At 37.7% G+C, this 60,948-nt stretch overlaps 1 protein-coding gene across 3 annotated transcripts; it reads left to right on the forward strand.

The window, feature by feature from the left end:
• The first annotated feature begins 5,311 nt into the window (after positions 1–5,311).
• Positions 5,312–60,198, forward strand: CPT1A (carnitine palmitoyltransferase 1A). Of its 3 annotated transcripts, XM_058156466.1 has the most exons (21): positions 5,312–5,486; positions 5,932–6,091; positions 11,277–11,334; positions 14,881–15,034; positions 15,841–15,980; positions 17,757–17,928; positions 22,188–22,289; positions 25,230–25,367; positions 27,026–27,103; positions 27,486–27,593; positions 30,645–30,732; positions 36,935–37,130; positions 39,102–39,290; positions 44,149–44,254; positions 44,966–45,082; positions 45,334–45,498; positions 49,942–50,076; positions 52,081–52,233; positions 54,399–54,503; positions 55,865–55,957; positions 58,199–60,198. In XM_058156466.1, exons 4-21 carry the CDS (start codon positions 14,894–14,896, stop codon positions 58,283–58,285), a joined length of 2,313 nt encoding a protein of 770 aa, XP_058012449.1. In that variant the 5' UTR covers positions 5,312–5,486; positions 5,932–6,091; positions 11,277–11,334; positions 14,881–14,893; the 3' UTR covers positions 58,286–60,198. The 3 variants fall into 3 exon arrangements, with proteins under 3 accessions (XP_058012449.1, XP_058012442.1, XP_058012456.1); XM_058156459.1 differs by lacking the exon at positions 5,932–6,091; XM_058156473.1 differs by lacking the exons at positions 5,932–6,091; positions 30,645–30,732 and adding an exon at positions 31,524–31,608 and having other exon boundaries at positions 5,313–5,486.
• Positions 60,199–60,948: the final 750 nt, after the last annotated feature.

Here is a 60,948-nt window from a genome sequence, read left to right on the forward strand (position 1 = left end):
TTGCTACCATCAGCGGCGGTATGGTGGCCGATCCCAACTGAGTTCGGACTTCTTAATCGGCCTTGGACATCGGCCGACCCCCCAGCCTGTTCCTGGCCGCGGCCTTGCGTACTTTAACTGCAGCGGAGGTATGTTAGTGGCCCCGTTATCGGCCACGATTTCCATCGACGACATCGACGACATGTGGCGGCCTTGGTTTCGGCCGCGTTTATCCTCTTCTGCTGCGTCATCTTCGGCCGCGTTCCTTTATCAGAGGCACGCTGGTGGCTTTTTTGGCCGCGTTTTCTATCACCATTAACAGCTTGCCGAGAGTGAACTTCCTAAATTCTTAACATCTTACAGCGTGTCTTGACCGGGTCATCTGAAGGATTGTGATGCCTATACCAGTTAGGGATGGACCCCTTTTCTGCCATTTATTATTTCTTCTCCATGAGATTCTCGCATATTGACCTCCTTCGACTGCGAGGTTCCCCCGCCTCGCAGGAATGGCCCTCCAAGTTATCGAGGGCCTACCTCAACGAAGGGTTTTGGGACCCAGAGAGGTGGCATGCTGCTAAGAAGAATGTATGGGGTTTTTTAAATAGATTTTTAAACAAGGGTTTTTTAAAGGGGGGGAGGGACAAGACGGGTGGGGGGGAGAACCCGTCGGGGAGGGATCCAGCCCCGGTGCCTGTTCGCGGCACTACTACATCTGGTCTGAAGGCAGGGGGGGAGGGGTTTGTTCCAGGACTAGAGGGTGGTTCAATCTGTACGGTAAGTGGGAGAGGCAGATATGGCGGAGGGGGGGGCGTATCGAGTGTGGGGAGCACGTGCTCGATGTCTGAAAGCGATCACGTGCTCCGGCCCCTTAGTCCCTACCCGTTCCTCGGGCGGCCGTGATCCTCAGAGCCTGGATCTTCGGTTGATGTTATGTAATGCCCGGTCCGTGGTAAATAAAGCCCCCTTGATTTGCGATCTTATTCAGGGGGAGTCCGCGGACCTTATGGGCATTACGGAGACCTGGTTGGGGCCAGAGGGGGGGGTTCCCCTCGTTGAACTGTGCCCCCCAGGTTTCCGAGCATTCCATCAGCCGAGGGCCCAGGGTAGGGGTGGAGGGGTGGCGGTTGTCATTAAGGAAGATCTAGAGCCGAGGGAGGCCACTGTTCCTCAGATTGCCGGCTGTGAATCCCTCTATGTGAGGTGGGGCCATAGGAATCAGTTGGGCTTGTTGATCACGTACCTGGCTCCTTGCTGCGTGACCACAGCCCTGCCCGAGCTGCTGGAGTTATTTGCCACTGTGGCAGTTGAGACCCCCAGACTTATAGTTATGGGGGATTTCAACTTGCCATCAGCTGGCTTATCATCGACTGCAGCTCGGGAGTTCCAGGCTTCCATGACGGCCTTGGACCTGATTCGAGTAAATGATGGCCCTACGCACATGGGGGGAGGCACGCTGGATCTGATTTATATCTCTGGTCAGTGGTTAAATGATCTGATACTAGACGATTTAGTAACAGAACCAATGTCATGGTCCGATCATTTTCTCCTTCGCCTAGACTTCCGAACCGCCACCCACCATCGCAGGGAGACGGAACCTACACGTTGGTTCCGTCCCAGCACCTGATGGACCCTGAGAGGTTCCTGACGGAGCTTGGGCCATTTCCTGAGGATCTGGCCCACGGCACGACTGAGGAACTAGTTGCGGCCTGGGAACAGGCCGCGGCTGGGGCCTTGGACCGTGTCGTGCCTTTGCGGCCTCTGACCCGGCGCAGATCTCGTCCGGCCCCTTGGTTCTCCGAGGGGCTGAGAGAGATGAAACGCCGGAGAAGACGCCTAGAGAGCACTTGGAGGTCCAGTCGTTCCGAAGCTGATCGGACACTAGTTAGGTCCTATTCTAGGACCTACCTAGTGGCAATGAGGGAGGCGAGGCGTTCTTACGCCTCCACCCTCATTGCGTCGGCAGATAACCGCCCGGCCGCCCTGTTTCGGGTGACCCGCTCCCTCCTTCATCAGGAGGTGCGGGATGACCCTTTACAGGGACGTGCCGAGGAGTTTAGTGGTTATCTATACGACAAAATCGCTCAGCTCCGGGATGGTCTGGACCGAAATTGGGATGATCCAAGCGAGGGAGAGGAGGCACGTCTTGTTGAGTCTGTTTGGGATGAATTTGACCCTGTGGCTCCCGAGGACGTGGACAGGTTGTTGGGGAGGCTCCGCGCCACTACATGTTTATTGGATCCGTGTCCTTCCTGGCTGGTGCTGGCCACTCAGGAGGTGACACGAGGCTGGCTCCAGAGGATTATAAATGCTTCTTTGTTGGAAGGGGTTTTCCCTGCCGCCTTGAAAGAGGCGGTGGTGAGACCCCTCCTTAAGAAGCCCTCTTTGGACCCGGCTATTTTGGGAAATTATCGGCCAGTCTCCAACCTTCGCTTTGTTGCGAAGGTTGTAGAGAGTGCTGTGGCGCGTCAGCTACCCCAATACCTGGAAGAATCCGTCTATCTAGACCCGTTCCAGTCCGGCTTCCGACCCGGTTACAGCACGGAGACAGCTTTGGTCGCATTGGTGGATGATCTCTGGAGGGCCAGGGACAGGGGTTATTCCTCTGCCCTGGTCCTATTAGACCTCTCAGCGGCTTTTGATACCATCGACCATGGTATCTTGCTGCGCCGGCTGGGGGGATTGGGAGTGGAGGCACCGTTTATTGGTGGTTCTCCTCCTATCTCTCCGACCGGTCGCAGACGGTGTTGACAGGGGGCAGAGGTCGACCGCGAGGGCCCTCACTTGTGGGGTGCCGCAGGGTCGATTCTCTCGCCTTCTGTTCAACATCTACATGAAGCCGTTGGGTGAGATCATCAGTGGCTTTGGGGTGAAGTACCATCAGTACGCTGATGACACTCAGCTGTACTTCTCCACCCCAGGTCACCCCAATGAAGTTGTTGAAGTGGTGTCCCGGTGTTTGGAAGCCGTACGGGTCTGGATGGGGAGAAACAGGCTCAAGCTCAATCCTCCAAGACGGAGTGGCTGTGGATGCCGGCATCTCGATTCAGTCAGCTGCAGCTGCAGCTGACTGTTGGAGGCGAGTTATTGGCCCCAAAGGATAGGGTGCGCAACTTAGGTGTCCTCCTGGATGAGCGGCTGTCGTTTGAAGATCATTTGACGGCCGTCTCCAGGGGGGCCTTCCACCAGGTCCGCCTGGTTCGGCAGTTGCGCCCCTTCCTTGATCGGGATGCCTTGTGCACAGTCACTCACGCACTCGTTACCTCTCGCTTGGATTATTGTAATGCTCTCTACATGGGGCTCCCCTTGAAGTGCACTCGAAGGCTTCAGTTAGTCCAGAATGCAGCTGCGCGGGTGATAGAGGGAGTGTCGCGTACCTCCCATGTAACACCCCTCCTGCGCAGACTGCACTGGCTACCTGTGGCTTTTCGGGTGCACTTTAAGGTTTTGGTTATGACCTTTAAAGCGCTCCATGGCTTAGGGCCTGGGTACTTACGGGACCGCCTGCTGTTACCATATGCCTCCCACCGACCCGTACGCTCTCACAGAGAGGGACTTCTCAGGGTGCCGTCCGCCAAGCAATGTCGGCTGGCGGCCCCCAGGGGAAGGTCCTTCTCTGTGGGGGCTCCCACTCTGGAACGAACTTCCCCCGGGTTTACATCAAATACCTGACCTTCGGACCTTTCGCCGCGAACTGAAGACACATCTTTTTATTCGCGCGGGGCTGGCTTAAATTTTAGGGATTTTATAGTTTTTATTATTAATTTTAAACGGGGTTTTAGTTTCTATATATTTTAAATTTTTAGGCAATTTATAATAAGTTTTTTAATCTTGCATTTTATATAATATTGTCTTGTCTGTTTTTTATTTGCCTGTACACCGCCCTGAGTCCTTCGGGAGAAGGGCGGTATAAAAATCAAATAAATGAAATAAATGAAATGAATAATTGAACATGGGCAAAATTGCCTCTGTTCCTGACATTTGGTTCACACCAACCCTGCTTCCTTCATTGTCAACTTAAATTGTGAAGAAAGCTGTTAACTGCATAAACTGATAGCAGCAGATGCTTAGTTCAGCCCCAATTCACTGGGTGACATTTATTAGCTTCATTTTTCCTTCTTTAGGCCAATTGGAAACAATTTTTCTGTTTTATAATATTGATGTAACTGTAGAGAAATCAGGAATAGGAAGCACTTAATAAATAGGGACACTTAATAAAACAATATTTACTCTAAAACACAAACTATTGATATATTGACCATCAATTGTGTTGTAAATGTTGTACCTTGATGAACGTATCTTTTCTTTTATGTACACTGAGAGCATATGCACCAAGACAAATTTCTTGTGTGTCCAATCACACTTGGCCAATAAAAAAAAAATTCTATTCTATTCTATGTTGCAACAGTGTCCCCAGTATGTCCAACAGACTCTTCTAATCCTAAAATATCTACAGATATTTGGGATATCAAGTCTTCCCTTGTTCAGTGCAACTTTGGAAAACTGCTGTAAAGAGACCAAGAGGGTCTTTTGGTTAGTCTCAAAGACATAAAATATATATATTTTCCTCCATGAACCGGATCACTCCCTTGTGTTCCCAGCAATTTGCTGATCAAACCCCTTATTCTCATGGGCATTTTCAGAGCCCTGATTAGACAATGGCATTGGCATAGCATATTCCGGGTCCCCAAAGGGGCAGGTACGATTATACTCCCTTCTTTCAAGATCCACTTTTGGTCCCACTTTGCCACAAGTCACCTGAACTCACCTGCCTAAAATCAGGCAGGCACCGCCCCGCCCCCCACCGTTCTATGTTCCTGGGGCTGGCCGCTGGCGGGACCTTATCGGGCACAGTGGAAAATTCAAACTGAACTGGAAGGTTCAGTTTAAGATTCTTTACATTCTGGACTAGGGACAAGCTAAGGCCAGACCTTCAGACGAGGGGGAAAAAATAGGTCGGCTGGGAAGTTCTGGTACCGATGCAAGTTGCAAGCGGCCCCATTCTTGCAATGCTAGCCTCCATGCGGCTTCTCTTTCATACTGAAGCCGGGACCGCTAACTGTCCCGCGCTTGACCCGGACAGGACACCCATTCAAGTTTCCAATGCTTTTAATAAGACTTTCACAGCGAGAGACGCGTCAGCAGGCCACTTCCTTCACCTCTGCGGCATTTTGTCGGAGGAGAAAAGTCTCCCTTTTGCAGAACGTAGCGTTAGAGATCTCGGAAGGAGCCCCGACCACGCCCCCTTCCTTTGCTCTCCCTCTTCGCCGCACTTTCTGCCCGCAGTCCAGTCTCCGCCCAAGATGAGCCAGACCGCCCTTTCCTCTGGCCGTCGCCGCCTCTTTTGGCCCCGCCTCTTGTGTTGGCAGGTTGGCCAATCCGGTCCTAGCCGGTAACGGGGCGCTGTACCGCGCGTGGGTTCTCCCCTTCGCCCTCTTTTGCTTCTAGGCGCTCGCGGAGTCCAGGCGCTTTCTTCCCGCCTGCTTTGCTGCTCGTTGGACAGCGGTACAGTAAGTGACTCTTCCCGCTCCCCCCCACCCCCACATATACACACACCGCCCTTGCCTTATTTGCGTCTCGCCTGCCGCGCCTTTAAAGAAAGGGCGTACTTTGCAAAACCCCGTTTGCAGAAAACGAGATGTACTCGTGGAGCGGGAAATAGTTGGCGTGGACGGTAATGGAGCCTTACTTGAACCCGTGCGGCCGCTGCGGGGGTAGAAACTGGGCAATGGGCAGGTGCCGGGCTGGCGGTGTCTGGAGCGTGCTTGGCGCTCTCGCCTGGGAATTAGGTGCACACGCGCGTTTCTTCCCCGCCGGGAGCTCCTTCTGGGGCTCTCAGAAGGAGGGGGGCGACTTAGGGGCACAAAACCACCAGATCTTGAACCCGGAGCTCCTGGAGGAAAACAAATAATAACCATCTTCTCCCTGCTTGTTTCCCTGGGGATTTGCGTGAAGAAGAGACATGGATCGCGAATCCCAGCCGCTCACTTTGGAGGAACTTTTGACTCTGCCTGTCATCACCGATTGGGTCTTCCTCCCTCCTCCGCTTCAGACAGTCTTTGACTGTGGGCCACCTGGAAGAGTCTGTTCTCTCTCTACTCCGGCCTTCCCCAAAGTAGATTTCTCTAGAAATGTGGAGGGGTGGGGGGCTTGTTTAAAGAAGGGAAGGGATTGAAGGTGACCTAACTCAGAACATGAATCGAGAAGTGGCATGATCGCTTGGATAAATATTTTTATTTCAAGGCAGTATTCGTGAATGTATATTCCCAAGGACTTATTTAAGCATTTGGGGTTTCATGTTCATTGGGTCATAGACTTTACAATAGTGGAGCACAGAAACCTACCTTAGCATAGAATTAGAATGGAAATGGGGTTGGAAGGTCAAATGAAGATCCTGCTCCTAGGCATCCTAGTTTTACACAGAACCCTGCCCCTGGTTTATAGCTTTCACAACTGCCAGGGGCAACCCTCCGCTAGCTGAGGATGGTAGGAAATGTAATCAAACTCACACAGAAACATCACCATGCTGTCTTCTCATTTGTGTTGAGAAATTGGAAAATGGTCTAGCAAGGACCAACACTATTAAGGAACTTTTACTGTACTCCCATGTTGCCCTAATGATAGATGCATTTGCTTAATATTAAAGCATCCAGTTAAACTGTGTTATTTCTTTTGATTGAAAAGCTTTCTATGACAGTGTTTAACTGCCTTACAAGGTAAAGCAGTCATATGGTAATCCCCTCTTAATGCATGAAACAGATAGAAATACATTTTCTACTTAAACTGCTTAGTCTTGCATGGTCTTCTCTTTCCTCCCAAATTTTATGAAAACAAATATTTAAGTCATAATGATTTGGGTGTATAACCAAGTCAGTGGGAGTATGTATTAGGAAAATGCTAGTATAAAATTACATTTTCTGAAACCAGCTGCTATTCTATTTTTAAATGAACCTTTCTTCCCTAGATTTCAGAAGTGGAGATAAAAACAAATGACTTGAATTCAGTACTACATGATATAAAACGTGGAATGTTCATACTATAAATGTAGAGTATATCAATGTAGAGTATATCAAACTCTTCTTACTCCTAAAAGAAATTACATATTTTAAAATTATCCATAAGATGCTAATATTGACATTTTAGAGAAATGCAAACGTATTTTAAATTAAACAATTGATTTTAAGTTGGCTAAGCAAAGTGAGACCTATTTAAAAGATTCATCTCCAGAATATGCCAACTTTCTTAAGCAAAATTGGGTCTGCTTAAAAAGGGCATGTTTCATGCAAACAATTTAAAAAGACTGGATATATCTCTAATGAACATGTGATTTCTGGAGTTTAGATTAACAGAGTCATGTAGGTGTAAAGATGCATTGTGAGATAGAATATGATATATAATCTCAGGTCATTGTGTACAGTAAATTTATCCCTATAAGTCTTTAAAAATCTGGAACTTTCAGTTATGTTGCCAAGAAATACCTGAGCTTTCAGTTGCACACACGATACTGAGAAAGCAAGTAATATTTTACAAATATTTAGGATTAAGAAAGGTGCTTTTAATATAATGTAGGTACAGCTTAAAGCTTCATTCCACACTATTGATTTATGACTTCATGCAATGTGGTTAAATGGGCATAAACTACACAATGATTCTTGTATAACTGGAATAGCTAGATGAGCAAGCAAAATGTTCACTGTATCATCTTACTGTTTTTAATAAGTGCTGGAATTTCTGAGAGATGCAAAATTATGTAGTTCACAGTAACAGTTAAAATCATTATAGACAAAGTAATTACTGTAACTATAATGAGCCAGTACTGTATGCATAATGCTTTTATAGTAAGATGTATTTATATAATTTCATGTAGAAGTTAAGAATATTGCATAGTATCCAGCATTTTACAAGTTGGGGTTGAGTTTTTTGCAAATACAGATTGTTCACTCCAACCTATTTTCCCATGTCTCAGGCTTCAGAATTGCAACATGGGCAGTGAAACTTTCCTTCCCATACAATTCATGGGCTTTGGTACCTTCCCACTCAGGAGTAAATTGAGCTCAGTGGAGCTTCCTTATTAGTCTATATTCTGTCTTTTCAAATCTTCTCTTGTCCCCTGAGCTGCCTCTGGGAAAGCCTGATCTCTTCTGCGAATGATCCAAAATGCCCATGGATGGTGGTATCAAGCAACTGGAGGGGAGGGAGCCTACAACAGTGGATAAAAGGAGCTAGGCCAGGGGTGTCCAAACTTGGCATCTTTAAGACTTGTGGACTTCAACTCCCAGAATTTCTCAGCCAGCTTTTCTGGCTGAGGAAATCTGGGAGTTGAAGTCCACAAGTTGCTAAGTTTGGACACCCTGAGCTAGGCAGATTCCAAACCTGACTTTGTCAATAGTTTTAATGTGATGTCATCAGGTATTGTTTGTACAATATCGGGCCAAGACAGAAAGTCCTGCCTCTAAATGGAACAGCAAAATTCAAATGTAAGGTTGCCTTTGTGGCAGGTTAGGAATACGGCAAATGTGACATTATGAAAATATGCCCTTTAAAATGGTTAGTGAGGCATTCTCATACTGTAATGAGTAAGTATGTTGGGAGGAGAAATAATGTTTAATACAGCACTATTTGAATATTTTTAAATAGATGTCTTCAGTAGAATTTTTCTAAAGCTGTCCCTGAAGTAGCAGATTCAGCGATACTGTTCGTATCTCAGTTATTTTCAGAATTCTGAACTGGAGTTTAAAAACTTTGGTATTCAAATTCATCAAGTATCACAGGAGAAGCGCCACAGCCTGGATCGGGGTGTCAAACTCATTTCATCATGTGACATATCACGATTTTTCCCCCCTTTGCTAAACCGGCGTGAACGTGGCCAGCACGACACATCTGGCCCACAGACTGGGAGTTTGACATCCCAGGCCTAGATGGAAGTCTGGGGTCAGACTTACTTTATTTCTCCTGCAGCACATAGTGGATGGTTTTCCCCTTGCCTGATGACCTGCTGAAGAGGGAAAGCAGCACAGCTGGATGAATCAGCCTGTCAGTTGCTTGTCTTATTAAGTGCTGCATACACAAAATCAGGATGGCTATATAGCAGTAAGAAAGAAAGGGTCACTAATGGCAGAAATCACTAATGGAAAAATGCCCTGTTTCAGGACAACAGATTCCTAATGAATGTTAGGGGCAAAAAAAATCATAGAAGCAATTATTCAGAAAGCTGGCGGGTTCCCCTTTACGGGATATATTTAGGGGAGATCAAACAGCCATGCTTTAATTTGAATTCTTGCAGTGAGGTGAAGGTTAGTCTCAATGACAAAGCAGCTTCTTCCGATTGTATGATTCTGAGGAATACTATAAATCCCTGTGAGCCTATTCTCCAAGGGGGGAACTTTAACATATCCATAAAACATTAATTTCAAACAGTTTAGATATCTGCAGGCTCAGGCTGCAGTCATATGCATGGCGGCGAGCAGGTGCTACTTCTGGGCCAATTTGATAATTCCATATAACTTCTTGAATCTATATTGCATATTGCTATAGAAATGCGTCCCTTGAATGTAGTATGACTTACTCTTGAATAAAGGAGGGACTGGACTGTACGACAGACAGCAGAATATGAAGAAAAGAAACCCATTTCCTTATCTTTCTGGATAGCATTTTCTGGATGCATTCATCAGATGGCAGATCTTTTAAAGGAAGAATGAGGTGACACTTCTGGATAAAGGTTCCAGAAAAAAAAGCATGCTGTTTGGGGGGGATCTAATGCTTGCTGTTCCATCCATTAATACGGAGGAATGTCAGAAATTTTGACAAGAACGGTCACGTTATCTTCTCCTCTAGCTCCAGGTCAGCCCTGGAGCACCAGCAGTTGTGCGGGCTTGTCATACTCTTCAGAAAAGGGCCAGAAACATATGGCAGAGAGCGCGCCTACGGCTTCCTCTCTCCCTTGGCATTTACAAATGCAGGAAGTCTTCCTCGTCTTAATTATTGGAAACTAATATAGTAACTAATTATTATTTTTTTTAGATAGATATTTTAAAGACTTACGTTGTTTGCAGCATTGCGTGGGGGAAAAAAACCGGGAACAATTCTACCAGGGTTTTATTTTTAGGATCCTAGCATCCAGATTTGCCATGGTTTTGGCTTGAATGTAACTTAGCTAGCTGTGAGTTGCTCTTTGAATTGTTGCTTTCCGTGCCTTTTGAAGGCGTGATACCTTCGGAGCGTTTCCCCGTTTTCTGCAGAGACTGAAAGACTTAACTGAACGTTTGCAGTCCAGTCGTGTTTTGTGCATCAGCGTAACCTTTTACCTACTTTTTCTAAGCGTGTCATGTGATCCTTCCCTGCTGCGGTGGAAGGGCGGGGTTTCAAGAAGTTGCTGCTTTTGAGAAAGAGCTTTTCAAATGACTTACTGAATACCTCCATAAACTGAATCACGAGAGAGATTTTAATCGTAACGGGTGGCGAGTAAAGGGTGGGTTAAGCATATCGTACTTATTTCTTACTTGCCTTACTCCAAAGGGATCTCTTCCCGATAGCATTCCGGCTCATGGAAATGATTCAGTTATACAAAAATAGAACTAGCAACTTCTACAGTATATATAATTTTCTGCTCCAAAAAAATATAATGAATTATTATTACACTGTGTAGCTGAAGAAATAGGCAGCTCTGGAGATCGAAGTAAGACTCCATAAACAGGTGGATTATAAACTTAAGTGTGCCACATATGTTATCCCAAATATGTGCGCTATTTGGCACATTAGTGATTCAGGCTTATTAATTGAAACCGCTTAGTTTCCCAGAAGCACAAATCGACTTTCAGAAACCGAGAGGCTGGAGTTTAAATGCAGCCTGATCCGGAATTGTAGGAAGCCTCATGGAGATCTAATGTTGCACGTTCAATATGGCTGATTATTTAAATCAAGAAAGTGAACACCGTTATTCACTTTATTGAATTACAGTAATATGTGTGATATATTAATGAGTTGCACCGCGTACTCTTAAAACAAGTATTGCAAGATTTTATAAATGTGAGACTATGAAATTTTAGGGCCTCTACTAAATGTGAAGCTGCTGAGTATTAACTTTCTCAGTATGCTGGAGAGAATATTCCAAGTTAAAAAATAACCTTGTTCTTCAAGATAGCAGTGTCATCCAGGTATTTGCATATATTATCAATGTAGATACTGTTTTTCTTTTTTGCAGCAGTCGTTTTTTTCCTACTGCTGGGGTACATTTTTCTTACACTGTGGTCCTGATGTTTGAATTTGAACTAACAAGGCTTTTATTTGGTCTTGCAATTCAGGTTGAATAGATCCCAAGGAAAACAATAGCTGCATATATTCTTGCTTAGTTCCCATTTGGTGAGTAGGACTCTTTCTTTATGAACCATCCTTTGTTTTTTCCAAGAAGTTTTCTAATAATAGGATAAATGTTACTGATACATAAAATGTGTAAAGCTATGTTGATGCTATTGTATGAAAAAAATAAGACACCAGCCTTGTATTTTCTCTTTCACTCTGCTTCTTTCCCAGCATGATCTGAACTTATGGGCTTTGCCAAATAATATGTCAGCAGTACTAATAAAAGTTTCCTCTTAGAGACTGGAGAGATTTAATGGCACTTCTGCATTCCTTGCACAGTGTGGTTTGTATTGCATTTCTAAATTGAGACGCATGCTCTATAATGCTATGGCCTTTTACCTAGTTTTCTGGGACAAAACACATGACCACTTCAGAAATGTGGAGGCGGAGAAAGACTGCAGTAGACAATGAAACCTCTTTTACTATCCAAAGAATGATCTTGAAAAAGAATAAAGTTTGAATTGTTGCAATTGCTTTTTTTTCCTAAAAAGATTGGGTTTTTTTTTTGTTGAATCATGTTTTATAATCGTAATTAGCAACGTTAACGATTTTTCTTGTGAAAACAAGAATGATATAGAACCACAAAGTTAAAGGAATTGGAGAGGGAGGAAATACTACTTAGGCAACATGATAGTTGTGCTTGCCTCGGTTTTGGTTAGATTAATACCTTGTGGAATTATTTCATATATGGGGAATTTGAATGGGATACACGCGTTATGTGTTACAGAACAGTAAAAAATAAGTAACAAACATATCTTAAAGATTGTTAGACTGGCTAGAGAAAAAATATGTACGATTTTCATCCAAATGTGTTTAATCCATCTGCTAAATCTTTAAAACAAGGCTTCTCAAATTTGCTGTTCTCTAGGTTTGTTGGGACTACTATACCACTCTCAGAAATCCTAGAAAGCTTAACACTTAAAGATCTTAGCTAAGCCACTATCTTAGATTGCATACAAATGTGTCCCTCCCTCTTATTTTTCTGTATTGGGGATAAATCATGTATGCTTCATTGCCCTCTATCCATAACACTGAGATACTGAAGGGGAAAAGATTTTCCATAGGTATATTTTGTTTTCTTAGTAACTTTTCAGTATAAAATGTGTAGTGGTCAATTCCTCAGTACCCAAGAGTAATTTGACCCTGAAATTTCAAATCTTGAAATAGTGAATGTTTGAGGATCTTAGGATAGTATTACATTATTCTGTCAATTATTGCTGTTTCTGTCCTACTTCAGCATGCTGTGCTTGTTCCCTTTTGCTTGTTTCTAATTTTTTAACATTTATAAAACTTAAGTCATAAAAATTAGAACTGAAAAATCAAAACAACAAAAATAAATAAACTGAAAACCACCAGGAACAGTGCAATACAACAGCTAAAATTGCTTAGGATTAAAATAGCCTAGAAAATAAAGTTTTATTTCTCAGTAAGAAAGCCTCTTGGAAGAGCATTTCACCACCTGGATTAAAAAATGGGAGAAAGCAGCTTAACTTTTGTTTGGCTTTTTTTCAAGTTAAACCTATTCTTTATTATTCTTTCATATAAGCTTCAAAAATCTAGTTAGGAAAATTCTTAAAAACTTACAGAACATTCAGATGTATCTTGCTGTCATCTTTGTCTGTTTATAGTAGATTTCTGTTGCTAAGCAAGATGCTTGTTAAGCGAGTTTTGCCCCATTTTCATGACCTTTTTTGCCACAGTTGTTAAGTGAATCACTGCAGCTGTTAAGCTGGTAACATGATTGTTAAGTGAATCTGACTTTCCCATTGATTTTGCTTGTCAGTAAGCTACAAAAGGTGATCACGTGATCCCAGGATATTGCAACTGTCATAAATACATGCCAGTTGCCAAGCATCTGAATTTTGATCACGTGATTAAGCATCAAAAATAGTCATATGCCACTTTTTTTCAGTGCCATTTCAGTGACTAAAGAAATGGTTGTGAGTTGAGGATTATCTGTACATTTATGTGTTTAAGTCAGTGGTGAAATCCAAATTTTTTTACTACCGGTTCTGTGGGCGTGGCTTGGTGGGTGTGGTGTGGCTTGCTGGACGTGGCAGGGGAAGGATACTGCAAAATCTCCATTCCCTCCCCACTCCTGGGGGAAGGATACTGCAAAATCCCCATTCCCTCCCCATTCCTGGGGGAAGGATATTGCAAAATCTCCATTCCCACCCTACTCTGGGGCCAGCCAGAGGTGGTATTTGCTGGTTCTCCGAACTGCTCAAAATTTCCGCTACCAGTTCTCCAGAACCTGTCAGAACCTGCTGGATTTCACCCCTGGTTTAAGTTCTGAAATATATTGGCAGATTGATGAATGAGCAAATTGAGTGTAATTACATTGCAAACTAGAAATTTCTCTTTCTCCAAATGATGCAATATTATAAAAATATCTCTTCAATAATCAGTTGTCTTGCCTTATTTATTTATTTTTCAAATAATCATACTATCAAAGGCAGCTCAGATTATTTACAGAATTAATTGTAACATTTAAGAAAAACATTTAGAGAAAGGCCGTTGATAATGGTTTCATAAATATCTTCAAAGTACTTGTCCTCTTGCCTTTGAAAGTAAATATTAGTCCTTGAATTGGCTTGAAAAGCAAACTTGCATCCATGTAGCTGAGAAAGAGGGAATTATATATTAGATGTGATATTATATGTTAATAAAACCGCAATATATAAAAGTTTTAAGAAGGAAAATAAACTGTGATTTATAGAGGAAAATGTGTTTATGGTCCAAATGAATAAAGAGCATGCTTTGGAGGCTACTGGCTGTTGTCAAACAGGATATAGAAATTATTCTAGAAGAATATTGTGGTTTAGGTTTGATAAATCTTCCAAGAACTGTAAGAATTTTTAGTAAAACAGCACTGAATCTATATAATAAATAACGTATGAAACAATCTTATTTGTGGCATATTTTTGATCTTCTAACAACTTTACAATAACTTTTGGAGTGACTTCTGATATTTTTGGCACATCCTGAGGTTCTTCTCAGCCATGGGATTCCTATGGCTAAGTCCCTTCAGTTTAGAGTGGGGTTTTTTGGTTTTGTCTCTACTTAGTTGTTTTTCTTTATATACTATATTTACTTTTAATTGATATCTGTATGCCACCCACACTGACCATGTCTATATTCTTATTGAAAGATTAAGAAAAGAGTAATATTTACCAACTGGAAAAACCCAGGATGGCAAATATTTGAACTGCATGAATTTGCCCAATATTATGTTATTTTTTGTGTAATAATGTGGATGACTGAAGGGAAGAGATACTGCCTAGGAAACAACTGGGAAAAAGAGGCAGGAGCTCCCATTGGCTTGCAATCAGAGAAAGAAACTTAGGAAGAACCCACCCTAATGAATGAAACAATTAAAAGTGGTGGCGGAAAATTTGTATTCAAGATTCTGTTAATATAGTTTTATAATAATTAGCTCACATGTCCTGTCTGGTTTACCTGAGAGCATTGACATTTTGTTTCCGATTTAATATCTCATGCAAAATGGCTACTGATTTTTTAAAAAAATGTTCTTTCACTTGGCAGATATTTTTTAAGAATGGCGGAAGCCCATCAAGCAGTTGCGTTTCAGTTTACAGTAACACCAGATGGAATTGATTTGCGCATGAGCCATGAAGCTCTTAGGCAGATCTATCTATCTGGGCTTTATTCCTGGAAAAAGAAATTCATCAGATTCAAGGTAACAGAGATAAACACAGATTTGTACTTGGGGCAGGGCATGCAACAAACAAGCCAATGCTGCACATCCATATTGCATGATTTTTTTTAAATCTTTACCATTTATTAATAACCTATAAAACAATTATGGACAATCCCAGCTCTTCTGTTTTAAATTCTATGAAAGAAAAATGAAATTCTAGAAATAATTAGGATGCTTCAAGATTTTTTAAACGTTCCCTATGTGTATCTATATTTCTTTACCTTCATATTACAGTCTAACAGCCATTGGTATTTTTCTTACCTTCTTTCCACTGAGAGTTTTGCTTCACACTATCCATTAAATGACTTTTTTAACTGATAGAAAACATATTCTGTAACATCATTTTGGATGTCTGAAAGTTGAGTCATGGCAACTGGACTTGTTCCAGTTCACAAAACATCTCAAACCAACAACAAAATAAGTCCAGTTGCCAGTGAATCTTCATTGACATCATTTTGGACAGTTTGTTTTTCATGGCATACATATATCTATACTTTTGGTGAGTTGGCTTACAATTATGTAGATTGCAGCTTCCCTGCTATTTTTTTGTAAGTTCCAAAACTACCAGCATTGCAATATTCACCTATTGCCTGCCCTTTTTCTTCCTACTCCGAAATAAATATTTTTGCTAACAATGTATAATAAAGAAGAAAAATAATGCAAGGCAGGCTGCATCCATATGGTAATGTCTTCCAATGTGCTGGGTTCATTCTTTGAAAGTTTGAGAATGTAAAGTGATGGTTTCAAAAATCAGAAAATAAAGTATCAATATCTTCTTTTTCCAGAATGGCATAATCACAGGAGTCTATCCTGCTAGCCCATCCAGTTGGCTCATTGTTGTAGTAGGAGTAATGTCAACTATGTATGCAAAAATAGATCCTTCACTGGGATTAATAGCTAAAATCAACCGGACCCTGGATACAACGTAAGTAAACTTCTGTTCTTAATTTGTCAATATCAATTAATCTTTTTGACCATTGCTGGGGGCGCTGAAGCATTCAAAATTTTGGTTTAGAATAGAAGTGTCCTCGATTTACAACCTTTCGTTTAGAGAGTATCTGAAACTAGGATGGCACTGAAAGAAGGGACTTAAGACCTGTACTCAAAGTTACAGCCACTGCAGTGCATCTGTGAACACGTAAACAAAATTTGGATGCTTGGCAATCCATTCCCCCCTTGCAATCATAATAAAATGCAGGTAGTCCTTGATCATTCAACCTCTGAAGTTAACCAAAGTAACAATACTGCTGAAAAAAATAGCTTTACAGCCTCTTTATGATCATTTACAACTCGGCAGTATCCCTCAGTCATCCAATCACTGTTACAGTCAATTTTTTTTTTTTTTTTTTACATTTATATCCCGCCCTTCTCCGAAGACTCAGGGCGGCTTACAGTGTATAAGGCAATAGTGTCATTCTATTTGTATATTTTACAAAGTCAACTTATTGCCCCCCCAACAATCTGGGTCCTCATTTTACCTACCTTATAAAGGATGGAAGGCTGAGTCAACCTTGGGCCGGGCTTGAACCTGCAGTAATTGCAGGCTACTGTGTTCTAATAACAGGCTCCTTACAGCCTGAGCTATTCCGGCCCTTACAGCCTGAGCTATTCCGGCCCTTATACGTTCTCCTGTGCCCAGTCTGGTTTTTCTCTCTCTCCTGTGGAGCTGAAAATGGAAGAAAGGGCCTGCAAGAATGTAAGCTGTTTTACACATTGAAAACAGTGTGATTGTGCTGGAAGCCTGGAAGTTATGGGCACACTACACAAACAGCATTACAACATTCTCTTGAAATCTCTTTCTCTCTTAATTTCTCCGTGAGGGAGAAGAGGCAGGAGAAAAAAGTGATTTCTATAAGCAGACTCTCCTTTGCCTGGCCCTTTCCCACTGCCAAGGTGATGGCATTTGCTCTTGATGCTTAGAATACAAGATACCTTGACATTTCTTGCTCTCTGCTCTCTGATCTCTTGATGGAAATAGGAAGAGGAAAAAAGCAAGCAATTTCTGTATCAAGCAAGCAAGCAATTTTTTTTCCTTCCCCTCCCACAAAGCAGAAAGATTGGAGAGGAAGATATTTAAAAAGATTAGTGTTAAATTTTCACCCTCTGTCTAAATTTCTGCCCTTATTGCCCCCAAAATTTGAGCTTGTGGTAGATGAAAATCATTCAGATTCCTTCATTTTTGGATATAAACACTGAAATATTTTTAATGGATTTCTGAAGATAGTCATGGTGGCTTTTTCTCCTTAATGTTTAAAAATCATTGTCAATGATTAGAATTAAGGCCTGGGCATTATGTTTGCTGTATACTTTCATTAAAAAAATAATTGTATTATCGCAATACAATTTTTCTAGAAAAATTGGAGAAGGCATAATCAAAACTTCGTTTTGGTACCATTTTTAAATACAAAAAAGAGAAAAATGTTTTTGAATAGGTATTCTCTGAAAACCAATAGAACTAGCTTTCAGTATCTATAGACTGGAAGTCATCCCACCCCCACTGTTATCCCCACCCCACTTGGGACAATATATTTTTAATTACCAGTGGGTTGATAAATTTGTGGAAGTTTGCAAATTTTACCCTTAATAAGTGTTCCTTTTTTGATTAACAGACCCTTCTTTGTATATCATGGTTTTAAAATTCTGAAATTGTTGACCGATGCTTTAATTTCCTCTCATTCTTCTTCTTTTTTTTTTTTAACAGTGGCTATATGTCCAATCAAACGCAGAATATTGTCAGTGGGATTCTGTTTGGGACAGGGCTGTGGGTGACTCTTATTTTCTCAATGCGCTACTCTTTGAAGATGCTGCTTTCATACCATGGTTGGATATTTGCAGAGCATGGAAAACTTTCTACAGGAACCAAGATATGGATGGTAAGATAATTTTAACATATACTTGAAAGTGATGTTGATACAACCTTGCCTACTATAACCGCTATTTGAGGATTTGTTTTCAGAATGGCAACATTTGTTTAAAATATGTATTTATTATTATTTATTTATTATATATTAATTGGATTTATATGGACATTTATTTAACCATAGGAAATTTGGGTGGCTAATGCCACATAAAGTCTACAGTATTTAACATTTTATAATTAAATTAATCACAGTAGTTTTCCCCAGGGGGATAGTGGTTTTTATATTGTGGAATTTTAATGGTGGAGTTCTTCATGTGTGACTTGGGGAGCCATATAAATGTATTTCATAAGTACATAAATAAAAATATTTGTAATTTAGGAGTGCAATATGTATTAGATTAGTAGAGGTAGTCCTCGACTTCCAACCATAATTGAGCCTGCAGTGATGGTTGTAAAGTGATCAATGTGATTTTATGACCTTTTTTTTGCAGTGGTTATTAAGAGAATGCCATGATTGTTGCGGGGACCCATTGTTCACTGTGGCCTGTTCTTGCCAGAAACTAGAAGTACCATAAATGCTGGGTTTTGATGAAAACAATATAATTTATGGTAACATGACTGGGGCAGAGCAAACAGCCATAAATGTGGGCTGGTTGTCAATGACCCAAAATTTGCTCACATGACCAGTGGGAGGGGCTCTGTCTATCAGAAGTTCAGAATCACGTCATAAGTACCTTTTTGGAGGACCCACCAACTTTATCCACATAACTTTTGCTAAGCGACTGGTCATAAATAGAAGGCTACCTATACTGTAAACCAGCTTTTTTGTTGTGAAGCATACCAGATCTATTTATCTATATACTACTAAAATTCCTGTTTGTTGGTTTGTGACCTTCAATTGGGCAAAACAGTAGCTCATAGGGCAATAATTTTTGAATCAACACTCCTCAAATGGACTAATTTAACAGAAAGCACCCAAAAACCATTACTCCCATGGAATTGAAATTTTAAAAAGTTGTGACCTCTTTAGTATCATTGCACTGCTGCACAGTCAGCTGCGGTCACCTGATTGTCATTTCCCATACTCCCTGCCAGCTTCCCACAAGTAAGTGAAGAAGTCATCGGGAAGTGTGAACTCTTCTAAGGTGATGACAGCACCGTGTACCTCAGATGATTGAAATTCAACAAATCGAGTTATTTCTGACTACACTTCTCAATAGTTGCATGGTACAAGAGATGGGAGGTGCAGATCCCTGCTCTCTTTCCTAAATCCCTTTGACTTCTGCACCCAATCAGCTGGTGCAAGTCCCGATCTTAACAGCATTGGGTGGTGAGGGAAGGATGAACTGCTGGCAAAATAGGGTTGGCTGGGGGATTCCGGCAGTCAATGGATACGTCTCACTTTCTTCCTGGAGGGAGAATACCTTGGGGACATGCTGGAATGGGGATCAGGGATGCAGTTTTCCTTGCTCCCTTTGTTCCACTTCCCTCTAGCACAGGGGTCTCCAACCTTGGCAACTTTAAGACTTGCAGTTTTCCAGCTCCCTTTGTTCCGCTTCCCTCTAGCACAGGGGTCTCCAACCTTGGCAACTTTAAGACTTGCAGTTTTCCAGCTCCCTTTGTTCCGCTTCCCTCTAGCACAGGGGTCTCCAACCTTGGCAACTTTAAGACTTGTGGGCTTCAACTCCCAGAATTCTTCAGCCTGCTTTTCTGGCTGAGGAATTCTGGGAGTTGGTCCACAAGTCTTAAAGTTGCTAAGGTTGGAGACCCCTGCTCTAGCAGGCAGTTGCACAGGTCAACTGAGGAGATGAAAGAGGAGGGGGAAGAGCTTCACTGTGGCTCTGCTGAGGGTCATAAGGGGAAGAGAAACAGCACCACCTTACATTATATGTAGAAGGAAGAATGTCCTAACCTAATGGGTCATGGGTTGTCTACTAGGACTTCAATTATATAGCAGGGGCTTAGAAATATTTATATAGCAGGATTATATGCAATTACCTCCTATGGTTCATACAAACTACCATTTGTGTTTATTGGTAGAATATAAATGGAATATATATGAAAGTATCTAAAATTTTAAATACTTCTGTGAATAATAAAAAAGCAGTTGCATACTAAATGTCTGATAGTTTACTTCAGAGATAATTTCAAGACTTTTTCATTTGAATACAGGCTGTATCTGAAGGGTAAGGCCCAGAGCATTGCTTTGTCATAGCTTAATGTTTCCATTGGCTGAGTATTTGGCATGGCCTATAGTTCATTGCTTTAAAACTGTTTTGTTTAAACAATGCTATGCTTGGGCATTGTTAACAACTGTAACTAATACATTCTGCTGTTTTGATTTTTACTCCTGTTTATAAACAGGAAATCATTTACCATTACTGAAATGGAAAATGTGTGGAGAAATTCAGCTGATAATTGCTTTCTTTCTATAAGGACTAAAACCCTTAAGTTTTTCAACAATATTAACATAATTGGATGGCTTGTGCCTTCCTAATCTCATCAGATGTTCTGGATTTCCACTGTTGAAGTCTTGCGCATTGAGGGGACACGAGGATAAGGAAATTTGTTTTACTTTAAACATTAAATTGTCCTGATCATTCAATATTTTCACCTAATCCTTATTTCTCATAATTTTTCTAATTTAGTTATTAGTATTTTTTCTTTTTGAAAAATAACTTTGAGAGAGAGCTGGTTATTGTAACAAGTTAATCTCTATCCTTGGAATGAGGAATTTTATGTTCTGCAAAATATCAGAAATTATAGTGTAATTATTTTTGTGATAGCAATGCTTTTAGGAGACAACTTTATAATGCCATGTTAAAGAGAATTCTACGTGCAGGCAAAAAATATCTTCCATTCAGGCAGTGCCTATTGTGCTGAGCCATTGCTTTCAATGGATAAGTAGGACAAGAAGGATAAGCACTTCATGAGCCAGAATTGAAAATGCCATGACATATTTTTCAGTGCACAATGGCTTATTTTTGAAATTTTATGTTTCTTTTAGTTATGAATATTGTCTATATGAGTAGGTATAAACAAATGGAGTAAAAACTTCCGTAGTGTGATAAAATGGAAAACTAAAACATCTTCTGAGCAGTCTAAAAATTATTTAACATTATTCAGAATCTTGGTGTGACCTGCAGGGGGATCTGCCTGTTGGGCCTTTCCTTCTGCATGTATCAGACAGGAACTATACAAAGACACAGTCTACAGCTTTCTCTGGTGATTTTGGTGCTACTGTTCCTCTCCTTATGACATGACAGAAGACAGCAAAAACCGAAAAGATGATACACAGCACCTGAAACACAACACCTGAAATTGGTCAGATCATCATGATTACTGCCACAGTAGTGCAGATCACATAGAAGGACTTGTAATGGAAGTGGAAAATGGTATTTCAACATCAGATTAGAAAAATTCAAACTAAGCTGACTTTGCCTTTGGCTTGGGCATGAGAGGAAAGCTGTGTCAAGCTGATGTGTCCTTCAAGAACAATTAGTAAGGAATATTTGAGCCAATGGTAAAGGCACATAAATGTGTCCAAAGCATACTCCACATGCTTAAGGAGTTCTTTAAAATAGACTTTAAAAAATTTCAGGGAGAAGCAGAGCAATGGAAAAGTGGAAATTACCCACTTACAAAACTTTCTCCACTGAAAGAATGTACTCATTCCAATATACTGTCCTTCAGCAGTTGTGCTACTAACATCTGTTGTCTGTAAAAAAATTGAAAAGTCTTATTTATGTCGCACTGTCAGTGTGCATACTATGGACTTTTGTAGAATTAATGAAGATTTTTCCCCTGAAGCAGTAAAACGGGGAGTGGGGGCAAGAGAACAAAGAAATATTAGATGTAATTAAAGCTCAGTTAGAATTGGGAATTGTGCTGCCATAGCCAAGGGCAAAAATATTTTTGTTCAAGAGGATAACAGTTTTAAATTTTAAAAACTATAGATTTATAAATCTATAATCTATCATTTTCACTAAACGAAGTGCAAAGGCACAATGGCTTATTTTTGAAATTTTATGTTTCTTCCAAGTTGAAGTATATAGAAGCAGATTACAGTAAAAAGAAGAATAACATATATAAAACAATATATTAGCACAATATAAAACTACATCCTGAATGATGTTTCATATTATGATAACATATAATGCTCTTATCTATATTAAAAGAATGGTGAGAGGAAAAATAGTTTGCCAACACTCCTGGTGAAGATAATTTTTTCATCTAGTCTGCAAAATGTTATTTTTCGTGTTTTATTTCCAGGCACTTGTGAAACTTTTCTCTGGTCGTAAACCAATGCTATATAGCTTTCAGACCTCATTACCACGCCTTCCTGTTCCAGCTGTAAAGGATACTGTAAATAGGGTAAGGTGAATATTTGAAACTTTTCTCCCTAGACATTTATATTGGGGTAAAAACTAATTTGGATTTGCTTCACCTAAAGACTTCTACCAGGGGTGGGGGGAAATAATTTTCCCAAACTTAATATGGTATTTTGTTAATTTCAGATACAAGTAGAATTGTAATTATTATTTGATTTATTCACTGATCATGTTTTTGCATTGGTTATCCAAGTGTTCAAATATCCAGGTGTATGTTTGAGAGGGGGGGGGAGGGAGGGAGAGTGAGTAATTCAGCTATCCAGAATATATGTTGTAAAATAATGCTCAAGATGTTTTGAAGATGATAGACATATTTTTTCCTACTGAAAATGATCCAAATTGATTGTCCATGGACTAAATGGTTATGACTTTGGGCAGTCAGAAAGAGAAAATCCAGTTCAGAAAATAGCTTAGCAGTCAAACAAGGTCAAACTCAGTCCATATCTTCAGGTATTATGGCTAAGTTACGCAAAAGAAACCAATATATGGAGTGTGTGTATATATATTTATATGTGTGTGTGTGTGTGTGTGTGTGTGTGTGTGTGTGTGTATATATACCATAATATATATATAATGTATATAAGCAATAGATGCAATCTACATAGACATATATATATATATATTGCATCTATTGCTTATATATATATATGCAATAGATGCAATCTACATAGACTTCTGTAAAGCTTTTGACTCAGTAGTACATGATAAACTTCTCCTAAAACTAAAATTCTACGGTATCTCAGGACCTCTCCACAATTGGATAACAGCTTTTCTATCAAACAGACAAGAAGTAGTCAAAATTGGCAATGCTCTATCAAATCCTGTTCCTGTCAAAGACTACTTCAGCTTCAGCTTCGTGCTTCTGGGAGCAAAGCCTGAAGCTGAAGCCTGAAGATGACGAATGAGACATATATATATAACCAATAGATGCAATCTACATAGACATACATATATATATATATATATATATATATATATATATATATCCATTTACATTTATATCCCGCCCTTCTCCGAAGACTCAGGGCGGCTTACAGTGTATAAGGCAATAGTCTCATTCTATTTGTATATTTTTTACAAAGTCAACTTATTGCCCCCGCAACAATCTGGGTCCTCATTTTTTACCTACCTTATAAAGGATGGAAGGCTGAGTCAACCTTGAGCCGGGCTTGAACCTGCAGTAATTGCAGGCTACTGTGTTCTAATAACAGGCTTCTTAACAGCCTGAGCTATCCCGGCTCTTTATATATATATATATATATATTGCATCTATTGCTTATATATATATATATGCAATAGATGCAATATATATATATATATATATAAAAAGAGCCGGGATAGCTCAGGCTGTTAAGAAGCCTGTTATTAGAACACATACATATATATATATATAAGCAATAGATGCAATCTACATAGACTTCTGTAAAGCTTTTGACTCAGTAGTACATGATAAACTTCTCCTAAAACTAAAATTCTACGGTATCTCAGGACCTCTCCACAATTGGATAACAGCTTTTCTATCAAACAGACAAGAAGTAGTCAAAATTGGCAATGCTATATCAAATCCTGTTCCTGTCAAAAGTGGCGTTTCCCCAAGGCAGCGTTCTTGGACCAATACTCTTCATATTATACATTAATGATCTCTGTGACCATTTTACAAGTGATTGTGTTCTCTTTGCTGATAATGTCAAACTATTTAACACCACCAACAATACAGCAATCCTCCAAAAAGATCTGGACTTTGTATCTGAATGGTCTAAAACTTGGCAACTCCAAATCTCAACCAGCAAATGCTCAGTCTTACATATTGGAAAAAAGAACCTAAACACTAAGTACAAGCTTGATGGACATTACCTTACAGATGACCCCCACCCTGTTAAAGACCTTGGAGTTTTCATATCAAATGATCTAAGTGCCAAAACCCACTGCAACTACATAGCAAAAAAGGCTCTAAGAGTTGTAAAACTAATTTTTTGTAGCTTCTTTTCCAAAAACTCTACACTACTAACCAGAGCATACAAAACATTTGCTAGACCTATTCTTGAATACAGCTCACCTGTCTGAAACCCATATCACATCTCTGAATTAATACAATTGAACGTGTCCAGAAATATTTTACAAGAAAAGTTCTCCACTCTTCTGAATGCAACAAAATACCTTATGCCACCAGACTTGAAATCCTGGGTTTAGAAAATTTAGAACTACGCCGCCTTCGACCTGACTCATAGAATCATCTATTACAAAGTCCTTCCTGTCAAAGACTACTTCAGCTTCAATTGCAACAATACACGAGCACACAATAGATTTAAGCTTAATGTTAACCGCTCCAATCTTGATTGCAGAAAATATGACTTCAGTAATAGAGTTGTTAATGCTTGGAATACACTACCTGACTCTGTGGTCTCGTCCCAAAATCCCCAAAGCTTCAACCAAAAACTGTCTACTATTGACCTCACCCCATTCCTAAGAGGTCTGTAAGGGGCGTGCATAAGAGCACAAACGTGCCTACCATTCCTGTCCTATTGTTTCCTTTTGTTATATCCAATTAATATAGTTATTACATACTCATACGTATGCTTCTATATTGTATAGTTATTTCATACTTATGCTTATATATACTGTGCGACAAAATAAATAAATAAATAAATAATCCAGAATTGGAAAACTAACTTAAAATCAGTCACTGTCTAAGTTTTAAGCCACAATTGAAACCATAGTTTTAAATTAACTGACTCCATATTATAGTTTTCCATCATGATATAATTGGTAATAATACACATGTGTTGTTGCTGCTGCTGTATTGTGAAATTATTACTTGGAAGATTGCTTTTAGCTGTTGTTTGAAGAGAGTAAGTGTGGAGAGACATTCTTCAGGTAGACCTTGCAGTGTTGATCCCAACTCATTTCTTCTTAATGATTTTAGTATTTAGAATCGGTGCGTCCACTTATGAACAATGAAGAATTTAAAAGAATGGAAAGTCTTGGCAAAGATTTTGCTGTAAATCTGGGACCAAAGCTACAGTGGTATCTAAAATTAAAGTCTTGGTGGGCTACAAATTATGTAAGTAGGTAAATCAAGTGCTTTCATGAAAACATATTGTTTTAAGTTACACTAGTTTAAATTTTCCCGATAGTTACTTTGTAAAAACAAAAAATGTGTAAGATTTTTGTGTGTGACATCTAGAAAATAGAAGGTGATAATAGCCCCTTTGATGTGCTTACCGACAAAACTGACTTTTAAAATAATGCTCGAAACATTGACTGATACTGTTATGCAATTTTCACTAGCTCTCTTGTTATCAGAGTGTTGAAAACAGCTTAGGATACCTAAATTAAACTTGCAAATTATTTGTTTTCTAGTTTGTTTCTTGTTTGTTTATTTAGATGATTTATAAAACAACTAACTTTAAAATCAAGACATACACAAGAAACACAACAATAAAAAAAGATGGACCCAATGAAAACACCTAATGTTTTCTAGAGAAGTCAGGTGCTAACTATTCTCTAGAAGGCCATAAAAATGGAAGCCATTAATGCCTTGATAATAGTTAAGCTTCTCCAAAGGAGAGAAGCAACGACCAAGGAAACCTGCCTCTGTTCCTCCTCCTGTTATATATCCTGATAGGAGGAGACTTTTAGCAGGCACTTCGTCTTAGTGAAGTTAATTATTTAGGTTATCAATGTTCGCCTAGTCCAGTGATGGCGAACCTTTTCAGCACCAAGTGCCCAAACCGGAATGCACGTGCGTGTGCTGGAAACCCAAAGACCAGCTGGCCGGCATATGCATGCCTGTTTTTTTGGCCGTTTTCCTGGCTGTTTTGGGGCCAAAAAACAGCCAAAAACCAGGCCATTTTTCAGGCCATTTTCTGGACCAAAAACAGCCTGAGAATGGCCTTGAAAAGGCCCGAAAATGGAAACCAGAAGAGCATCTGGCGACAGCATGCGTGCCCACAGAGAGGGCTCTGTGTGCCACCTCTGGCATGCGTGCCATAGGTTCGCTATCACAGGCCTAGTCTCTTGTGTTAACTTAAACTCTGAGCATGGAACCCTTAATCACAAAACTTCAAATAAATTTGCCAACATTTACTTTAATCCATCTCTGACTTAGTTTCCTGGCTTGAGAAGTGCAGTTTTTATATGATTTCCTGAAACGATTTCTACACAATTGCACTGAGGAAACCCCCACCCCCACCCCAAAAAAAAATTCATTAATCATAGTAGAAAAGACTGATACATGTAATTGAGGGTCAGCCTGATCTTTCAGCCCTTTGTGTTATTTTCCTTAGCAAGTATGTCAACTTTTGACAAAGCTTATCATCTACATGTTCATTCCCTATATTCTTTTTTTGGCTGCAATATTACTTGGAAGCCTTGCAAAAATAAATCAGCGTCAGTTTCATATTGTTCTGCAGTAAGCCAAAAACCAACAACAGCCACCCTCCAACAACATGACAGGAGTTTTCTCAGTCACTTTTCCAACAACTCTTGCCAAACATTAACCAAGACGGTGTTTTCCCTTTCCCACAGGGAAAGAAAGTAAGGTTAGATGAGCTTTCTTTCAAAGCTGTTCTTATGTAAAACCAACACAGGCACCCAAAGCAATCAAGTTATCATAATTTGTGGCTTGTTTGAGAAGGTAGAACTAATTGTATCTGAATGTCTTTTGATATTCTGTTTGAGTTTCATAGATAAATGAACCAGATCATTTCTTTGTTGTAGGTTAGTGATTGGTGGGAAGAATACATTTATCTTAGAGGACGTGGGCCTATCATGGTAAACAGTAATTACTTTGCGATGGTGAGTGAACTATTCAGTTTAACCACAAATTGGCCATTCGGCTGGAATAAGGTCATAACTAGTCTCCCAACTGACATGTACTTGCCTGGATAACAATTTATGTCTATATAAGAACAACAAATGTCATTATTTCAATGTATCCGAATGTAAATCAATGATAACTCCCTTTGCTTCCCATGTTTGGTATATTAGGGATGTGACGTTTAGATCATTATTCAAGTATGCTACTACAGGGACCTGTAAGAAAAAAAAACTTCCTGTATTTTGTGTGTACGTTTGTTTCCTTATTACTGGAACAATATTATTGCTTCTGGATATTTAAAAGGTCCTCAAGAACATAATACTTTAACATCTGTTCCTACCTCTTCTTGTCATCTTTCAGGATTTTCTGTATTTTACTCCAACTGCTGTACAGGCAGCTAGAGCTGGCAACGCCATCCATGCTATCTTGCTGTATAGAAGAAAACTGGATAGACAACAAATCCAGCCAGTATGTAAATTTTCCATTTTTTTGAATCCCGTAAATAAGAAGTATTATTTCTATTGACAGATTGCTGAGAGGAAAAATAAGACATCTGACTGGCATATGTAAATATAATGTGTACGTGACCTGATAAGATAAATGAAAAAAGCAGGATGGTTGAGTAACAGAGAATTAGGGACCAAATTAAAATTAATTAAGCCAGGAAGGGTGTTTTTTTCCAGGCTCATGTAACTAAGCTATTTTGTTGTTGTTGAGTCAGTGGGTGTTTAATCCTATTCACATAATAGCAGTAAAGTTCCAATTTTAGAACTTAGGATAAAGAATTTTGAAGAGACTTTTGTGCATCCTGCAAAAAATCTTTGTGTATCTGTATTGAATAGTCATCTACTTCAAGGTCAGCAACTTGATGCTTACAGGCATCATGATACCCATTGATTCAGTTTTATTTATTTATACCTCCATGCACGCACACACATGCATATACACACTAAAATTGTGCCAGGCCATGTGTTCTCACAAGGCTTTGGAAGAATTAAGCCATTTAATATTTTTAGCTTTCTTTTAAATTAAAATTATATTATTTAAATAGAATAGAATAGAATAGAATAGAATAGAATAGAATAGAATAGAATAGAATAGAATAGAATTTTTATTGGCCAAGTGTGGTTGGGCACACAAGGAATTTGTCTTGGTGCATATGCTCTCAGTGTACATAAAAGAAAAGATACGTTCATCAAGGTACAACATTTACAACACAATTGATGGTCAATATATCAATATAAATCATAAGGATTGCCAGCAACAAGTTATAGTCATACAGTCATAAGTGGAAAGAGATTGGTGATGGGAACTATGAGAAGATTAATAGTAGTGCAGATTCAGTAAATAGTCTGACAGTGTTGAGGGAATTATTTGTTTAGCAGAGTGATGGCCTTCGGGAAAAACTGTTCTTGTGTCTAGTTGTTCTGGTGTGCAGTGCTCTATAGCGTCGTTTTGAGGGTAGGAGTTGAAACAGTTTATGTCCTGGATGTGAGGGATCTGTAAATATTTTCACGGCCCTCTTCTTGATTCGTGCAGTATACAGGTCCTCAATGGAAGGCAGGTTGGTAGCAATTATTTTTTCTGCAGTTCTAATTATCCTCTGAAGTCTGTGTTTTTCTTGTTGGGTTGCAGAACCGAACCAGACAGTTATAGAGGTGCAAATGACAGACTCAATAATTCCTCTGTAGAACTGAATCAGCAGCTCCTTGGGCAGTTTGAGCTTACTGAGTTGGCGCAGAAAGAACATTCTTTGTTGTCCTTTTTAATGATGTTTTTGATGTTAGCTGTCCATTTTAGATCTTGCGATATGATAGAACCTAGAAATTTGAAGGTTTCTACTGTTGATACTGTGTTGTCTAGTATTGTGAGAGGTGGAAGTATGGAAGGGTTTCTCCTAAAGTCTACCACCATTTCTACGGTTTTGAGTGTGTTCAGTTCCAGATTGTTTTGGTTGCACCACAAGGCTAGTCGTTCGACCTCTTGTCTATATGTGGATTCGTCATTGTCTCGAATGAGACCAATCACTGTTGTGTCATCTGCGAACTTCAGTAGCTTAACAGATGGATCATTGGAGATGCAGTCATTGGTATACAGAGAGAAGAGAACTGGGGAGAGCACAAAGCCTTGGGGGGGCCCTGTGCTAATTGTACAGGTATTTGATGTAAATATATATATTTGGAGGCCTTCAGTATTATACACACACTATAATGCTCAGTTCCTAAAAAAGTTGATTCTGCAATACTTGCAATATTAAAAATCCAGAGCTATGCATGGGAAATACCAAATAAAGTAGAGTGCTGGCCGTAGCTTCCTGCATTTTTTACTGATGAAGAATTGAGCATTGCTATAGAGACATGACTGTTTTACTGAACTTTCCTATTTTACTATAGTTCTTCATGTCTGAAATTTAGGTGTTTATTTCCAAAGTCACAATGTGACTGTTTCAAGTGTTTGTTGTCATGAGCAAGTTTTTTTGGCTTCTCATAACTCTGGGGTAGGAAGAAACTTGGGCTGACCAATATATTTATAGGTATGGGATGAATACAACACACATATATTAACATTTTATTTATTTATTTATTTTATTTATTTTATATTTATTATATTTATAATAAATATATTAACATGGTCTACTATATAGAAAAAAATGTACGATTCAACTTCCATTTTAATTATTCCTTTCCTAAGTGTAATCATTATGAAGTACTGTTAAATCCAGGGTAGTTCCTTATATATAACGTAACAACTTCCTCCAAATACAAGATATCTTTGATACTATAGGAAAAAGAACTCAAGTTCTCATTTGGTTATAAGACTGTAGTTGTGTTAATGCTGCAAGTATAGGCCATATTTTGTGGCCAAGGCTCTGAAATATTTGGGAACTTGCGGTGATCACGTTGGCAGAAAGAAGACATAGATTAAGGCAATGATACACACTATGCTGTGTTCTATGAAGGATTCCCCCCCCCCCCAATATGGGAGCTTCTTCTATTTTTAAAATGGAAATTTGATAAACAAAAATGCTGAGAAGGAAGATCTCAAAGTGCGTAGGGTAGAATATGCAGAGAAAGAACAAATGAAGGAAGGCCTGTATATATACACACGCACAAAATAAGTTACATTTGTATGAGGCCCTTCAGTGATCTATTCTGGCACTGTTGCTAGAGCTCTCAAATTTTGTATAATTACATAAATATCCGAAAGAAAATACTTCCTAAAAACTATAGGAAGAAAAGATACATTTTGAAAACTATACTTTTGAAAGATACTTCATTAACAGAAAGCATCTCCAGTGGAAATGGCAAACACCCTCAGTTACTAATGTCAAGTTATAAACCACATGAAACTTGTTTTTTCAAATAGGAATGACTTCTTTTTAGGTAATTGCTCCAGGCCTGAAGTGCTCTGGGGATCTTCAGATTTTCTGGTAATTTCTGTAACCTTCGCGTATGTTTTTTTTCTTCACAACCTAATTGTTTCTGTAAAACACAATTGTAATGCTCATTTGCGGCATAGATTCTTCTGATGGGATCCACTGTTCCACTCTGCTCAGCTCAATGGGAGAGGATGTTTAACACCTCCCGTATTCCAGGAAATGAAACAGGTAAGAAGAACCAGCTGACAACATGGAGCATCAGAGAATTCAATGTATAAAACAATGCCAGAATTCCCTCTTAACTCTATTCTGCTAATTACAAATCTTTACATTTACACTATGCAGAGCCTGGACATTTGCATTATTCTGATTCAAAGAGGGCAAGAGACCTTTGGGTCTAGCATGGTCAGCATAACTATATTTGCCTTCTGCTTCTTGAAGAAGCTGTGCCTTTTCCACAGCTTACAGAACAGCCATATGCCTCAGGATTTTTTGGCAGCAGGATGGTAACATGTAGTTACATCTTAACATCTCTTTCACTCAAATAGTGGTTTTCCTGAGCCCACGTGGCTTCAGCATAAGCCTGGAAAAAGTGTCATTTCGTTAATCAGCAGTCAACAAGTACTGTAAAGAGTCCAATGCTAGGTATGAAGCTCCCTTGCCTGTTTTATATTCTGACGTTACATCCCTAACCTAAGGAAATGGAGTGAATTATACATTTCAAACAATGTGGTAGCTGGTGAGTAAATCTGCAGCCAATTTAAAATACTTCACTGCCTAAAGAAAAAGATTTTAGCTTGTATTTCTACAAGTTTTGCTTGTAGAAAGAATTGCTGTTGGGAAATAGCTTGCTACCTACTATGGAGATTCCGTTTTGTGTGATTATTAATACTTTTGTTTCCATTTCTTTAGGTCCTCTTATTTTCCACCACTTCTTTAATCTTCGTGACAGCTACAATTTCTCCTTAATCTGAAACCTTTGTTTGGGGGATATTTTGATTTTCCTTTTTTCCTTTCAGCTTATGATTTACAATACCGTCCCATTGTGCTCCTCTCAGTATGAACGTTTGTTCAACACTAGCCGTATACCCGGCATAGAGACAGGTACAGTGTTAGTCCTGTCAATGTATTTGGCCCCTCCTTTACATTCTATATAGAGCAAATTACTCCAACCTATAATTGCCACATTTGCTAAAGCTGTGCGCTTTTTCTTGCAGAAGTTACTATGCTTTTAATATAGTGTGATAAGAGATCCAGTTCTTAAAACTGTATGGGCCATTTCAGTTTGGGGCATCTCAGTAAAAAGTGGATAATTAAAGAATGAATTAGGATGAGATATTGTAGAAATCCCAATGTGCATTCCTTATACAAATACTGAATCTTTTTTTAAAAATAGCAATAGCACTTAGACTTATATACTACTTCACAGTGCTTTTACAACCCTCTCTAAGCAGTTTACAGAATCAGCATATTGCCCCCAACAATCTGGGTCCTCATTTTACCCACCTTGGAAGGATGGAAGGCTGAGTCAACTTTGAGCCTGGTGAGATTTGATCTGCCAAATTGCTGGCAGCCGGCAGTCAGCAGAAGTAGACTGCAGTACTGCATTCTAACCACTGCACCACTTTTGCCACTTTTATAGCTTCATTCAAACTGGTATAACTATACAATAAAATTGTGTATAGCAAGAACCTTTTAAAAAGTAAAACTAGCAGAGAACTGTAAAATTTTAAAAAAACTTCAAGCATGAGTCAAAAGGTTCCAACGAACCTTGGTCCTGCTCTTTCTTGAAAAAAATAATTCTTGAAGGAAACATCTATTTCATTAAGAACACATTGTAATTTATGCTGTACTTTGTGCAAGCTGGTATGTGTCCAGCACTTTATTTTGTGGGAAGAAATAAAATAAGCTAATAGAAGAGATGTAGCTCAGGATTGAATTGTGGAATCCTTTGGCTACACAAACCGCCTTCCAAACCAACTTAGTAAACCAAAAGACCCAGAAGCCCAATAAAAATCCACAGGAGTCATCTTCAAATGCAGTTTAAGGACTGGAAGACTAGAACCCATCCATGAACACCAAGTAAAATCAGAAGGCACAATGGAAACTCTTCGATCTCACAACATAGGAACAGATTTAATTATAATTTTAATTGGGAAGCTGAGCATCCTAGACCAAATTAAATAAAATGCAAGGAAATTCCTGGAAGCTTTGGACTCAGACAAATCAGCCAGTACATAAATAACTCATATTTATACACCATTCAAAAGAGACAGTAAAAATCTAAGAATGGAACAAAAAAAAAACCCCCAGAAAACAACCTCTCAGAAGCCAACACCTAGCTTATCAAGGATTAACATCAAGCAAACAATCAGAAAACAATACAGTACCCTAATTAAGAAACTACCAAGGAGAAAACTACACACCCAACAAAATTGGTAGGGCAAGTTGCTATGTGTAAATAGGGAGTAAACCCCACACTTGCTAACACTGATGTTACCTAATTGGATAATGAAACATCTGCAAGCCCTTTAAGCACCAAGGATTCCACAAAAAATATTTAGGAATGAAGAGACATTCTCCAAAATATTTTAAAATCATGGAAATGTTAGGATGATAACAATTAAGCCGCGGTGTGGCTCAGGCTGTAAGATAGCCTGTTATTAAACACAGCTGCCTGCAATTACTGCAGGTTCAAGTCCCACCAGGCCCAAGGTTGACTCAGCCTTCCATCCTTTATAAGGTAGGTAAAATGAGGACCCAGATTGTTGGGGGGGCAATAAGTTGACTTTGTATATAAATATACAAATAGGATGAAACTATTGCCTTACGCAATGTAAGCCGCCCTGAGTCTTCGGAGAAGGGCGGGATATAAATGTAAATTTAAAAAAAAAATCAACGTATTTCTGTAACTAAATGTATTTCAATTGCATCACGTTAATAATTTGAAAATACTATCTAATGGAGAGGAGTTGGTTTTGATTCCCAATATTGTGCATTTACCACTAATGGAAAAACACAATGGTACTAGAGTCAAATGGAGAAACTTTTAGACTCCTCTGATCGTTGTTCCCTATCTTTTGCCTTACATATTACAACCGAGAAAGAGAATAAAATTCCCGGAGAGCTCATGTAGAATCTTAGACTGAAGAAAACAAATATATGAAACTACATTTAAACAACTGGAATAAGTCAAAAGTGTATTTTTCCACAATTTCATGATCTAACAAAAAATATTTTTAAAAAATTACCTTCCATAAAAGATATAAGTAAAGGCATGCATGGTAACAATTCAAATGGTTCATGATACTTGAGCTGTCATTTTGTAAAAATCCCATATAATGCTTCATAATGTGACTGTTAATTTAAATGGAGTAAGTCATGGACATTGTGCCCATTTTTCTTAATTTTAAAATCACTTTTTAAATATTCTCTCAATCACTACTAATGTCTTCACTAACCTTTTCTCTTTAAAGCTTATTTTTCCTAAGCTTTTATTGGCGTGTAATTCTTGATAATGAAAAAGAATAATCAAGTGCTGCCCCTAAATTACAGATCATTGTGGCTTTAAAATATTTATGTAAGGACGCTGCTTTTATGTGTGTCATCTTCAAATGCAGTTTAAGGACTGGAAGACTAGAACCCATCCATGAACACCAAGTAAAATCAGAAGGCACAATGGAAACTCTTCGATCTCACAACATAGGAACAGATTTAATTATAATTTTAATTGGGAAGCTGAGCATCCTAGACCAAATTAAATAAAATGCTAGGAAATTCCTGGAAGCTTTGGGCTCAGACAAATCAGCCAGTACATAAATAACTCATATTTATACACCATTCAAAAGAGACAGTAAAAATCTAAGAATGGAACAAAAAAAAACCCCAGAAAACAACCTTTCAGAAGCCAACACCTAGCTTATCAAGGATTAACATCAAGCAAACAATCAGAAAACAATACAGTACCCTAATTAAGAAACTACCAAGAAGAAAACTACACACCCAACAAAATTGGTAGGGCAAATTGCTATGTGTAAATAGGGAGTAAACCCCACACTTGCTAACACTGATATTACCTAATTGGGTAATGAAACATCTGCAAGCCCTTTAAGCACCAAGGATTCCACAAAAAATATTTAGGAATGAAGAGACATTCTCCAAAATATTTTAAAATCATGGAAATGTTAGGATGATAACAATTAAGCCGCGGTGTGGCTCAGGCTGTAAGATAGCCTGTTATTAAACACAGCTGCCTGCAATTACTGCAGGTTCAAGCCCCACCAGGCCCAAGGTTGACTCAGCCTTCCATCCTTTATAAGGTAGGTAAAATGAGGACCCAGATTGTTGGGGGGGTCATTAAGTTGACTTTGTATATAAATATACAAATAGGATGAAACTATTGCCTTATGCAATGTAAGCCGCCCTGAGTCTTCGGAGAAGGGCGGGATATAAATGTAAATTTAAAAAAAAAAAAATTCAACGTATTTCTGTAACTAAATGTATTTCAGTTGCATCACGTTAATAATTTGAAAATACTATTTAATGGAGAGGAGTTGGTTTTGATTCCCAATATTGTGCATTTACCACTAATGGAAAAACACAACGGTACTAGAGTCAAATGGAGAAGCTTTTAGACTCCTCTGATCGTTGTTCCCTATCTTTTGCCTTACATATTACAACCGAGAAAGAGAATAAAATTCCCGGAGAGCTCATGTAGAATCTTAGACTGAAGAAAACAAATATATGAAACTACATTTAAACAACTGGAATAAGTCAAAAGTGTATTTTTCCACAATTTCATGATTTAACAAAAAATATTTTTTTAAAAATTACCTTCCATAAAAGATATAAGTAAAGGCATGCATGGTAACAATTCAAATGGTTCATGATACTTGAGCTGTCATTTTGTAAAAATCCCATATAATGCTTCATAATGTGACTGTTAATTTAAATGGAGTAAGTCATGGACATTGTGCCCATTTTTCTTAATTTTAAAATCACTTTTTAAATATTCTCTCAATCACTACTAATGTCTTCACTAACCTTTTCTCTTTAAAGCTTATTTTTCCTAAGCTTTTATTGGCGTGTAATTCTTGATAATGAAAAAGAGTAATCAAGTGCTGCCCCTAAATTACAGATCATTGTGGCTTTAAAATATTTATGTAAGGACGCTGCTTTTATGTGTGTCATATTTAAGTTGCTATTGTTTTAATGCATTTCTTTTGGAAATGTTGATACTGGCAATATTTGCATGAAAATTATATAAAAGTTATGTTACGGCATTTATGTCTCTTGACTAGTCTATAAAATATTAGTTTGGTAAGATATAAACATTTTATTTTTTATTTTGAGCATATTTAAATTTTAGAAGGCAAAAACTACCTTTCAGTTTGAAATGATCTGGGTAGAATAATGAATGTTTGAATATTTTTCATGAGATTTAGAAAGAAACATCAAGAAGACTTATTTTGCTAGGTTTAAAAATAGTCCTTGAGTTACAATCATAATTGAGACTGCAATTACAGTAATATGTTATGAGAATCTTAAAGAGGATCACACCATATGACCAGATGCAATTTTACAATCTATTTTGCAGCAGTCATTAAGGGAAGTCTGTTGCTGTTAACCAATAGCAACAGAATCGTTGCTTTGGGGCATTTTTTTACTGGAAACTGGAATTTTAACACCTGTTTCTGACAAAAATGTCATAAATTGCCATCATGTGACTGCAGGGCACTGCAAATGGCCATAATGCAGGACAGTTGGCAAGTGCCCAAAATGAGGTGGGGGAACAGATTAGAAACGGTCATAAGTCCCATTTTGGAGTCCATTGTAACTTCAAACGATCACCAAGCAATTGGTCATAAGCTGAGGACTACCTGTATATGTGTATATTTCTAAATAAGTTGCTTGTACATATGACAACTTCAATGGTTCAACTAAGTATCTCAACCTAAATATAAAATTGCCTCACTAGTTACGACAATCAAGATATCTTTCACTAACATGTTGCAGGCTGGAAATTCTGCAGATTACTGTACAATCCCAGCATTTTCCCATGATCCAACTTTAGGAAAAGTAGCACATACAGAAGCCATTAAATTACATAATTGGGTGCATAGAAGATAATTTTGACTCTATTTAAAAATAAACTGATTTTTGTCTACTAAAACTTTAAAAAAAATTAAGCTGCTTTTTCATGAAAATTATAGTAAAGAGTAAACAATTCTTATGCAATTGAATGGAAAAGTTTCATTAATATCGGTAGCTGAGAGACCAAAGTCACCTTATCAATGAGATAGGCAGCATATGAATTCAATGAAAAAATAAAATCAATAAAAATAGCTGTACTTTGTAGCTGAGGACTGCAATATGTAAATTATTTTATTATTAAACTACAGTTATTTCAAATTTTGGTTTTCAATTCTAGACACTATCCAGCATTTGAAGGACAGCAAACATATTGCTGTATATCATAAGGGACGCTATTACAAAGTATGGTTGTACTATGATGGCAGACTCCTGAAACCCAGGGAGATTGAGCAGCAGGTGCAGTGGATCCTAAATGACAAATCTGAGCCTCAGCCGGGTGAAGAGAAGTTAGCAGCTCTTACTGCTGGAGACAGGTATGAAACTTGGTAATTATAGATTTCTTAATTGTTTTTTTTTTAATTATTTACCTGATCTCTTCTTTACTTTTAAATGTAGCCTGTTCATTCTTCATTGATTGATATGCTTATTGCAATGTATTAATTGTAAAGTAAACATCTTTGGAATTTGGATCCTTCCTAGCAATGCACAGTATTACTTTTTTTAACTGAAAGTTTGAATATCAGCTTTTCAAGTGGTTACAACTGATTTTGTATCTCTTACTTGTAAAGCTAAGAAATGGCTGAGTGTAGGCTTCAATAGGTTTAATTTATTTATTTCAATTATTAGGTGAGGAGGGTAGCAGGAATGCAACATACTGTATACACAGTGGATTGGATCCAGACATACTGAACAGAGTACACACAAAGTGTAACATCATACCATCTACTGAATATTAGCAGTATTTCAGAATGAAAGACCATGATAAATGGGTTTGATGCCAAGAGAAAGGGGATGCCAGGGTATTGGGGATGGTGAGATTTTGTTTGTTGTGGCCCAGTTAACATAATGGCCCGCAGAGATTGTTGGATGCAGCTTGATGTTCAAGACATGTGATGGTCATTCTGTCAGAGGTGGTTTAAAGAAGTTTACTATTGTTAGATTACCTAGTTTGGAAACTACTTCATCTATATTGTTATTTGTAGAGGCTGAAAATGAGGCATTCTCTATAGTCGTCCTGATATATGTAACCACACCACAGCTGTGGTGGTAAGTGGGTTGACAGTAGGTTGTAGCCATAAATCTAGCCTCTTCTGAGTTACTGTTCTTTGTTTTTTATGTGCATTTCTTGGAGGATGACCATGTCTATGTTACTCTCCAATAAAGTTAAGAAACATATAAGCTCTTGGATCTGCTGAGTGCCTCAACATTGATTTGGCAGATTTGAATAATATTACCAATCTCTCTTGTCATTTGAGCCTGAAAAAGTCCATTTTTTGTTTTTGTTTTCATTGCCATGTATTTTGAGAGCCAGGAAAGTCTTCAGAGTAGTCTGGCTGCAGCAGTTGCTAGTTCATTTAGTTCACGCTGTGGACAATCCTGAATAGGATTCACATCCCATATGGTGTATCTCCTGAGACTCTGTATCAATGGGGCATAGTATGTCCCCTAAGTGTGACTGCAAGATGTCACATTGTGATGGGCTGTAAGCTGAGGGCATATACTGGTCCAGTATCTGATTTTTTTATATATATACATACACACACACACACACATATACACATCATATATATATATAAGCAATGCTGTGTGTCAAAGGTTAGATGACCTAGACATTGGTATTTGAACATAGATCTTTTTAACATTATATTTAATTGTGTTTTACTAATCTGGGTGAAATGTTAATATTTATTGCTATTCTGTGTATGATGTGCCATATGCTAAATAAATAAATAGGGGATTGTGGAGAGAAGATAGGGAAAGTCAGAGGATTACATGCATCAGGCTTTAATTTGCAAAGATTCTTTTAAACATTGTGGTTAAATGCCTGGTTAAAATTTGAAGCTTTATATAAACTTTTTGTTTGATAATTCCATTGCTCCGCAACCTTTTTTTTTTCATACATAGCATTGGTGAAATTTGCAATGATTTTTGTTATTCTTCATTAGAGAGAGCCAGCTTGATGGAGTGGTTAAGGTACCAGACTAGAAATCAGGAGACTGTGAATTCTAGTCCTGCTTTAGGCACAAAGTCATCTGGGTGACTTGGGCCAGTCACTGTCTCTCAGCCCTGGGAAAAATACAATGGTAAACCCCTTCCCTGAAAAGCATTGCCAATTAAGCTGCAATCCAGGAATCGATACTGACTTGTGTGCACCCACACACAGACAAATAAATGCATACGGAGTTCATTAGACATCACTTTAAATCTGAATATAAAATTACAACCTTTTTATAAGGAAGATTCTTCAAGTGATTTGACACAATGTTTTTATATTCATCTGACAGAGTTCCTTGGGCTAAAGCTCGCCAAACGTATTTTGCAAGAGGAAAGAACAAGCAGTCATTGGATGCAATTGAAAAGGCTGCTTTCTTTGTTACTTTGGACGATACTGTTCAAGGTTACAGAGAAGAGGATCCAGTTAAATCAATGGATGCATATGCAAAGGCACTTCTACACGGCAAATGCTATGACAGGTATACTATGCTTGAGAAAGAGGTATTCTTTCATCTTTTTCATGTATACATAAATATTCCATTTTCAGTAGGCAAAAATAAATATTCTGTCTGAAAGCATGGATTTGACTATCATTGAAAATCAAAGAACAAATAGTACACTGTTCAATGAAATACTTACTGATGTCTTGCTTTAATATCTTTTAGTTATAGCAGTGGTAGCCAACCTGGTCCCTACCGCCCACTAGTGGGCGTTCAGCTTTCATGGTGGGTGGTTTAATTGACTTTTTAAAAAAAATTCATAGCATTATTTAAAAACATTTTCATTAGGTTTTCATAAAATTCCCCGTGACAATTTAAATTTCTGAAAATAAACTATTTGTATCGCCTGCGCATAAGTTTAGTTCACGTTACATAAGTGAAACTAAATGGCTCTAGTGAGAGCGCAAACAAAAGAGCCTCGTCCCAGAATAGCTTGCGCATCTCCCCCCACACCACCCAGCTGTAACAGACAAGCAGAGCTGGTAGCCAGCGTGCCCCCCCAAACCCAATCCACAATGCACGAGAGGCATGTGCAGACGACGATACACAGCAGATTACTGTGGAACCAGTGGGCGGATAGAAAATTTTACTACAATCAGAGATACAAAAGTGGGCAGTAGGTATAAAAAGGTTGACTACCCCTGAGTTATAGTGTTTTTCCGAATAATTAAACAATGGGGCCTTTTAGAAGTCAAGATTAGCTCTGAATTCTGTTTCCTCATTTAAAGTAATATTATATTTGTATCTTTCATTGAAGAGTTTCTGGCTTTGCCCACAAAATGCCTTTCTCATGTGTTCAACTCTTACCACCACTCTCGGAGATGACTGAGAATTGTAGGTTTTGGTGAGGTGCTAATAATTGTATAGATGTTGGGACCTACTTTCACTTCAGCATACAATTTGTGGACAAAAAAATGACTTAATGTTGCAGTATAGTTACAGACGATAATACAGTACATAGATACCTATCACAATAACCTTTATGCAATGCACAGAAAAGAATTAAGAAATAGTAAGCTAAAGAAATAACAACAGGAGAGAAGAGATAAAAGGAAAAGAAAATATAGCTCCATTAAATTTTGTGTACACCAACATCATTTACAGTATTTCTCTAAACTTTATCACTAGAGACATGAAAAAATAGTTTTAAAACCCCAAAAATTGTATTCTGAAGTTTTTCCCCACATCATTTTGGGTGAGCCATGGTTTGGTAGAAATACAATTCAAGATAGCAATAGCACTTAGACTTATATACCACTCTCTAGTGCTTCACACCCTCTCTAAGCAGTTTACAGAGTCAGCATATTGCCCCCAGTAATCTTGCTCCTAATTTTATCAATCTCGGAAGAATGGAAGGTTGAGTCAACCTGCTGGCAGTTGGCAGTTAGCCTAAAATACTTCATTCTAACCACTGCCACCACGACAATGTTTTGGGGGTTCCAAGTTTTGGGGGAAACAGAATTCAGCAGGACAAATGAAGTAAGGCTAGTACATGTTGTCCATTTCTTCTCCCAGCTAGCATCTCTCTCTAGTCCTAATCTTCTAATCCCCAGATTTAGCAAAGCCTTCTATTCCTCTCCTTAGCTACTAGTGATGTCTGCTGCCTCCAGCCTACAAAAGTAAGCATGTACAGTATACACATTCCCAACAAGCATATCTCTAGCTTCAGCACAAGCATTCCTTTATCTTAATCATAAATATTAAACAAAAGGACATGGCACAAGATTCTTTCATTCCCTGCTTAGTACTGAATGCTTCACTAAGCTTTGAGTCTGTTGTATATCCAAAGTGCAACCGCAAATATTTCTCTAGCAAGTTAACATATAAAGTCCATTTAAATTGGATAAAGTTGTGATTCCTACATCTGGTATTTCATTATCTTAAGTGTTATCTGTGATATTTTCTAACATGATGTTTGAAGAGGGTTTGTTAATTTATCTCTCAATTGATCAATTATCTATAGTGTTCCACCATTGGGCAATTACTTTTTTAGCTGCTAAGGTTAAGTAAATGATAGATTCATTTGTTTTTAAGGTTGATATTCAATCCAGTGAATAAGTGGAGTAACCCTACCTCTGGGTAGTTTTTATTTCTTTTTTCAGTAATAATGCTTATCAGCATTATCAGCATCAAGAGTTTTATGGCAAAAGGATGGTCACACATGGCCATCACAAAAAAAAATCCCCCTTTTTTTAACAACCTTTCCAACTTTTACAAGAATAATTAAATAGATAAAGTATGTGCCAATTTGACTGGAGTCAAGTATGAGTCTACTGAAGATTGTGTCAAGAGGTGGATCTCCTATTTTGTAATAGTAACCACTAAATTTTTGAAATAGTTTCTTGTGGTTGTTTGAGATGGTTAAATATTGACTTCTCCAAACTGGTATTAGGTCGAATTGCTGAAACTCTAACATCCTTATTACCAGTAAAGTTGGTTTCAGAAAAATACATGATCACTTATTCATTTTTTTAAATCGTTCTTTATCAAGAGTTCCTTGTAGGATTTTTTTATTCTAAATCTTATATCTTCAGTAAAGTCTCATTTAAGTCAAATTATAGTAATTGTCCTGTTCTCTATATATGTTATTAAAGGATTGAGGAGAAGTATCCTATATCAATGCTATATATTTATTCTTCCAAATTTGGAACATTGTTTTGGCAAAGACATCGACCTTGTTTATTTTTAAAAAATGTTTTGGGAGAGAGAACCATTGATTTATAAAATTATTTTTAATAATTGAAATAGAGTTTCAATTTGAAACTGTTCTTTCAGTGTTTTGCTCCGTTCTCTCTCCTTTCCTTAGTTTTCTTCAGTATTCCCATCATGCAGGATTCTGTGCGAAGTGTTTTTTAATCTACAGTATGTTTCTCGAGGATGTGGACAGGTTGCTGGGGAGGTTACATGCAACTACATGTTTACTGGACCCGTGTCCCTCCTGGTTAGTACTGGCTACTCAGGAAGTGACACGAGGCTGGCTCCGGGGAATTATAAATGCTTCATTGGTGGAAGGGGTTTTCCCCGCTGCCTTGAAAGAGGCGGTGGTGAGACCCCTCCTCAAGAAGCCTTCCCTGGATCCAGCTATTTTGGGGAATTACCGTCCAGTCTCCAACCTTCGCTTTGTGGCGAAGGTTGTAGAGAGTGTAGTTGCATGGCAGCTTCCCCAGTACCTGGATGAAGCTATCTATCTAGACTCGTTCCAGTCCAGCTTCCGGCCCGGTCATAGTACGGAGACAGCTTTGGTCGCATTGGTGGATGACCTCTGGAGGGCCAGGGATAGGGGTTGCTCCTCTGCCCTGGTCCTATTAGATCTCTCAGCGGCTTTTGATACCATCAACCATGGTATCTTGCTGCACCGGTTGGAGAGTCTGGGAGTGGGAGGCACCGTTTATCGGTGGTTCTCCTCCTATCTCTCCGACCGGTCGCAGACGGTGTTGACGGGGGCAGAGATCGTCCGCGAGGCGCCTTACTTGTGGGGTGCCACAGGGGTCGATTCTCTCGCCTCTCCTGTTCAACATCTACATGAAGCCGCTGGGTGAGGTCATCAGTGATTTCGGGGTGAGTTACCACCTGTACGCTGATGACACTCAGCTGTACTTTTCCACCCCGGACCACCCCAACGAAGCTGTCGAAGTGCTGTCCCGGTGCTTGGAAGCCGTACGGGTCTGGATGGGGAGAAAGAAACTCAAACTCAATCCTTCCAAGACGGAGTGGCTGTGGATGCCAGCACCCTGGTACAGTCAGCTGCAACCGTGGCTGACTGTTGGGGGCGAGTTATTGGCCCCAATGGAAAGGGTGCGCAACTTGGGTGTCCTCCTGGATGGGCGGCTGTCGTTTGATGATCATTTGGCGGCCGTCTCCAGGAGGGCCTTTCACCAAGTACGCTTGGTTCGCCAGTTGCGCCCCTTCCTTGATCGGGATGCCTTATGCACGGTCACTCACGCTCTGGTCACATCTCGTTTGGATTATTGCAATGCTGTCTACATGGGGCTGCCCTTGAAGTGCACCCGGAGGCTGCAGTTAGTCCAGAATGCAGCTGCGGTAATGTGAGGAGCCACTCGTTGCTCCCATGTAACACCACTACTACGCAGTTTGCACTGGCTTCCTGTGGTCTTTCGGGTGCGCTTTAAGATTCTGGTTACCATCTTTAAAGCGCTCCATGGCTTAGGGCCCGGGTACTTACGGGACCGCCTGCTGTTACCTCATGCCTCCCATCGACCCATACGCTCACACAGAGAGGGTCTTCTCAGGGTGCCGTCCGCCAAACAATGTCGGCTGGCGGCCCCCAGGGGTAGGGCCTTCTCTGTTGGAGCCCCTGCGCTTTGGAACAAACTTCCCCCTGGTTTACGCCAAGTGCCTGATCTTCGGACTTTTCGCCGTGAGCTGAAAACGCATTTATTTATTCAAGCGGGACTGGATTAAAAGTTTTAACTGGGGTTATTTACTAATTTTTTAGGATTTTAAACTTTTAAAGTCGGCCATTCTTGTAATATGCTTCATTTTAATTCTGTTTTGATTGTGTATATTGTGGGTTTTAATTTTGGCTGTACACCGCCCTGAGTCCTTCGGGAGAAGGGCGGTATAAAAATCTAATTAAATAAATAAATAAATAAATGTTTGTGGAGAAGTAGGCACAGCATCTCCCTGTGGGTATTTTTATCTAAAGTGTTTTTAATTTTTTGCAAAATTGAAGAGAACAATCTGCCTGTCAAATCTGTAGATACATCTCTCTTGCAATTGAATGGCTCCATATTGGCTGCATAAATATTGCCATTCAGAGATTGCTATTAGTATGTATGGTGATAAAACAGTTTATGGACATTATTGTTTTTCATAGGTGGTTTGACAAGTCGTTTAATCTCATAGTGTTCAGAAATGGCAAAATGGGCCTGAATACTGAACACTCTTGGGCAGATGCCCCAATTGTCGGACATCTCTGGGAGGTGAGCATTTCTATTACCATTAAATGGTTCATATTAATTAAATTTAATAATTTAAATAAAATGAAATCAAATTTAGCTTTTGCCTTGGTCATGTTAACTATTTTTGGAGTGTGCATCATTCAAGGGTCAAATGTGATTCCTGCAGAAAGTTCAGATCCCTGTTGGAACTATACAGTGGACTATGCAAGCATTAGAACTATGACCTAAATTCTACTGTTGTTTCCTATCATAAATCAAATGGATTACACTAGGGGTGCATACTTTTTTCCTGAGGTTGAGGACAACCCTTGACCTCTGATTAGTATTGAAGACTGCACACTAGCAAATGAGTAGGGCCAGGAAAATAGAAAAAAATAGATATTGATATTATGTTCCTCACAGAATAAAAATATGCCAGAAACAGAGTAATTGAAATTCATTGATAATATTGCACATGATTTCGTTTTATCCCATGAATCTGCCAAATAGCTGATCTATATACTTCAGAAATATGGAAATTTATTATATGATATGGGATCATAGCACATTGAGAGAAGGTTTTTGTCTTGCTTAACATCTTCTTGTCTAGCCATTGATAATTTAAAGTTTTAAATCAAAATGCAAGATTTAATCAGAAACCTCGGGGTTTTTTCTCTGTATGGTCTGCAGCAGTATGTTTAACATGCTTATAAGTATTTCTCTCATTCCCCCATCTACACTATCCATCTCCAGAATGTCATGTTTTCTGACTGTCTTGAATTGGGATACACAGAAGATGGACACTGCAAAGGGGAGGCTACTCTAGGCATTCCTATGCCTACCAAGCTGCAGTGGGAAATCTCTGAAGAGGTGGGTGCATATCCAATTCTAGATCCAAGGTATCGGATATACTTCAGGATGCTATCCTATAATGTTTCTTACTGACTGAAGTACACATCTATCCATTTTTCAATGAAAATGTCTTGTTTGTTTTTAAAATAGATCAGTGGGATCACTGCTGATTTTGTTTAAGATAAACTGATAAATTTAGGATTAAATAGTTTAAAAAATAGGATCTCTGAATATTTCCTGAACAATATATGCTTGTTGCTATTATTTAGTGCCAAGAAGTGATTGAGAAGTCTCTCGACATTGCAAGGCCATTAGCAGATGATGTGGATTTTCATTCTTTTTCTTTTGATATATTTGGGAAAGGATTAATGAAGAAAACCAAAACTAGTCCCGATGCATTTGTGCAACTTGCTTTGCAATTGGCTCATTATCGGGTAAGTATCTTAGGTACTTCTAATTTAATTTAGACATCATTTAAAAATAACAAACATAAAGTACCTGATACCATTTTTAAACTTTCTGCTGAAAAAGAAAAGGTTTCCCCAGATTAAAAAAATGAACTTTCCAGTGTAGCTAATGAGAGCTAACAGTCTTTTCTAAAGCTTTCGTGCTGAAGTCCTTTAATACTGTAGTATTTTTTTTTCCAATCGCCCAGAAATGAAATTTAAGCATCTCTGTATTCAGCATCATTTAGTACTATTTTATCAAGTTTTGCCATTGTCTGTGGCAAATATCTTTTAATTCACAAATGCATCCTATTCGTGAAGGGTCTTCTGCATTACAGTAAATACTGTAAAGTGTGGACTGATGCAGAGAGACTGTATCTAAAGCAGAAAGTAACATAGCACTACAAGTTCATTTGATATTGCATGTAATTCCCTAAAAATACATTGTAGATACAGAAAATATTCAGAAAGAAACCGCTAAAATGATAAAAGCAGACGAATAAGAAAAAGAGTCAGAGAATACTCTGTATGAAATGAAACTATTCTAGAATATATTTGGGATTAAATTCTGTTGAAGTCAGTCAAATAATTGTTGAATAGGATTCTGCCATAAGGAGATTAGGTGTTACCTCCAAATGCACCTAGATACTGTTGCTCACTCAGTAACAAAGGCCAGTACTATCCCTTTGCTCTCTGTTGTCCTTCTGCCTCCTCTATATTTATTCTCATATACTTAATTTCTTTCTCTTCCTTCCTTCCTTCCTTCCTTCCTTCCTTCCTTCCTTCCTTCCTTCCTTCCTTCCTTCCTTCCTTCCTTCCTTCCTTCCTTCCTTCCTTCCTTAAAATTGAGATGGGAATAAAGGTTTGTGTTTGTATTGAAATTTAAGAGTTGATGTTCATATTTATTTATTTATTTATTTATTAGATTTTTATACCACCCTTCTCCCGAAGGACTCAGGGCGGTGTACAGCCAAGGATAAAACTCAATATATATACAATTAAAACCAGAATTTAAAACAAAGCAAATTACAAAAAGGCCGTAATTAGAATTTAAAAATTTAAAACCCTAAAACAATAAAAACCCAATTTAAAATAGTAAAACTATTATGCCAGTCCCGCTTGAATAAATAAATATGTTTTTAGTTCACAGCGAAAGGTCCGAAGATCAGGCACTTGGCGTATTTATGTGACTGATATAATATTTATATTCATTTTTTTTAAATAAAAAGTTTTATTTCCATTTTCCAACAACCTATTCAATATACAGTCTCTTATTCAACATTAGTCATTAACTTTCATTTGTTACTTATTCGGACCTGCCCAGCTACCACTTCCTTCCTTAACACAACCTTTCCTCCTCCCTTCTCTACTTTCTTCTACTTTCTTCATCCTTCCTCTCCTTCGCTTTTCTACTTCCTCTCCTCCTTCCCCATTCTTCTCTTCCACCCTTTCTAACCCTCTCTCTTTCCCTTTCTTCTTCCTCTCCTTTCCCCTCTTCTACCTCTCTCTTTCCTACCTACTTTCTTCCTTCACTCTCTCTCTCCCTTTCCATTCCTTCTGAAATGGCAGCTGAGCAGCCCGATTTCATTTCAAATTATTTCTATTTCTTAATTACATATCTTCAATCATTCCTTTACATTGATCCTTCATCTCCCCTCTCCCCTTCCCTCCTTCCCCTCTTCTCTTCCACCCTTTCTAACCTCTCTCTTTCCCTTTCTTCTTCCTCTCCTTTCCCCTCTTCTACCTCTCTCTTTCCTACCTACTTTCTTCCTTCACTCTCTCCTCTCCTTTCCATTCCTTCTGAAATGGCAGCTGAGCAGCCCGATTTCATTTCAAATTATTTCTATTTCTTAATTACATATCTTCAATCATTCCTTTACATTGATCCTTCATCTCCCCTCTCCCCCCTTCCCCTCCTTCCCCCCTCCCGCCCCCTGAGACTTCCCAGAACAAAGTACAGGATATAAAATTAACAATCATAAATTAAAATACAACATAAGTCATAATCCATAGTCACTCCTCCCTCTAAAACCTTAACTCCCCTTCCAGAAACAAAAAAGTACATTCTTCTTCCAGTCCATTATATATCAGTCCATTCCACTCCTAAATCTTCAGAATCTTCCAATTAAATTGGTATTTCCAGTTCATCAATAAAATATATAGATTTTAATATCCAATCTTCATCGATTAATACCAAATATATATCAATCCATTCCACTCCTGAAGTCTTCAGAACCTTATAGTTTTTAATATCCAATCTTCATCGATCAAGACCAAGACGATATTCCATCTTCCAGTATTCATTAGAAATTCTTTTATAATATACCTTTCTTCCTTAAACAGTCTCCCAAATATAATTCATATTTCCAGCTTAAATTCTTAAATTTTTATCCAATCTCCAAAAATAAACAATATTCTATCTTCTCATATCTTTAATATCACTTACATAAATCAAATAACATTGTAATATTAATATTTCTTCAATTTACCTTACATATGTCAAATAACATTATTAAAATTATACCTATAACTTATATCCAAAATATATCAATTATAACAGTTAAATTCTATTTAACAAATACCAACATTACATCCATAATCCAAATTCATAAATTTTTCTATATGTCCTCCAAAATTAAATGATATTCCATCTTCCCATTCCTTTATACCTCACATATATCAAATAGTAACACCTTATACCCAAAATAGATCAGTTATAAAAATTAAACCCTATATATATATATATATATATTTTAAAAAAATACCATCAAAATCACATCTTAAGCATTCTCCTTCCCCTTGTCTTCTATCTTACACATTTTCCACCATCTGCTCACCAATCAGCTTAACATCTAACAATAAAGAATTTCCAATCTTTAATATATTGGTGTAAAAATCTCTTGTTTAAAAACTTATTAAGAAAAGATAAGCCTCCAAAAGTTCCTATAAAAAAAATATTCCATATTTGAACTGAAGAAGTTTCCAAGATTTTAGTAGTTAGTTCTGTTTGCTTAAGAGCCATTTTTAAACTGTAAAATCTACCAAAAAGAGAAAAAAAATAATTCAATAAACTTTTCTTCTTAAACATTTGTGATAAAGAAAAAGGTAAAAAGAAAAAAAAATCATTAACAGTTCTTATTCATTCCATTTAAAAAGTAGCTTGTTATGTTCTTATAGGTTCCACGCCAGCAGTTAATAATAAGCATTTCCTTAACTTTCACTTCCAATACCTAAAACACCATTTGCTAAAATCTTCTTACAAGCAAATGCCAGCACACTCCAACACTTTTAAAAGCAGTTGTTTTTAATTGCTTAATTGCCATCTTCTTTTAAACTTTATTTCTTAAAATTAAAATTAATAAAAAATCTTTTTAAATTTCTCTGCAACCACAGTCTTAAAATCTCTTCCTTTATCCTTTTGTAGTTATAACTTTCACTTTCCTTTATATATTGCAAACGCCATTTTAAATCCACTCAGGTTGAAAGTTAGTTCAAAGGAAAGCTATTTAAGAACCGAAGTTAAGATTTATTACTTGCAAATTCTTGCTAGTCTCCTGCTTCATTCTGTCTGTGTTGAGTTCTCTTTAAAAATAAACCTCGGCACAGAGATGGTCGCGGCTTCTTGTTCTGTAAAAACAGAAGCACCCTGGGCACGGAGCTTCGTCAGGCTGAAGGGGAGCTCTCACCCTTCGATCCCCTGGTTAAATTCCAGGGGCTCCCAGGGAGCTCTACCCAAACCTGACCACTCTTCTCTCCCCCTTCTCCCGGGGGAGAGAATTCCAAACCGTCTGACAGCCCATTTACGCTGTCAGGGACGGTTTGACGAAACCCAGGGCAGACGATCCCAAAGGGACGTCCACGAAGCCTGCGTTGCCAACGGAAGTCAATATTTATATTCATATGTCAAAGAGACGTGGTAGTTTAGCAACTTAAAGACACTGGATTTGTTAACCAGAGAAGGTTGGCTGTCTGCATTTCAGCTGTTCAAGAGTTATCACCATATGACAGTATAAGCTCCCCTCACTTGATTCAGCAGTTTGAAAGCATGTGAATCCAAGTAGATCAATAGGTAGTACTTCAGTGGGACTAACGACAGAAGCAAAAAACCAGCCTGAATGCAAGGCAAACACCAGCAGAGAAAAAGCCCCGGATGACGCCGACACTCCAGCAGAATGCCATTAACTGCTCTGTGTGCAGAGCTAGTTCACGTCCTGTGGTGCACTCTGGATAGCGTGCAAGCATGAACTGAACAAACTTGCAATCTTAGCCAAACTTCTATTCTGTAATAACATTGTAGACTCCTGGCTTTCATATACTAACATCTTACACTAAATAAATAAATAAATAAATAAATAAATAAATAAATAAATAAATAATATATGTGACCTTTTTTTTTACTGTTGCATATAAATAACTTTGTATTTTTCTTAGGACATGGGAAAATTTTGCTTAACATACGAAGCATCTATGACCCGCCTGTTTAGAGAAGGCAGAACAGAAACAGTCCGCTCATGTACTGTCCAGTCCTGCAAATTTGTGCAAGCTATGGAAGACCCAAATGAAATTGTAAGTTTAACGTGCTAATAAAGTCTAAATATTACCTTCGCTTTTATTTAAATTTACTTTTATTTAAGCCCACCATTTTTAAGACAAACAGGTAGTTTGATTTGCTTTCCTGAGTAATATAAACACATTGTAGTAAATAAATATTTAAATAAAGTGTTGGCAAATATTTCAAGTTTTTTTCCTTAGACAAATAATTGGTTGAGGTCAGGAAAACTTTAGAGTGAAACATTTTTTGTGCAATTTCTGCTTTTACTTTTATATAAACATTATTAGTTTTTTCCAAATGGAGCACAATAAATTTGGTGAGTGTACATATACAGAACTGCCTGAAACTAAGTAGCTGGGAAAAGATGAAGCCATCTGGTGGTCATAAAAAGTACTATTTATGTTTGGTATATTAAGTTTAAGACTTCAAAGTCTTAAACTTAATTTTCAATCTTTGAAAATTTCATTTTCAATTATTAAACATGTTATTAAAAAGTTTTCTGTGTAAAAGTACTCTTTTCATCTTTCATATTACTTAAACCATGTGTTTAGATTTCCAGAGCAATATGTAAAAGCCATTAAATCTTCACCATTAGGAACCATTGATGATAGGGACATAAAATCAGTTTTCCTGTGATTAATGTGTGAGTTCAAATGAGTACAAAGAAAATGTAGGACACATTAATAGCTCAAGGTAGTAAAAATATAAATTAATATCATTAGAGTTTTAGTGCTACAATCAAACTATTTATAGAAACTTCATATGGAAGTGTCCATAGTTTTAGTGCCAGTTTTATAATATAAAACTTGTTGCGTTCATTTGTTCAATCACTTCTGCCTTGTGAGAAAGACATCATTTGTTTTTGTAGCATTGTTTGTCAATAACTGAGTCCTTGTACGTTTATATCATCAATCATAATACTTATCTACCTTGACTTCTATTGGCCTCTTTTTCAATTACTTTCTACTTTTTTCCCATTGTATGTCCAACATATCTAATAATAATTTCAATAGAGTACTAAGAGTTTCCCACAAGCAATCTGGTTTCACTTCCTTTAGTACTGGATGATTTGTTCTTTTGACAGTGCCATGTATTGACAAACATTTTCTCCAGCATCACAGTTAAGAGTTTGTCTTCGTTTTGTTTAGCCTTTCTGATGATCTGAATTTCATAGCAAAATAAAAAGTAATAAAGGCAGGATAAAATCTAACTAGTAAACATTTTGCACTTGGGGAAATCATTGTCTGGATAAAATGTACCTTTGTTATCAGCAGATCTCTGCACTTCAATGTTTTGTTTAGATTTGTTACCTTATTATCCCATGTAGCATTTACGTACATTTTTGAGTCTCGGAAGGTAAAATTTGTGGTTTTTTTCTCTCTTTATTTGCATTGGATTGGCATTCCACGTCTTTTTAAAATAGTGAATAGCAGCGTTTATCTTGCCTTCTTTTATCTTGAGCAAAACATTATTTAAGGTTTCTTCACCTTCAGCCATTAAAATAATTCAATCAGCATATTTGAGATTGTTGGTCTTTCAGTAATTTTAATTCCAGTATCTCTGTCTTCAAGTCCATCATTTTGCACTGCATATAAACTAGATGGAATATCAATAAAACAAACATAGAAAACTGTTGGAACTGCCTTGTCTTTCCCATTATCTATCAGACGCTAGCAATGTGATAGGCACATCTGCCTCTTTTGACACACACACACACACACACACACATATACATATACATATACATATATATATATGAGTCAGCTCCCTTTGCTACTCTCCATCCATTTGTTTCTTAATAAATTTTCATGTTAAAAAAATCATTACAGTTCCCTAGTAGTGCAATTGCAATGGGAGATTGTACAGGTGAGGAAAATCCAGTGGGTGGGATGTGACACTCCAGGTGCTCCTAAAGGGACTTTAGTAGTTGGATTGCTTGTCTTTTTCTAGAATTTGGTGTTTCATTTTAATAGCATTTAAACAGAAATAGTGAGTTGTTTTTCCCTTTTAATTTACAGCCTGAAAAGAAGCGTAATCTGTTCAAGGCTGCTGCTGATAATCATCAGCGCTTATATCGTCTGGCCATGACTGGTGCTGGCATTGATCGTCATCTTTTCTGTCTTTATGTGGTCTCCAAATACCTTGCTGTTGAATCACCTTTTCTAAAAGAAGTAAGTAACCATATAATACTTGTGCAAATAATTTGGGTTTTTTCTCTTTTTAAAATTTGTGTTGGTGTCTTTAATGATCTGTTGTTCAAACAGTTGAAAACCTTTTAAACTAGAAACTTTGAAGCATTGAGAAAACTTTCTGAGGCTTAAAATCTTTGCAAGACTTAAAATAAGTGTATTTTAAGAATTTAGTATATTAAAGAAGGCTAACACACACACACACATTTGTTTTCGTAGGTTTTCACGGGTATAGGTATGTAGGTCTTGGCGTATTCGGGTCTTTTCCCGTGTAAGGTTGAGAGTATCTTGGCGACTTTTCAACAAAGTCTCACTGATCATCTTCAGGCTACAGCTTCGTGCTTGTGCGAGCAAAGTGTGGTCGGAGCTGCCGTCTCTCTATAAATACTGGTGGGGAGATGGGGAGTGTTGCTGTAAGGGGCTTGGTTGGCTGTGTAGTTGCATCTTGATTGGTAGGTGGAGTGGGTGTTTGCAGATGAGTCAGCTGTTTCGTAGCATTCTGTGTGGGTGTGGTCCTAGTTGTGTGCCCATTAGTCTTTTGTGTTGTAACAATCTGGTTAATGGGCTTTATGGAAATGTCCCGAGTTCTGGGAATGTGACCTCCTGTAGTGATAATGGGCTTTCTGGAAACGTCCTGAGTTCTGGGAATGTGACCTCCTGAGTCTTGTGCTGTAACATCCTGGGTGGTAGGTTGTGTTGTAATGTCCTGAGCTTTGGTGTTGTGGCCTCTGGAGTTCTGTGATGATTTCTCCCTGGGGATGATTCTTTGCTGGATCTCTTCACTGATGGAGGAGGCTTTTATTTTGGATTTGGTGGTTTTTTGCGTATATATGCATATATATGCAAATTTTAAATGTGTCCATTCAGTGCATTTTGAACACTTTAATTTATTGAAACAAGAATTACAATAATTTGCAAATGCAGTGCCATATTTGGTCTTAGCCTTTTTGTGCTGGAATCATAGAAATAGAAATGTTGAATACAAAAATGGAGGGTATGCATTGGATTCGACCAAATCAAGAAACAAACTGCGATGGTTTGGAAACACCTGGAGGTTATATGAAACAAAGTAGCAGCCCAAGGAGTCTGCTGAAATTCATACATTTTTCTAAAAACTCTCTGAAGAAGGAAAACTACAAGAGAAAAATGATAAAAGGAAGTGAGCTGGTGCCTATATGGTCACTTTCCTGTAATTTTCTTGGTAACATTTAGTTTGCCATGGTCTTCTGGGATTGTTTTTAACCTCCTAATCTAGCCTACAACCTTTCAAGTTCTAATGATCTCTGGTCTAACTGATAAAGCTATGTAGTGCTTTGGATTTAATTTCAGTAATATCCTTTGACATACAATCATGATACATGTATGCACCTTCTTGAGGAAACTACAGCTTTTCTAAAGTTGTGCAGCTAATTCTGCAATTCCTACATATGCTGGAGAAGATACACAGTTAGTATTAGGTGCTTTGGTGAAAAAAATAGGATTTTCAGAATGTAATACCTTTTCTGTGATATACGGCACATGTCATCCATCCTTGAACTATTGTACTTTCTTTAACTTTGGTGCCACAGAAGTATTTTTGGGATTGTTTTTAATAGAAAGCAGACTAAATTGTATGTAAAACAAATGCAGTAAAAGTACAAAACAAATACTAAATGTTTTTCAATCATTAATAATTGTTTTATCCCATTTTGCAGGCTTTTTTTACCCCTCTGCCATTTTTTATAACAATTCCTCATCACCGTAACCAAAATAATATAGGGATCAATTTCACAAGCTATAATAAACAAAATAAGATATAAATAAATATTTTAAATAATGCTATTTATTTTATAAATAAAAATATAAATAAAATAATTCTCTGATAAGGCCTTTGAGAGTTGAAAGCAACATGCGTTGCATATTGACATATCTTCCATTCACAATTCATGGAAAAACTCCACTATTCATTCCAATTGTAAATGCTCTGGGGATATTTCCAGTAGTGACATTCCATCCGTTTTGGGGAAATTGTGGTTGTAAGAGAGGTTTTGGCAAAAGTACAGATGGTTTGCTTACTCAAGTTGCATGTGTCCTTTGATTTCAAAATAGTAGTTTTTATTCCTGCAAGCAGCTGAAAAATGTGCGATTTCTTATATCATCTTTTCCAGGTTTTGGCAGAACCCTGGAGACTTTCAACAAGTCAAACACCTCAACAACACATTGATCTGAATAAGAATCCTGGAATGGAGTCCAGTGGTGGAGGCTTTGGACCTGTATGTATGCATTTTATTTTAAACACCTAGTATTACAGATCACCTCATGCCAACCACATTTTCTGTCATACAAGGCTGCAGACTTATGCTCAAATATTTATCAGTGGGAACATGAACTTTATGAACCTTAAGCTTTCATATCTAAGGAAAAGAGCAAAAATCCAATTAAATGAGTTGTTGATCAGAAATGTTATATTTTAAAACAATTGATTGACAACATTACATGAATTGTTCTCCTCATAATCTAAGCAATTACCCGTTTTCATATTATAATTTTTGAGATGGATAGAATCTATTAATTCTATCAGTCAGTCTACAGTTTAACAAAAGGCTGAGAAGTTAATGTTGTTTATATATTGGAACAGATCAGAGAAGGAAAAAGTTCTGTTTCTTATTGCTAGTAATTTATTGGCCAACCAATAATATATTAAAAATCCATGAAAATAAATTTAAATAATGCACTGTATAATTTAACCAAACCTCAACTAGGGGATTCTACAAACTGAATATCTTACTCAAATGTTTTTATATGTTTTATTAAATTAACCATATAATAATAAAGGTAGCACAGAACCAAAATTTTCTGGTTTTCATTGTAATAAATACAACTGCTCTATATTTCAGGAAATAAATGCTTTCATAGCTTCTTATTCCTCTTGTATTGCATAATGTCAAGACCATTTGTCACACAAAAGACAAGTAACAGACTAAATAAATCTGTTCATTATTTTAGAACAATGTCAGAAATTGTTAGATATTGATGTTATATCATGAATATGATACATTCTCCACATGTGGATTAAAGAACCACAGTTGTTTAAAAAAATTAATAGGAATTGTTATGCAATTTTTTTTAATTCTTAAAAGGACCATTCATAAATAATTTTCAGAGAAGTTTCTCTGATCATGATAACATCCATAGATTTTTGCCAATTTTTCTGCTTTTTCCCCAAGAAATTGTATTACCTCATATACATTTCCTACACAATTTCCTAAACAAATCCATTAGATTATTTAAATTCTTTATAAATCAGTAAGGCTAATATGCCATTTGCCTTAAATAAATTTGACTAATAATTGTGATCAATCACAGTGCATGATTTAATTACTGAGGTTGTATCAGTTTTTTTTTTAAAAAGCAAAAGGTTCCTATCACCTTGAGAAGGCACAGTATATTAGCCTGACATTCCTTTCAGTTCTTCCCATAATGATAAACTGTTTTCAAATGATGCCTGTCTTTATTGAAACATAAAAATATGTCCTATTGAGCACTTATATTGGACTTTAAAAACAAAATAGTCTTGAGGTGGTTTGTTATGGACATGTAGAGAACTGAGGTATTCTACGTATATTTTCTACAGGTTGCTGATGATGGTTATGGTGTATCTTACATTATTGTGGGTGAGAATCTCATCAACTTCCATGTATCCAGTAAATTTTCCTGTACTGAAACAGTAAGTATTTTATTAATTTTATGGTCACTATGATTAGTTTTAAGTTATATTGTAATTTACTGAGTTCTAACACAGCTTACAATGTCCAGACCAAGGATGACTGTCTTGCAAGGTTTTTTTTAAGTTCACACATACACACACACACACACACACACACACACACACACGTAAAAGCTTTTTCCCCCATGGGCATGGTATATGCAGCACCTAAAACACTGGCATAATTCATTTCAACCATTATGGAAGAATAGGGGAAATATTTTCTACATTCAACAGCAAAAATTTAATGGGAAACAGTTCTTCTATAGCTTGATTACAATGCAACTCATTAGGAAATAATGAGAATAAGCTATATACATTCATGTTCAGTGACAGAAGTATTACAGACTTATTCAACCAAACAGAGCAATTTACACCAAGGGTTTCCATGCTAAAATAAACTACAGTGCATGGATCAAAAGATTTTTGACAGCTTGTTTACCAAATTTATATGCCACTCATCTCAAGGTTCAAAGTGACAATAACTGTAGCACTAAGAATTTTAATATTCTGTGTGTGCGCGCGGGTGCGTGTATGCATGCATGCTTGACTGTGGCTTACTTCCAACTAAATGTTTAGAAGACAGCAATTTAAGAATATCACTTAACTCTCATCCTGTATGATTCACTAATAGCCCCATTTTTGTATCAGGCATATTTTTTTGCACTGCTTATCTCAAAAGAAAATTGGATCTATAAGAAACTGTATAACATACATTATCGGTTTTAAAATACTGCCCAATATTTTTAGATAATGTACTTCAGTATTCCAAATAAGCATGTATATATTCTGGTTACACTAAACAAAGGTTGGAAAATACAGATGCCAGCTGCAATCTACTATAGGTTTTGTTTCTGGCTTTTTTATTTATCTATTTATCAAATTTTTCTGCCCTGACTCCCAACAACTTTGGGCAGCTCACAAATAAAATAAGAGCCCATTTAATAAAAAATAATAAAATAAAAAAGATCAAACTAAGCAGGAAGAAAGGAAAAGGGTTTTATTTTCTCTTGCCTAAGACCTGGGCAAAGTGCCTTGTTTTCAAGGCCCATCAACAGCCAAGAGGGAGCCGTCTGGTTCTTGCAGGAAGCCTCCTTCCAAAAGGCAGATGCTGCTGCAGAGAAGGCACATTTCTGGGATCCCAATAGATGGTTTTAATCATCAAAAGAACCCAGACTGTGCCAGTCCTGGTAGATTAAATTGGCCAGACAGATACATCTAGGATCAAAGATGGAGTATCCTCAGACTTGGGCAGCTCAAACAACTCCTTAGTCTTGGTAGGATCAGGTCAGAGACGATTCCTCCCCATGCAGATCCCAACAGCTTTAAGACACCAGGATTGAAACAGATCCCTGGTGCTTATAAGCCACTGATCACTGGGTTTTGGGAGAATTACCTTTAACTCTCATACCCAGTGAAAAGGGCAGAAGGCAGAGAAGAAAGAAATGTGTGTGTGAGAGAGAAAGAGCAAGGAGACAGAGTGGGTTAGGTGAATTTTGAGGGGTGCATATTTATATGTAGACAGGCATACTTGTTAAACACTTCTTCAACACCTCATGAAGTTCTCTGGGACAAAGTTTAAGTAAAATCTTTGACTTCTAAGATGGTGGACACATCCATTTATGCAGCTTTCTTAGCAACATAATGGAAGTAGCTTGCCATTGCCTTTTGCAAAATTGTTCAGTCAAGTACTAACCAGGCCCAGCTCTGCTTTGCTTCTAAGCCTGGATCCAATCAGATAGATAAACAGTTATCTGAGATAAAGTGGCTAATGTAAGATACACCATAACCAACAGCCTAAAAGTGGCTTTATCTTACATAACTAATATAGTGTTGCTGCTGTTGATACATTTTTATCCAGGCCTCAGAAATTACTTTCTAGGGAAAATGGTTTTGGAACCTACCTTTCTCCATTTTCATCATATACTTACCTACTAATATCATATTATCTAATTTAGTAGATATGGTTATCATAAATGTTACAGTAAATAAATAAAATCAAGTCAAAATTATTTTCTAAATATGAATCCTATTAAAGGCTTTTATAAAAAGAACCTATGAAAATCACATCACTGAATAAACGAAAGTACATGGCAATCAGCTTCATACATTAAAAAAGTAGAATTGTGTATATGCGTGCATACTTTACGTACACTATAAGATTGCTATGTGATTGTGAATTTGATCTTTAACTTTTTTCAGAATTCTCATCGCTTTGGGAAAAACCTCAATCAAGCATTGTGCGACATCCGTGATTTGTTTCACCTTGGCAAAAATTCTACTAAATGATGTTTTAACAGTAGAACTAGTTGGTCAATGTTGGAGATGAGAACTCTTCTGTACAGTGACTGAAAATAAGCTATGCTGAGCAGCAATCCATTCCCAGGTATATAAACAACCATTCTTGTGTGCTTTCGATGGTCCATCCGTTTAATTCTTCAGAAGAATTTTCTTTTTCAAGAGAAATGACTGTTGAGATTTTTATATTTGCTGGGAAATAGCAACATGAAATTTATTCCTAGTTTGTCTTAATTTAACAATTTTTTATTTGTGTTCTATAAATTAAGAGAATATGTATTATCTTATGTTAATAGAAAAATATGACTTGAAATATAACAGCAGAAGACATAATTGATTTAATTGTTGGGAGTTTTTTCAGAAAGTTACCATTTAGGACATACATAATAAAGGCATTTCATTGAACATTTAGAAACATCAGGAAAATGTAGTGAATTGTGCTTGGTGGGGGAAAATATTTTGCTATTTGGAATTAAGCCTGTCTTGTTACTTGAAATGTCAGATGAGGCTTTTTCTGTATATAATTTTAAAGCCTGTATTTGCTGAATTTCAAAAGTGGAATGGCTGAATTTCAAAATAAGAATTGCTGAATTTGCAATGTTGAATATAGTATCTGCAGATAAAAATGGGTATGTTTTCATGAAAAATCTTACAAATAATTTTTATTTGTATTATAATAAAAGCTATTTCTTATGATAATATTTTTTACACTGTTACAAAAAAAGTGAAATTATCTTGCTTCAGGAGTTTATTCAGTTTGTTTCATCCCATCACTCCTTGTGCATTACAATTAATCAGCTGGTTTAAAATCTGTTGGGACAATCTTCAGTGTAAAGACCAGATCACCTTCTGCCTTAAGCAATTATCGTATGACTCATAAATAGGCATTAATATAAATACCTAACACTTAAATGTCATAGTTTAAATTGGAGTTATCTCAGATTTTTTTAAAATGTAGAGAATATGACAAATCATGAATGGTGTTACTAAAAAATCTGCATTAGAAATTACTAAGAAAAAAGATAGTTGGTCTTATGGCTGGCAGGAACTTTATTCTGGAACCAGAAATGCAAATATTACAAAAATCAGAAAATGAAATTTTAACAGTCTTTACAATTCTTATCAGTCTCTCATAAGTCTTTACATAAGATCTAAAAGGCCTTATCCAGCAATTGTCTGTTTTTCCAAATTTAATGGCTTTAAGACACATCAAGTAACAAATATGGAGGTTAATCTAATTAAACCCTGATGTTCAAGAGCTTTTAATACCAATAGAAGATATGGGACTGAAGTTGCTGTCCTGAGAATTTGCTATTAAATTCTTTGACTTCAATTAAAATAAAAATAAAATAAATTAATTAATTAATGCAAATCAGTTATATTATTCCCTAAATAAATATTGATGTATAAATCTGCAAAAGAATAGACGGGGCGTGTTTCATATGATCAAGAATGATAAACATCACAAAATTATGGGGGGGGGGAAGCAATGGATGTCATGCTGCATTCTTAAGTCAGTGTTCTGTTAAGTTATATGCTTTATTTTAACAACTGACCCATCTCTATATTCTAAGAATCTTCTTTTATCAAGAGCATTATTAGGTTTGACTCAGGTTTTAGATATTTGAATTGTAAACATGCTTCATTAGTGCATTATCAATGCAATGTTTCATATTTTAAGGAAATGTAAATGTGTAATTGGCTGAAGTTAACATGAATTTTACTGTAAGTGATTGAAAGGTTAAATGTCTTTTTTTAAAAAAAAAATGATACAAAAACAATTTCTGACCTTGGTTTATATCCTCTTAGAATGTCAACTGCCTGTATATAATACTGCTTTTGGTTGTAAATCTTTAAACACATAGTAAACAGCTTATTCTTAATAAAAATATTATTTAAAAGTGTGAATTTTATATTAGATATATAGACTTCTTATTATTTATAACTTTCATAGAAATTTCTATTGAAATTCATTTTGAAAGAATTGGTTTGCCAATATTTAGACTTTAAATATATGTATGTATGTATATGTATGTGTATATATGTATGTGTAAGCCATTCGTTTAGTGATTGTTTAAAGTTGCAGCGGCACTAAAAAAGTCACTTATGACCTTTTTTCACACTTAGAACCATTGCAGCTGCCTCATGGTCACATGATCAAAATTTAGATGCTTGACAATTGACTCGTTTATTTTGATTGCAGTGTCCCAGGGTCATGTGAGCACCTTTGGTGACCTTCCGACAAGCAATGAGAAAACCAAATTCATTTAACAATCTATTACTAACTTCACAATTGCAATGAAGCCCTTACCCCACTTAGGTACACTTATTTATTCACTTAACCTATCTCTGACTGCAACAATGTTAATAGCTTGCTGTTATGTGACCTATGCTCATTCAGTTGCTGGTTAGTAAAGCATATTTTCCTTGGTAAGGAAATTTTTTTTTGAAAACCATGGCTCCCTCTCTCTGAAACATCATTCCTGCAGAGATTAGAATGGCCCCCATTCTAACACTCTTCCGGAAGGCACTGAAGACCTAGTTCTGCCAGCAGGCCTGCGGAATGCAGAGTGGGATGGAACCCATTAAATGGCTTGTGTGATGTGTTGTCACTGGGGTGAAGGGTAGTAAAACCGGCAGGAGGCTCCACCCAC

Source organism: Ahaetulla prasina, chromosome 1 (genome assembly GCF_028640845.1).
Source record: "Ahaetulla prasina isolate Xishuangbanna chromosome 1, ASM2864084v1, whole genome shotgun sequence".
In the NCBI taxonomy this organism is placed as follows: domain Eukaryota; kingdom Metazoa; phylum Chordata; class Lepidosauria; order Squamata; family Colubridae; genus Ahaetulla; species Ahaetulla prasina.

What these genes read in the sequence shown, in the direction of transcription:
- CPT1A (XM_058156466.1), top strand. Translation starts at nt 14,894, where the DNA reads ATGGCGGAAGCCCATCAAGCAGTTGCGTTTCAGTTTACAGTAACACCA. An exon ending in CAGGAACCAAGATATGGATG is followed by an intron (nt 17,929 to 22,187) that starts GTAAGATAATTT and finishes TTTTATTTCCAG; the next exon opens with GCACTTGTGAAACTTTTCTC. An exon ending in GCTCTTACTGCTGGAGACAG is followed by an intron (nt 37,131 to 39,101) that starts GTATGAAACTTG and finishes TTCATCTGACAG; the next exon opens with AGTTCCTTGGGCTAAAGCTC.